The sequence below is a fragment of the Podarcis bocagei genome (genome assembly GCF_964188305.1).
Source record: "Podarcis bocagei genome assembly, chromosome: 5".
NCBI classification, from domain to species: Eukaryota; Metazoa; Chordata; class Lepidosauria; order Squamata; family Lacertidae; genus Podarcis; species Podarcis bocagei.
This window is the reverse complement of record NC_138129.1, coordinates 18,007,313-18,079,094: the sequence shown is the minus strand read 5'-3', so window position 1 is coordinate 18,079,094 and position 71,782 is coordinate 18,007,313. Positions and strand designations below refer to the sequence as shown.

The window sequence follows — 71,782 nt, the reverse complement described above, 5'->3', positions numbered from 1 at the left end:
GGGGGAGTGACAGGCTTGTGCACATTCAGTCAACATGCATGATGACCTGGAACTCAAGCCCCGTGCAAATTGGGGGTTGCCTGTATTGTAATAGTACTCAGCCCATCATGAAAAATATGGGCAAAATACTCTGCTAATCTTCCATCAATGCTTACCATACCTGTTCATTTGCGTGACTGACCCATTAGACCAACAAAATCACATTTTATTTCACTTGCTTTCTATTCCCTATGTATTTATTACCAGCACATGCCCACAGCCTAGGTAACATGCTTGCTATCCCTGATACGGTCAGCAGATGACAGCATTGAATTATTTTAAAGGCAGGCAGTTAAATATATTCCCAATCTGCCTGGAAAACTATCAGGCCATGAAGTGAAGCGGGAAAAGGTGCTTAGAAAACAGATTTTCTGACAGCCTCTCTGTCCCACCATAGGACTAATATCTTTTGAGGAAATAATCCCTCATTCACACAAATACACACAATACATATACACCTGACCCTGGGTTTTCTGTAAAACATTTTTGCAGTTTTTTGGCAACTCACATTTAACACCCTCCCCTGCCCCGATTAAATTTTCTGGATCAGGTGTGTGGAGTTTGGGGCAATGTCTTTCACACCTTTTGACCTTATTAAAAAGTGTGCTTTTAAAGTTTAGAGGGGAAAGTGTGGGAGGACAAAATAGTGCATGGTGTAGAAAAAGTAGATTTTTTTTTTTAATGCATCTCTCGCAAGACTAGAACCCAGAATCACCCAATGAAAATGGAACAGTGGGAGACTCAGGGCCACGTGGGAGAGCATAATTTCTGTTCTTCCTTGTGATTGGTCTCTGGAGAGTGCAGGTGACTCCTCTACTACAAACATACTGTTATGAGTTTGGTGGTCAGACTGCTGTGTTAAGAATTTCAGACTCCCTTGTGTTATGAGTTTCTGGGTGCCAGACACTGAACCCCTGGATTCAGCAAATATTAAAATATAAGGCAATCCAGTTTCCTGGTGAAATCACCTGGGTGATGGGCCACTACGAGAACGAAAGGAAGGTGATGAGCCATTAGGAAAGCCAAAGAAAAGGGCCAATGGCAGGCGTGCCTCCCTTAGCTCAGAGTGAGTTAGAAGACAAAGGCCAAGTTTCAACTGGAGTCTTTAGGGTTGGCTGGGATGTGACCTGGAGGAAAATGGTTGCAGCCTAGTAATGGCGATGAGCTGGAGAAAGGGTCAGAGCACAGTGGCTGATTTTTGTTTTGGGTCCAAGGCTGTGCCTATGGGAGAGGCAGGACCCTCTTGGGGTGTTAATGCTGTAAACCCCTCCATTGTAGGCCCAGGTTGTATATAAGTGTAAATAAACCGTATATCCTAGAGATACCATAGTCTCTACCGAGCCTCATTTCCAAAAGGAAACACAAACCCTGGAACCCCTGGAATCTCACACCACACTGAGATTGGTGGTGGCATGCAACAATACCCTGCCACTCTGAGTCAAAAGGAAAGGAGCTTAACCTTGAAAACTAATCATGCCAGTAAATGCTGAACTTCAGGCCACCATACCAACTCCATCACAGAAGTCACATGGACCCTCTGTGAACATGCCCAAATGTCCTCAAGCAATAGGAAGGGGGCTCTAGGTTGTGGGCATTGGCGATGTAGGTTGGAAAGGTTCCTGTCGTGAGAGTGGGGGCGTCTGTTATGTACTGAGTTGAATAGGATCCAAAATGCAGCAGTCTGATTGGTCCTAGAACAATAGGATCCAAAATGCAGCAGTCTGATTGGTCCTAGAACAATAGGATTCAGAATGCAGCTGTCTGATTGGTCCTAGAACAATGCAGCAGTATGATTGGTCTACAGGAGCCACCCAATCCAACTCCAGATGGAAGTGAATCCACAACCTGATTAGCCTACAGGAGAATTCTGGAATCAGCCAAAATCACGTGCAGCCCATTGTGTAAATAATGTCTATAAAGCAGATACTTTGGGGAGATTTCCATTCCTCCTCACCACTATGAGGTGAATAAAGAGCATGAAATCCACTCTCTGAGTTTATTTCAGTGGCCCATTTAAGACTGTGCCCCACTGCCTCAGAGCAATTTGGAAATGGTCTTTTGCTTTCTGGACAGCCCACAAGCCAATACGGACCAATCAGGATGGGATAGGCTTCCCCAAGACATTTTGCTAGCTGAGAGTGAAGGACAAGAGGGTACCAACACCACCACCTTCCTCTTCTGTGCTTGAGAGGAGCACTGGAATAGCTTAGTGGGCAAGCTGTTCATGCACATCTCTGCTCTCCATCACCTTGTCACCACCTCCCATCCCTCAGCATCTGCTGCCTGAGGTGGTCGTCTCGCTCTGCCTAGTGGTTGGGACAGCTCTGAGGACAGCTGAATGTACTGACTAGAAAAATTGTGTGTATCTGAAGTGTGTATGCACGCAAAAGCTTATACCAAGAACAAACTTAGTTGGTCTCTAAGGTGCTACTGGACAATTTTTTTTTTATATATATATTATGAAAAATACTGTTTTTTGTGCATCTCTCCAAACTCTGGGGGGAGAGAACATGGAGATTCCTGGTGCTGTGCCCCTTTGAGACATATGGAACAAGCCAGCTCTCCTCCAACAGTGGGGCCTCTCCTCACCTTTCTTTCCTGTTGTGGGGAGGAGAAACTAACCAGAGTTCCTGATGACAGCCAGACTTGAAGAATTGTGGTTTGAGAACCAGCCAGGATCTCAAACCACAGCTTGATTCTGACTTGTCCTAACACAGTTTAAACAAAACCACGGTTTTCTAAATTTGTACATCGCGGTGAACTGTGGTTAGCTTAAAACTGAAAACAGAAGGCATTGACTCATCCTTGTGGGCATGGAAGATGGAGAACGAGCATGTGAAATTCTGAGGCTCCTTTGTGTAGCCAGTTCCCAGAGTGGTTGAACAACCAATCACTTTCCCCAGGAAACTCTGGGAAGGGGAACAGGGAGTCTAACAACTCTCAGCTCCCTTAACAAACCACAGTGCCCAGAATTCTTTGGGGAATACCATGATTGCTTATAGTACTATAAGCTCTAAATGTGTGGTGCAGATGTGAATTGTTTTATTATATTTTATTAAATTTGTTTTTAGTCTGTTCTACTGTTGTATATTTTTATTGATATAAACTGCTCTGGGGCCTACTGGTGAAGGGCTTATACAAAGCCCTTAAAACCTACTAGGAGTGTACTTTATGTCTATGAAAGTTCATGGTAAACAAACACGCCCAAAGCATCCATTTTAAGCAGTCAGGGAACCTGTAGCCCTCCCAATGTTGTGGGAGTCCAAGGCTGTGTACACATTACTGACTTAAAGCTCAGCTAGGTCATTCTTCCTCTGTTTGGATCAAAGCTAGTTTGGGAGGAAGATGCATCAAAACAAAGGATTTCAGAAGAAACTGAAGAATAGATATGGATTGTGACTAATTTCATGTGTGCCCCGCTTCTCAAACCAAGAGAGTGTACTGGATTCAGAACGAGAAGAAGAAGCTGCACATGCACCTTCTGCAAGCTTAGCTTTCCGAAATCATGCCTGCATTTTGCTGGTTTGTCACATGCCCACAGCTTAATTGTGCAAGAAATAGTCTGGAAATGTAGAAACATTTATTCTCTCACTACAGGAAAATCCTGGGACCAGTTCCCACTCTTGCTTTCTGTAAACTCCTTCATTAGCAGCTTTATTTTCCCTTCCCAGCTTCTGTGCCGATCAGTTCCTAGGAACTTGCAAATGTGAAGTGGAACAAGCCATGTCACAGGGAGGAATTCCTTACAGATTTGTTACAAAAACATCAAAGTGTTTCAGATAAAGGTCAAATTCCTATGTATTGCTTTACTCAGCTAACCTAAGAGTAGGAAAGTGAAACATCATTAAGGAGCTAATGGGGGGGGGAGCACTCCGTTGAGCAATATATAAGACGATCCTGATTTTCCTAATTAGTGGTTTTAGTTTAATAAGGAGATTGTTCACAAGAATCAGGGTTTACTGCTCCAATCCCCCAAGACCATCCCTGTTCTAATCAGTAACTCCACTTTTAGGCATTCACCACTGGATCCAAAGTGTTAAAATAGAGTTTAGGAACCCGTGGCCCTCCTGGTTTTCCTAGACTTCAGCTCTCACCAGTCTCTTCCAGCATGGCCAGTGGTCAGGAATGATGAGGTAGAGTCCAGCAATATATGGAGACCCACAGATTCCCTGCCTCTGCCTCTTCTGAATTGGCAGAAGAGATCCTAGGATGAATTTAGTCAAATGTTTGAGCAAACGTTTCTTGAAAAATGCCACAAAACCTGGGATATTTTACATGCATCATTGCAGACCCTCCAAGTGTCCCTATTTTCCAGGGACAGTCCCGGATTTACAGAAGTTGCCCTGCTTTGATTTGATCCAGGAATGTCCCATTTTTCCTTCGGACGTCCCTATTTTCATTGGAGGGTATAGAATCATCTCTACTTTCATCGGAGAAATGTTGTAGGGTATGCACCATGCTCTTGTCTCATGTTCCCCCAAAACTCTGCTTCCTCTGCCTTGCCACCCACCCTCTAACAAAGCAAATGCCGCTCCCTTGCAGCTGAAAACTAAAGATATATGACAACTTCTGCTTAAGTCTTCGGTCCCGACTTTCCAGTGATAGTCCCGGAATTACGAATGCCATCATGGCTCCTGATTTGAGCCTGGAATGTCCCTATTTTCCCCACCAGTGCTGCCGCAACTGAGATTGGGATGAGCTGGTGCCTGTCCCAAGCAGTGGCAACAGTGGTGAGGGAGCATCCCGTTGCCTTTCCACAGCTGCCGCTGCCAGCCTCCTCCCTTGGGCGGGTCATGGCAGCTTCTGGAGAACAGGAGAGGAGGAGGAGAGGCTGCTGTGGCCCAGCCCGTATGACACACCAACTCCGAGGGATAGGCAGAGGGCAGGGCTACCCTGGGTGGGAAGGAAGGGAGAGAGGAGTGGAGCACAAGGAGACTTATATATATGCAGTGGTACTCGGGTTAAGAACTTAATTCGTTCTGGAGGTCCGTTCTTATCATGAAACTGTTCTTAACCTGAAGCTCCACTTTAGCTAATGGGGCCTCCTGCCATGCCACTGCCATGAGATTTCTGTTCTCATCCTGAAGTAAAGTTCTTAACCCAAGGTACTATTTCTGGGTTAGCAGAGTCTGTAACCTGAAGTGTCTGTAACCCGAGGTACCACTGTATTTCATGTGTCCACGTCAAATCTTGCCCCTTTCTAATATTTATTTATTGAGGTGTATTTTTTCTTTTTTTGTAAATCTACCAAAGAATAATAAAAATCAGGATTAAGGGATTTTCTCAGCACGGTGGAGGGTGTGTGCATTGTGTCCTCTTGGTGATGTGGTGGTGGCACTTGCCCGTCTAATGAAAGAAAATGCTGGGGGGGGACACAAAAATGGGGTGAGAGTTTGAGGAGGGTCAGTTGGGGTAGGGAGTGAGAAATGTCCCTATTTTTGTGAGGAATGGTGGAGGTCTCAGTGTACCCCCAGGTCTTGGCCTGTTCCTGTACATTGGGCACTTCATAAGAACATCTCTGGACAGTAACATTCTATGCTTCTGAGTTACGAGGATACCACATACTGAGGACCATTATTTATCCTAAGAAAGGCCAATTTTGTTTTTCCACATTACCTGCCTCCAACCCTGGTGAACATCATCATTTAGGAAGGACACCCCACCCCCAGCTCTGTATTACAGATTACATGTGATTTGTTCCTCAACCCACACTCTACTTTTAGCCTGTCTACATGTTGGGTAAAGTTTAACATTGAAGAAATAGTTAATCATAATTCATTTATTGCATTTTATCCTGATCTCCTGAACTCCTCCAATGATTTGAGGAGATGAGCTGAACCACTGAAGAGATAGTTAATCATAATTCATTTATTGGGTTTTTCATCCCAATCTTCCTGGAAGGAGTTTGTGACGGCATACCAAGTAACATGGCAGGGCAGGGCCTTCAAGAACTCCAGGAATTAGGTTAGGCTGAGAAGTTGGGAGAGGGCCAGGGTCACCTCGTGAACTTCATGGTCCGAATCTAACACTGTTTTCATTGCATCACCAGCATCACAAGATGTCACACATTCAAGGCTTTAATGGCAGACAGCCCTGCCATTTCTATCTCATTTAGGCAATAATACATCAATCCCACAAAATTAAGGGTGTGTTGAACATTAATGCATGAAACAAATCACCAACTTTTTCTATTCTTTTTTATTTGTAAGCAGTAATCTGGAAAGGATCAGAAGACCATTTTCCATGGAAAATAGACGACAAGGATCCCTCCTCTGCTCAGAACAGCAGCCCCATAAGTCTGTTGTTTATTAATAGTTTTGGAGCTTTGTTACATGTCTAACACATCAATTACCCCTTAAGGAAAGGGCAGCATCGCTATTTGAAGCTCCTGCGGTTAAATATCCATCAAAGTCTCCTTCTATTAATAGAACACCAGCCACCGAGTATGCATTTTGTTTTCAGCGCACAGACTACATCCATTTATTTATTGTGTACATTTACCTTGAATGTATCCAACAATGGGCCTTTTAACCTTTCATCTCACTTCCTTCCCCCCACCAAAAGCATGTGGTCTCCCTTAATGAAATCTGAAATAGCTCCTATGGCAGGAAGGCGAAGATGCCTCAACATAGTCTTTCCAAATGCATTTCTGTTGTACCAATACCATTGACTTGTCAATGAGATTTCATTTCTTTTAGCTTCCATTAGCTAGTTAAACCACAAACAATGGAGCAAACTAATTTTATCCTGCCTGTATGAATTATACATTTAAGCTTACTAGAGCATATGGTGTAGCCCTGAATAAAATGGTCCCCAATTGGTTTGGTTGGTGGAGTTGGCTACCTATTTTATTCCTTGCTTTCCCACAGATTTACAAGGGGAGGGGGGGGAAACCCCCACATAAAACTCAGTACCCTCAATTGAAATTCAGCCAGTGCCACAGGGGAACTGTCTGGAATTAGTTCCAAACCACAAAATTTGCATACTTTCCTCCTTGGCATTATGATTCATCCTTACTCACCTATAAATTGGTTACTAACACAGGATCCATACTTTGTGGCTGACAACATGTACTACTATAATGTGGAAAATCCTTCCCTCTGCCGTATGTGAAGCAGGGAACATCAGTTGCTTTAGATGCTGCGTAAAGATGTACCATGTTTTGCCTAGTCTTTCCCTGGTTCATAAGATTGGACCCTGTTTTATGTGTGTGAATCCTCTGACTCTTTGCTTTATTTTCTTGTATAAGGTAAAGGGACCCCTGACCATTAGGTCCAGTCGTGGCCAACTCTGGGGTTGCGGTGCTCATCTCGCTTTATTGGCCGAGGGAGCCGGCATACAGCTTCCAGGTCATGTGGCCAGCATGACTAAGCCGCTTCTGGTGAACCAGAGCAGCGCACAGAAATGCCGTTTACCTTCCCGCCGGAGTGGTACCTATTTATCTACTTGCACTTTGACATGCTTTCGAACTGCTAGGTTGGCAGGAGCAGGGACCGAGCAACGGGAGCTCACCCTGATGCGGGGATTCAAACCGCTGACCTTCTGATCGGCAAGTCCTAGGCTCTGTGGTTTAACCCACAGTGCCACCCGCGTCCCTATGTTCTTGTATACTGTTGTTTTATTGGTTTTAGGTTGTATTTTTGTATTAAAGGATATTATTTTTATATTGTACATAAGGTACATCGTATCTTTGCTTACTATGACTGTGACCCCTTGTGTCCATGTTAACGGGGAGGCAACATTGTTCAATTTGGGCTGCATTATGTCTGCCCACTGACCAGGACCCATTTGAAACTTGGCTAACCCAGACCTTTTTGGTTTGTACTACAAGGAGAAACCTAGACCTTGAGGTTCTCGACATGATTCTATTTTTTGATTTTCCCATCTTCTGGTCCACCCCACAGCCCTGAAATAGTGCTTTGGTGTCTTTTTTAACTCTCTGGTTTCAGCTGCTTTGAAAAGACTTTTTTGGAGGTTTCCATTACTGGAAATGGATATACTGATTTTCTTCCCACTCATTCTACCTAACCACTAAGTATACCCTAAGCAGTCTCCACTTTTGTATTATTCTGAGCAATAATAAGAGGATTCTACAGCTGTATACCAATGCGGTTTCAGCTGCAGGAAATCTGTGCTCTGAGCTCCATGACTTTCATCACTGAAGGAATGGGTGGTATAGTAGCATATATGACCCTAGCGATGGACAGCAGGCCATGATATCCAAATCTTCCACTGTCAGCTCTGTGTCTCTTTAGTTGCGACAAAGAAAACAAATTCCTACTTTTAAAATTTAGACACATTTGTATGCATTAGGAATTTCCCCTCTTAAAGGTTGAGTTTCTTAGAACAGTTCCCTCCCCACACAGGATAGTTGCCAACTATGGGATTAAACAACACAATACATTTAGCACCATCTCAATTTCCAGTGCAAATAAATGGTTTATTCTGGAATGGGAAGTTGATGATTTCAATGGAAAAGACTCTGAGTCAAAGCTTCCTCACTGTACCAGCTAAGTTTAGGTCACAAGGTAACTTCTAGCCTTTTTATAGGACTTGTGGGCATTTTAAAAAAGGGCCTTGCGGTGCTGTTGAACTCCAGTTCCCATCAACTCCAGCCAGCATTGCTAGCAGAGTTGAGGGGAGTTGTAATCCAACAACATGTGGAGAACTATAGATTCCTCACCCCTGATTTAAAACATTTCATGATAAAGGTTCCCAATCACTCAATGGATAGAAATCCTTTTCAGGCCCACATTCATGGGGACATGAGGCAGGAACTGCACACCCCACCTCATTGCATTATTTTTAACCCTCCTGGGTTTACAGCATTGGTGGCATAATATTTTTTTTTCAGGCTGAAGACATTCTCTCATGGACAACCTTCCCACAGTGGCAGACCCTCCAAGTGTCCCTATTTTCCAGGGACAGTTCCAGATTTACAGAAGCCGTCCCAGTTTCTGATTTGATCCCGAAATAACCCGCTTTTCCTTAGGACATAATAAAACGTTAAATATTTAACAACTTCCCTATGAAGGCAGCCCTGTATAGGGAAGCTTTAAAATGTTTAATGTTTTATTATGTTTTTATGTATGTTGGAAACTATCCAGAGTGGCTGGGGCAACCCAGTTAGATGGGCAGGATATAAATTGTGTGTGTGTGTGTTGATTAGATCATCCCTGTTTTCCTCAGAGAAATGTTGGAGAGTATGCAGTGGCATGCCTGTGGTGGGCAGGGCCTGATGCAAAGATGTGAGCAGGGCCGTGGATGCAACTCTTCCCTTCGTGCAGTAGGTTGCAGTCCAGCCTTGCAAATGGACACTCCACATATCTCCTCCTCCTCCTCCCAAGCGAGCAAGAGACATTATCGCTATTCAAGGACACATTCCAGCCAGGCAGGCAGAGGCATTCAAGGGGTGTGGGGTCTCGGCAGTATTTCTCAAACTTGTATCCCCAGCTGTTGTCAGACTCCAACTCCCATCCTCCCTAGCTAGCAGGACCAGTGGTCAGGGATCATGGAAGTTGTGGTTTGAGAAACACTAGCTCCTTCTCACATGCCGCTTCTTGGGTGGTTTGTCCACCTTTGGTCCCCACCCTGCACTCACCTGAGATTCCTAGAAGGTGTCAGGTGAGGGTAGCTGATGGGTCTCAAAACCTTGGCGAGTTATAGTCTTCCTCTGCATGCAAAGACAGACTCAGATGGATTGAGTGGATGAGACCAAGAGAGTGGTACCTCGGGTTACAAACGCTTCACGTTACAGACTATGTTAACCCGGAATTAATACCTCAGGTTAAGAACTTTACTTCAGGATGAGAACAGAAATCGCGCGGTGGCGGTGCAGCAGGAGGCCCCATTAGCTAAAGTGTTACCTCAGGTTAAGAACAGTTTCAGGTTAAGAATGGACCTCCAGAACGAATTAAGTTCTTAACCAGAGGTACCACTGTAGTGGGTCTAACAGCCAAGAAGGTGGTTTCTGCACATGCTGTAGAGGGAAATGAATCTAATAAAATGAATATAATAAATATATTGTTATATAAATATAATTCTGAAGGCTCGACAAAATCGCTCTTCCATGTCTGTAGATATGATGGAGACTCTTCCTACAATGGCATTTGGGGGCCATTCTATAAATAGATGATACCACACCTTTATCTGAAGAAACAGCGGCTTCTTTGAAGAATTAAAAAAAAGTGAGTGGGTGTTTGACAGCCTGCTTGATGTGAGTTTGGCTAAGAATGTGATGTTATTACATGTATGGATGCAAAGGCAATGTGATCAGTTTAGTTTTTTTCAAGACATCAGCCTAGGAGAGAGGTGCCCCTTTACTGAATAATTATTGATAAATCAAAGTGTAAAAGCTTTGGGGTGGGGGCGACTGTTGAGTGCAGCAACTGCTAGATAAGAAAGCGGATATAGACCAGGAAGCAGTTTTGTTTTTGTCTTTTTGCCACCATTCCCAAGTAAATACAGTGTCCCAAAGCAAGAGCAATCAAATCCATCTTGTTTTAGAAGTAGTTTACTTCATTCCCACTCACACGAGATACTTGACTTTTTAAACATTCAGCAATCTGAAGTGACATAAGCATGCTTTGAACATGTCTCCAAACCCAATATTTACTTGAGAAGTTTGTGCTAAAACATCAGGGGTTGTGAAAATCTTTTTGCTTATGTGCAAACCTCCGAATTTTCAGAAAGGCGTATTCTTCAATAAGGCATGGAGGTTTTGAATAACAACAGCAAACTTTTTACCATCATTTCCAACCAGAGCTGTGCTAAAACAGGTATTGTTACGCAGGGCCATAGCCTTTGGCAGGCAGAAATGATGTCAATGACTGATTGATGGTTCCATAATGGAGCTTAAGAGTTAGATGGAGTCCTCAGGGATGTTCTGAATGGAGAAAGCTTTCAGAGAGAGAGAGAGAGAAAGATTACTCATCTCTAGGGATGCAGAAAATTCAATTCAGTTCATACTTTATGTGAAGGTATGTAATTCACAACACCTAAAGTAATACACAGACCAAAACACAGTTTTCCTTTGAAATTCAGTTTTCAGAATTTCTTGGTGCAGTTTTCCACAACCCCAAAATGTGTATATTAGGAGAATGTGAATTCAAAAAGGCATATATTAATAAAGATAATGTACAAAATGCATTGTATTGGAGGGAAAATGTGTATATAAGGCAGCATTGCATTGAAATGTATAGGTTAGGGGAGGAAGTCACCCTACATTCCTGATGAATTATTGTGAAGACATTTTCTTTTTTAAAAAATTGGCACAAACTGTTGCAGCTATGGCCAAAGGCATAAGCATCGCTTCACCTTCCCTAAGCCTGGCAGATGCTTTAATACTATAATATACCAGGAAGATTTATGGTAAGGTTACCAGATTTATTTCAGTGAATCTGGGGACTCAATCAATCAATCAATCAATCAATCAATCAATCACTCAATCAATATTTTTAAAAAGAGGGGGAAAGTTATAAAAAAAATAAAGAAGTAATATCTTCTCTTCTGTGGTCTCCTCTGTTGCGTGGCCTCCCTCTAGGTCCTGGTCTTTCTTGGAGCACTAGCCGGGCTTCCCCCCCCTCCCTCATCTTGCACTGTGATCCCCTACAGGCTTACTCAGGAGTAAGTGTTAGCAGAAACCCCCTCCTCCTGCTGCTGCCCTGCCTTCCTGTCTGGGCGTCTCCTGCACAGACATCGTCCAGTGGCCACCCATCCGCGCCATGGCACACCCAGTCAGTGGGTCTGGGGCAGAGCTGGTGGTGAGCGAGTGGGAGGAGGTGTGCTTGGGCCAGATCAGTTCGTCTCCTGCTTGCTTCTCATCCGTGATGGCCAACGATGAGCTGGCCAACAAGCTAAGCCACCGCTTGGAAGTTGAGGAGCACAATGGCGAAGTCAAGCAGCAGCCACACCTGCCCAAGCACCACCCGGAGGCCGAGCCGACAGCCTTGGGCAGTGGTGCCGATGGTGAGCTGAGTGCCAAGTTGGAGTGGCGCACCAAGCTCAACGACCCCGTGCAGCTCTCGCCCAGCATCACATCTTCGGCCCCTACACCCAGTCCCCATATGATGTGTCTTATGTGCAACACATCATATGGGGACTTCCAGCGAGGCAAAATGATGGGCGCCACGGCAGCAGGAAGCTCCTGAAGCCAGCCAGAGCCAACTGCGCTACCAGGCTGGCTCCGGGCTGCTGAGACTGCTGCCACTGCTGCCACCTTTCCCGGGGACATTAGATGAAATCTGGGGACATTCCAGGGATGGAATTTGTCTGGGGACAAATTTACAAACTGCCCCCGGGAACTGTCCCCAGGAAACAGGGACGTCTGGTAACCCTAATTTAGGGGACTGCTCTAGTCCCCCTAGTCCACTGGCCACATACTTACAATGTTGACAGAATTTGCTGCTTCAAAGCAGCACATGCATTCCTGCCAAATCAGTCTTTATCAGTGCCATAGGGGACAAATCTCCCTGCCGATTGGCGGGTGTGGCAAGGGAGGATGGCACACTCTCCTCCTTGCTGCTCCACATCCTCCTCCAGTGCATCTTTGCTGAAATCCCTTTGTGTAAAGTGGTGGCCTTTAGTGGATCATGCCCTCATTTACTTGGCATTTTCCCTTGCCCGCCTCTCCTTTAATAAGGTTGTGTGCTGCTACAACTTGTTTTCTAGAAGTTCTGGGGTTACCAAGTGCTTGGCAGAGTTCTCAGAGGGGAAGGGTGATTTAATGAGCCGCCTCTGTCATTCTTATCTCCATTCTCGTTGCCATTGATGACTCTTACTCACCCAGTGTTATTGATGACTCTTACTCATTCAGGTATCTTGTTAAGCCCATTAGGGCAAAGTTGTACACAGGGTGCCGAAAGGTTCAAAGAGAGAGAAGAAAAAGAGAGTGTGCAGCATTTCAGCGTAGTATCTGCCTTAATTGTCTCTCTGCTGTTTGTTTCCCTGCTGTAAACCAATCAGATTATGGCTTATCAGGGAAATAATATGCTGTATTCCCCTGACAATCCTCCTCTATGGCCCTTCGCAGATAACAGCAAGTTGGGTTTACAGAAGACGAAAAGATGAATAATATGCTTGTTGTAGTTATTCTTCAAGCCTGAAGGATGAAGAAACAATATGATCAGCCCATTTCTTTTTTATTTCTTTATCTTCTACAGTTATAACCTGTTTTGCTTCCATCATGGAACGCAAGGCAGCATAAATGGGGTTCCTTTGTAGTCAGTCATCCAGGTGCTGCCCAGACCTAGACCTGATTACCTTCAGCAAATGTGCCTTCAGACCATACCTGAACTCTTAGATGCTCTAAGTCTCTGAATGTCCCATCATCTGAATCATGGAGGATACTCCTAAGAGAAGGGGCTTTCTCAGTCGGCTCCCATAGCCCCGTTGTGGAATGCTAGCCCAAAACAGGCCTTGCCTGCCACTGTACTTAATGACTTTTCATCTTTGTCTCAAGGCAAATACCTTCATATTTTCCCATACCTTTTCAAAGCACTATTTAATCTCCCAAATTATGCTGTGGTTTTAGCATGGTTCTTAATGCTTTTAGTCAGTTCTTAATGCTTTCCCCAACTTCTTTCCCTTACATATTTTTTTAAAAGTGAGTAAGGAAATGTAATTATCTGAAATGCCATTCAGTGATGATGGAAAGTTACTCTGCACATGCTCAAAGGCAGGGATGAAGCATGGCATGTAAAACCTGTCCATGCACCTCCCCGTATATTGAACCACTGCTAACATTTCCTTGCAGAATTCTGAAGAATTAGTGTATCCTGACCCAAAGAAAACACAGCCTCTACTTGTTTGCACAACGTTCAGTATCAAATAACCATCTAATGGGTTCTTCAAGGAGTGCCAATTGCCTCACACTTCCCTTCTGCTTTTAGAGGAACTGACCTTTTGCTGAGCCCTTGAACTTTATGTTAGTCACTGGAAGCTTGGGAAACAAAACGATTCTTGGAAGTGATGCTTAGCCTTTGAACCATACATGGAAGACAAGTTGCAAAGAAAGGGAAAGGATTAAAAAAAAAACCAGAGGAAAAGTGTCAATTTTATCCATAACAGCTCATTCTCTGAAGACAGGGTGAATTCCCAGAACCAGTTTGAACTGAGCAAATTTAAGCAAAGGGTTTGGGTTTTTCGGTCCTGAACTCTGTATTAAACTACTGCAACCTATCGTACATGGGTTTTCCTTTGAGAATAGCTAGGAAACTTCATTTTGGTCCAAAATGCTGCTGGGCAGACTCCACCCACCATTCCTAGGTAAAAGGTAAAGGGACCCCTGACCATTAGGTCCAGTCATGGACGACTCTGGGGTTGTGGCACTCATCTCGCTTTATTGGCCGAGGGAGCCGGCCTACAGTTTCCGGGTCATGTGGCCAGCATGCCTAAGCTGCTTCTGGTGAACCAGAGCAGTGCACGGAAACGCTGTTTACCTTCCCTACCTGCACTTTGACATGCTTTCGAACTGCTAGGTTGGCAGGAGCAGGGACCGAGGAACGGGAGCTCACCCTGTCATGGGGATTCGAACCGCCAACCTTCTGATCAGCAAGTCCTAGGTTCTGTGGTTTAACCCACAGTGCCACCCGCGTCTCTCCATTCCTAGGAGCCCCCCCTCAAAAGAGGACAATAGAGGGTACAGATTTGCGTGGCATTTTCACACGGTTATTCTTAGATCTAGCTGTAGAACTAGGAATAATTATTTAAATAGAAATACAGCTCCCCAGAATGGAGAAGACTGTGGTCAGATGACCTGTGTGACTGTTCAACCTGGTGCCCAAGTGGTGCCAGTCATAAATGGGCAGCACCAGACCATTGCTGCCCTTCTTCTGGTTCTTTATGAAACAGGCTTTCCAGCAGGCAGTGGCTGAGAGTCTCAAAACAGGTGCTGTATTAGCTAAGACACCTGAGTCGTTCCGGCACCCAACCAGACACTGTGTCTATCCTCGGATAAAGAACAAAAGTTTTAAAATACTTCTAGCCTTGCTAAAATAGAAACAGTGCTGCAACCCAGGAAGTTATTGCTTCTGCCATGATTCTTGCTGTACAGATAAGCAAACTCATTAGCCAGAACCCAAGGTCTTTTAAAGCAAGAGAAATTTAAGATCCTACTTTATTCCAAAGACATTTATCAAAAGGACTAGTTGGCAGATCAGTTTTTGTAATAGCTATCCAGATATGTTTTCTAAAATAGTAGTAGTTTGTATTTGATCTATTTCCATTCAATAGACCTAAAGTGGTTTAGGTTAGGATCTTCTTCTATATATTTTGGAAAGTTGCTATGCATTTTGACAACTTTTAAGATATCATAATCAGATTTCTCACAGATCTCTTTTGACTATGTTTGGATACATTTGGACAACATTTTGAATCAAGGTGGTAGAACAAACCTTTCAAAACTGCAATGACTTTAACCAAATTTTGCATGATGGTTCCTGAGACCAAGAGTTTGGAACAGGTATAAGTCTTCCCTTGCCCCAGCCTGCCATGGCCACACTTCCAGAATGCCTCCCTTTTTTGCTACTTATACCAGCATAAATTACACTGATGCTGGCTGAGACCTGCAAAAGCCTAATATCCAACAAATCCTGACACTCTCATCCCAGCATAACTTGGATTTGGATTGTGCTATGACTCACCTAATTCAATGCTCCTTCATTCAAAATTTCCACCTACACGGAAAACTAAACATCAGAGGGAACATTAGTTATTACATTAGTTTTCTGTGTAGAAGAATTGTATGTTTGATGGGTGGCTTCCCTCCCCGCACCGTGTGTGTGTGTGTGTGTTGTGTGTCTGAAAATTTTGCTTTGTTCTTGCATCCACCGCTGTGAACCACTGCTACAGCCTGCAATGGTACAAACCAAAGACATATTTTGCCGCCTCAGTGAAAACAAGGCCAAAGTCCCTTTCTATTAATAGCACACTAGGTTCAAGGGGTCAGTCGTGAAGGTTTGTCCTGGTCAGTTTTCTATGAAAGAAAGTTAAAAATAGACAAAAGTCCAACTTTGGTAAAACTTTAATTTGCGGAGGTAAAAATAAGTACCACAACAGGCCTGGCAGGCCAACAAAAACATTTCTAGGGGTCATTGTGCCTTCAAGAGCTGCTTAAACTGTGGAATAAGCATAATAACTAACAATTCAGTTTTCAAGATGCTTCAGTAGGCCAAATACCAGAGGAATAAAATTTGGATTCTGCCAGCAGGGACACTTGAGGATCTGCAATTTTGATAGCTGCTTCCTTTGCAATGCATTGCTTCCCAGTTAAAAATATTCAAAGAGAGAAGCATAGATCTGCATCATCAATACTGGCCGGTAGTGACTCTCCAGAGTTTAAGGCAGGATACCTTCCCAGCCTGGTGATGTTGAGGATTGAACCTCATTTTTTTGAATTCAAAAAAGCTGCTATATCACTGAGTTTTAAACCTGCCACTCAAATACCTTCCATTGCTTCCTTTTACCTTATTTTGATTTTGTGCGCTTCATAATAAATTCAGATATGTTGGAAACTGCCCAGAGTGACTGGGGCAATATGGTCGGATGGGCAGAGCATCATCATCATCATTGTTGTTGTCGTTGTCGTCTTCGCCACTCTGCCATTAGTTTGTTTAGACCCATATTGTCTACTCTGACTGACAGCAACTCTCCAGGGCAGTGGCGTAGCGTGGGTTGTCAGCACCCGGGGCGAGGCAAGTAATTTGCGCCCCCTAACCCGTGGAATTGCGCCCCCTAACCCTAACCCCCAGATGTTGCGCCCGGTGCAGCCGGCCCCCCCTGCACCCCCCACGCTACGCCACTGCTCCAGGGCAGCCTTCTCCAACCTGATACTACAGATCCAGATACTACAACTTCCATCTGTCTCCTCATCTGGTATAGCCAGTGGCCTGACTATTGATTATTCTGGCTGGGGCTGATGGGAGATGTAGTCCCAAACACCTGGAGGGCACCAGGGTTTTCTTCAACTGCATGAAATCAAGCCGTTGAATAAACCTTTGACCAAAGAGTCCAAAAAAGAAGATCAGCAGTGACGAACAACAGTGTGCACTTTATCCATGGATCTTGTCACAGCATGAAAGGGCTGCTCAAAAAAGGGGGTGTGAGGACATGAAAGGCATGACTCAAGTTCTACATGAATGGGAAGATCTTGATGGTACGTGAATTTGGACAGATAGGGCAACCCTACGGCATGTGATTTATTGGATTTCCTCCTGCTGCTTTTCTATAGAGAGCACTTTGTGTTCTACATTTAGTTTCCAGTTGGTCCCCCATGCAGGCATTCTCTGGACTCAAATCTGCTTAGCTTGCACATTGTTTCAGGAAATGCAAATTGGGTATATTGGCATAAAAATGCAAACACGTTAATTCGGAGAGGGAAGCAGGAAACAGAGGAAGGCAGATCCCCAAGAGAGTCTATGCAGTCATTTGTGGCCAACTCCTGCCAGGCTGCAGCTTGAAAGCTGCATGCATAGCCCTCTTAGCAAACAAAACAAAAATTAATGCACTTACACTCACCTGGATATTCAAGTACGGCCTGCTGCCACCTGGAGGGGGCCAAGCAAACCTGGAGACTTCAGGGCAGCCCTGAGGGTCTGGCAACCCTAGTTACTGGTTTGTCTGTTGCTAGTTTGCATGGTACCAGTTTGCCGACTGCCTACCATGGAAGCTTATTATGCAGAGGTAAAGGTAAAGGGCCCTTGGATGCTTAAGTTCAGTCAAAGGTGACTATGGGGTTGTGGCGCTCATCTTGCTTTCAGGCCAAGGGAGCTGGCGTTTGTCCACAAACAGCTTTCTGGGTCATGTGGCCAGCATGACTAAATCGCTTCTGGTGCAATGGAACACCATGATGGAAACCAGAGTGCACGGAAACGCCGTTTACCTTCCTACCATAGCGGTACCTATTTATCTACTTGCACTGGTGTGCTTTCGAACTGCTAGGTTGGAGCTGCAGGAGCTGGGACAGAGCAATGGGAGCTCATGCGGAGATTCGAACCACTGACCTTCCGATCAGCAAGCCCAAGAAGCTCAGTGGTTTAGACCACAGCGCCACCCTATGCCAGCCCCATAGCAACAGGCCCTTGCTTTCTGGCTTGGAACTTGACAGACTTGCTAGGAACTTGCATGGCATTGCCTTCCCTAAAACAACTGGCAGCAAGTTAGTGTGGCATGTACAACTCTTCAGTTTCTGTACATTTGTGTATGCAAGCATGAAAGATCTTGTACCTCGTACAAAGGGTCTTTATTCTCCTCTTCTCCCTCTCCCCCCGCCCCACAATCTCAGATTTCTTGTAGGCAGAGACAGAGGGAGTGGCCATGGTAAGGGAAAAAGGTGTTCCATGAGGCTGGCACAGAGAGCATTTGGCTTGATTGACAGGGCCAGCTCTACCGTCAGGCAAATCAAAGCGGCTGCCTCAGTTGTGGATGCTGGAGAAAGGTGTTAGAGCACAGAACTAGGTGTGTCCCATTCAGCTTGCCCTGCATCCCCTAAGCTAGCCTGCTGAATTCAGGTGCGGTGGAAGATAGTGCCCCATTGCCAGTGTGGCAGTACAAATCAGCTGCCAGTCTGGTTGGCTTCTGCATATGGAACGGGGGTGGGCACCATCTTGTCCTTTGCTTCAGACACAAACTGTTTTGAGCCAGCCCTGGCTGTTGAGTTACATAAACACACACTTGAGGAAAGTGAATTAGGTCATTTGGAAGCCTTTTATGGGGTATATCAAACAGAACTAGAATTTTCTAGAGTCGCTTGTATAATAAGCCTCTGGGATGCTCCAAGAATCCCAAAATGTTATTTGTTGTTGAGTAACCAAGCATCTGCAAGATATCTCTCCTGCCTCCAGCAGTCATGAATCATGAAGCAGTTGGAAACAAGTACTTTGTCCTCTAATAAGTAGGTTAAACATGACTATGATTGGGGTGAAGGCAGGAATGTTATGTTGGATGATTACTGTTTTCTTGGATAGTTCATGTTTTCAGAGTTGTTTTTTGATGTGCTGGGTTTGTTTAAGCACAAGCTGTTGCAGGGCTCAGGCTGGAGATTGCATACATGCCATAAAAGATGTGAGGACTATATAATAAAGATGGAAGTTGAAATGATCATTTTATTATTTTGCTGTCGTTTGGTAACAGGGTAAACGGATCTTCCAATCCTGAAAACGAGCCAAGCCATGTAAAATTGCAGCACCCTTGTTAACATTTCTGCACTCCATATTCATGTTTATGATGCTTCCAGCCATATTTCATGTCATCAGAGCACTTTGTGCATCATAATGAGCGCATAATGAAGAGCTTGTTGCCAAATATCCTTATTTTGGTTTTGGCACAATGCAGAAGGCATCTCGCCAAATCTGCTGAGGGTGCCAGTCGTGTTGATATGAGAGTTGCACAAATCCCTGCAGATTGTGTGGTGTAAAAATAAATAAACAAATGAGTTTAGCTCTATGGGGGGAAATCCCACACTCCTGGGAACTGTGGCAGAGAGGCTGTTGGATTCTTCTGACCTCCCTCCATGAGCAGAGAAGGAGGTCTACCTCCGCAGGATTTCTCGTTGCAATGGTGGAGACCTCTTTCCCTGTTGCTGCTCCGCTGGCGAAAAGGGACATCTCAGGGTTCTCGGGGATGCCAAGGACCATGGCTCAGTAGCAGATCATCTGCTTTGCATGCAGAAGTTCTCAGGTGCAATCCCCAGCATCTCTAGATAGGGCTGGGAGAGACTCTCTGCCTAAAACGCATTGTGGCCAATGCTGAGCTGGATGGTCCAATGGTCTGATTCAGTATGGCAGCTTCCTATGTTCCTATGTACCTTGGATCTGCACTCTTCATTAAGCCCTCCTGTCCCCCTGATACAAGGATAGGGGAGAAATTCAGTTCAGTTTGCATTTGAAGGCAAAGTGACCAGATTCACTTTCTGAAATAATACACAGCTATCAATCAAAATTCACACTGCTCCCAACTTTGCAGTCTCACCAGCCAGGCAATGCACATAAAAAATATGTGAGTTTTGCAGTTTTGCACTAAAATGCTGGTGACGTTTAATGGGGACTTTTAAAGGGGGAAATAAATAGCAATGTGGAAATGCAGAGAGCTGAATTTAAGACTAGAAAAATGAGAAACTGAAATAGACAGACTTGTACATCCCAACTGACAAGCCCCTGACAAAGGAGATCAGCTATACCTGCCTCAGACTCGGAGCTGTTATTTTATCTCCTATACTACAAATGAGAGGGATTGATTGATTTAGTTGCGAAAGGTTGGACAGAGCAGAAAAGCCACCAACACCCACTTGTGCTATGGCTGGCACAAATCCAGCTTGACTTAAGAAGTTACTGTTCTCTTCTACTGCCCGTAACCTCCGTAGGATTGCTTTCCTTTTCTGGATAACTTGACAGCTCTTTTGACATCGCCTGGAATATGCAGCAGTAAACAAGACTGGGAATGCTTCTATTCAATAAGACGAGAGTGTTAGGAAGCCTGAACTCGACCCTGAGCATCACTATTAAACAGTCATCATGTCTTTGTCAATGTTACGAGCTGTCTGGAGCCTGGGAGACAGAATGGGGAGTACATTTAAATGCTTATTTAATGGTGCAAACTAAGAACGTGTCTGATTCGGAGATAACTTGCTCTGTAGCCATGACCGAATCTTAGGCGATTGTTTGTTCTAGCGTATTGATTATGTAAATGGAGTCTAAGGGCAGCTTTACCTGTGCATGCTAATCTCTACCAGATTATTGGAACAGGTTACACTATAACCAGAGTATCCAGGGTTCAAATCCCTGATGAGCCGTGGAGCTTGCTGGTGACCTTGAGCCACTCATGCTGTGCACATCCACACCAGCAGATTTAAAGCACATGGGGAGGAAATCAAAGTAGCACTGCCTCAGTTGTTCTGTAAAGCAAGCATCTGGGCTTGCCAGAGCCAGACAGAATCACTGTTCACTCCTTGCTCACTGTGCACTCTTCTGGGGAGTTCTCCTGATTCTTTTCCAGAGCCAATTTTGTGGAGTGCGGGGGCAAGTAGGAAGAGGAGATGGGGGAAAGCCCCACGGTGCATGGAGAAGTTCCTGGGAACTTTGGTTTTAAGGGTGCTGGGAACTGTAGCTCTCTGAAGGGTAAACTGCAGTTCCCAAGATCCTCTGAGGGAAAGCCGTGTGTTTTAAATGTGCTTTAAATGGTGTGGATGTAATATCCTCTCTGATTGGGTTTGCTGCAGATTATTGTTTGCTCCAATTCAGTTTTAAAGAGCGAGATTCTTTTCAGGGAAACTCTGGAACAACAACAAAAAAGGGTGCTCAAACACAGAGCTTTAAAGTGCGCACCATGCCTGGAAAACACGGAGGAAAGGTATGCCCACAGCCTAACCTGCATCGCAGGGTAGTTGTGCAGCACGCACCACATGAAAAGAAAATATAAAGGGTTGTACACAACTTTGCATCTGCCCCTGAATTTCACTTTGCTAGTTTCCCATTCTATCAAGTTCATTTTGATTTAGATTCATATCCTCTGAAGTGTTAGCTACTCGGTTATGTGCCACATGCAGATTTGATAAGGATTCCCTCCACCCTTTCAACTGCATAATTGTTTAAAATGTCACTGATTCCAAAGGTGATATAGAGCCATCCATACACCTGGGAATAAATTTATTTGAATTCAGTGGGATGAAGAGTGAAACAAATAATCATTTACACAATCCTTTACATTAATAAAACTAAGGAATATGCGGTGCTGCTATCACAGTCCCGGGGCAGTCACATTTTATACTTACAGGTAGGTAGCCGTGTTGGTCTGCCGTAGTCAAAACAAAATAAAAAAATTCCTTCCAGTAGCACCTTAGAGACAAACTAAGTTTGTTACTGGTGTGAGCTTTTGTGTGCATGCACATTTATACTGTGAATGTTGGGGAAATGTGATATACAAGTGACATAGAACAGACAAAGTCATTCAGATACAGTGGTACCTCGGGTTACAGACGCTTCAGGTTACAGACTCCGCTAACCCAGAAATATTACCTCAGGTTAAGAACTTTGCTTCAGGATGAGAACAGAAACCGGGCGGCGGCGGCGCAGCGGCAGCGGGAGGCCCCATTAGCTAAAGTGGTGCTTCAGGTTAAGAACAGTTTCAGGTTAAGAACGGACCTCTGGAACAAATTAAGTACGTAACCAGAGGTACCACTGTACTGTAAAACTACTCAGTAATGTTTGTATATTTATAAAAATCAAATAAATGAAACATTTTTTTCCTGGGAAGGTCATAATTATCACCCTTTCTCAGAAATACTTCCAAAGGTCAGCACTGAAGGTTGCCTTGCACGTTGAAAGGTCCATTCCTTCAGGACAAATGGTAACTGGGTGCCAGGTATGGTTTTGTATTATCTCATAACAAACAGAATTTGAATTCCGCTGTTATTGTTATAGGTAAAATTATCTTAGCTTCCTGTTTAACCGAAAGTGTTATATCCTGGGAACTGTAATTTCCCCTTAGCTACAATTCTCAGAACTCTTAACAAAAGACAAAACATCCGTTCCTTTCTCCTCAAATTATATACTGTTTTTATCCAGTTTTACAGAGTAATATGTTATCACTTCACTTTCTGTCTGGACTCCATATGTGTTATTTATATGACTTTGCTAATGAAGCATAAATCTGTGTGCTAATGGAATGAGTTGCATAGTGCTACATTGGATAAAAACTATTATTATTGCCATTCTTTTTGAAAGAAAGAAAGAAAGAAAGAAAGAAAGAAAGAAAGAAAGAAAGAAAGAAAGAAAGAAAGAAAGAAACACCTTTTTACTGCTACCTTTTGTAGGTCCCTTGCTGTGATGCCCAAAGTTATGATTGTCCCCCAAATTCATCCATTATCAAAAAGTATTATAATTTTTTTGAACTGTGCAGGATTTCAGTCTTAGGCAGAGCTAACTTTAGCTGGATTGCAGCCTTCCTGTAGGTTAAAGCTACAATCCTAATCATGTTTACTAGGGAATAAGCCCCAGTGGAATTTACTTCCGAGTAATGAATAGAATTGTGGGAAGGGACGCAGGTGGCACTGTGGGTAAAACCTCAGTGCCTAGGACTTGCCAATCGTATGGTCGGCGGTTCGAATCCCTGCAGCGGGGTGAGCTCCCGTCTTCGGTCTCAGCTCCTGCCCACCTAGCAGTTCGAAAGCACCCTTAAAGTGCAAGTAGATAAATAGGTACCGCTTTATAGTGGGAAGGTAAACGGCGTTTCCGTGTGCGGCTCTGGTGCTGGCTCGCCAAAGCAGCTTCGTCATGCTGGCCACGTGACCCGGAAGTGTCTGCGGACAGCGCTGGCTCCCGGCCTATAGAGTGAGATGAGCGCACAACCCCAGAGTCTGTCAAGACTGGCCCGTACGGGCAGGGGTACCTTTACCTTTACCTTTAATGAACAGAATTGTGAATGTGAATGTGCTTAGCTGTATTGCTGCCTTATATAAAACACAGGATTTTCTCTCTTATTTGTCCTGCGTTGTTGTTTTTTCTCCAAATGTCACACATTCCTATGCTTCGTACTCAGCAGAAAAATCAAATATTTGTCTAACACAAAGTATGTCATTCTGACATGATCTGGGATTTAATCACAATAGTGGAAGGCAAGTGAAAGAATCCATTTTGCCATTGTGTGTGTTTTTCCCCAGAATGAACCCAATGACTGCGAAACTTAATCCTCCTGCCGACTGTTTTGATAGAGTTTCTCATTCTGTGTCATCGGGCGCAACCAGGCCGTGTTAATATGGAGAGGTTCTCCCATGAAATAAATGAACAGTGGCATTTTCTTGAAACTAAATGGGAGGTGGACACACACATTTATAAGTGTGTGTGGCCTCCAATCATTAACCAGCTATGACATGGAGATTTGGGTCAATCTCAAGGCCAGCCACATCTCTTTTAGATAGTGAAAGGTCCTACGGGAAGGACAGTGTTGTTCAGTTCCTCTCATTCCAGAAAGACTGTGCATAAAACTCAGAGTTTGGAACTTCAAAGAAGCTGTGAATGGTTGGGAATGGGAAGTCCTGCCCCTCCTTTGAACAGACCTCAGGTACAAAGACTAGACACGACCAAATCCTGACCATGCACCAAAAAAAGTTTTTTCTTCTTCCCCACCTTCAACCCTGCACCTCCAAGAAATGCATTTCCTAATAGTGTTAAGCACCACTTCATAAGAATAAAGGAGGCCCCGCTTGGATAAGCACCCTGTTATCTCAGTGGCCAACCAGGTACCTCTGGAAAACCTGCAAGCAGGTCCTGAGTTCAGGAGTACTTTCCCCTCTGCATTTTCCAGGAACTGGTCTTCTTCTTCTTCTTCTTCTTCTTCTTCTTCTTCTTCTTCTTCTTCTATCACTCATAGCTGAGTAAGATTGTCTTCCATAAACAGAGTTTTTAAAGTGAGTCCATAAGTGACTGTGGAGGCCAATTCTGGATCCACACGTCCTTCCACAGTGCAGACATAGGTTTCCGGGTGGGAGCTGATCATGGTGAGGGTTTGCCAAGCATGCCTTCCTCTTAGCACATTTCTCCCTTTCACCCTGAATTCTAGTGTCTTCAGAACCCATGACACCTTTGGTAAAGGCTGTTCTCCAATTGGAGCACTCGCAGGCCAGTGTTTCCCAGTTGTCAGTGTTTATACTACATTTTTTTAGATTTGCCTTGAGAGAGTCTTTGAACCTCTTTTGTTGACCACCAGCATTAAGCTATCCATTTTTAAGTTCAGAATAGAGAGTCACACACTGCTTCTGACCATGGAGCCAGAGGATTAGGGGTTCCGTTGCAAACTATGCTGAGATTTAGATCATATGTGTATTTAGTAAAACTTAATTGAAAGCTGTTGATAGATCATTTAGAAAGTTTCTCAATCGCTTGACGCCCATAAACAAAAGAGAATATCACATAAAACCAGACAGTCATTTTAAAATGTTCTCCTACATTATTTGCCGCAGAGCAATGCTAAGTTGAGAACATAAGGTAGGTACTACTGAATCAAGCCGGTGGCCCATCTCGTCCAGCGTCCTGTTCTCAGTGGCCAACCAGATGACTCTGGGGAGCTGGAAAGAAAACCTGAGTGTGACTGAGCTCTCTCTGCTTGTGATTCCCATTAGCTGGCATTCCAGGGTGTACCAATAGGGATCACCAGTGTCCCCCCCCCTCTTTTTTCTAAAAAAATGTTTAGGGTTACTCTCATTTTGACTCAAGAAAATCACCATTTTATAGTTCAAATCAGGGGAAATACAGTAAATGGACAAAAGTACAAAGATTAATAATAATAATAATAATAATAATAATAATTATTATTATTATTATTATTATTATTAATGTATATCCCGCCCTCCCCAGCCGAAGCCGGGCTCAGAGCGGCTAACAACAGTAAAATAATACAACATTCTAAAATCATTTCATTATAAAATCAGTTCAAATCAGATTAATGGTAACCATTGGGCTAGAGTTCTGTGAGGATTGCCAAAGGAGGGGGTCAGGCTGTGCCCTGGCCAAAGGCCTGGTGAAACAGCTCTGTCTTGCAGTCCCTGCGGAAAGATGTCAAGTCCCACAGGGCCCTAGTCTCTGGTGACAGAGTGTTCCACCAGATCGGGGCAACAGCCGAAAAAGCCCTGGCTCTGATTGAGGCCAGCCTAACCTCTCTGTGGCCCGGGACCTCCAAGATGTTTTTGTTTGAAGGCTGTAAGGTCCTCCGTGGGATATACCAGGAGATTCACAAAATGTTTAGGGGTATGCATCCCCCTGCATCCCCCCAGAAAAAGAAAGCACGGGGGATCACTGTGTGTCAGAGGATGCCCATGAAGGACCACCTCTTGGTGACATCCCACCCTTAGTTGTCTATCCTGAACACCAGGATGATCAGCATTGGCTGAATGTCACATCAAGCAGCCACTTGCTTGCATGGATATGGCCAGGTATATCTGACTCCCATTACAGAACTCTGAATTTACACGATGTCACCCAAACACATTTTTCAATTCTTGCCCAGAATTCTGAGCTACACGAACCCTTGTCTGATCCTGCAAGACACTTCTTGTGTTCTTAAGCAAAAGGGCATGCTCAGGATAATTGATTGCAGCTTTTTAAAAATTAATTTATTATTTATACCTGAGCTGTTCAAAGAGATCCTGAGTGTGTGTTCCTTCTTAGAAAATTTAGCATACATCAGTGCACAAGGATTCCAATTTTGTTTTTTGTTTTGTTTTGTTTTGTTTTTTATAAAAAGTAGACCCAGCTTGGACAATCACTCCTGGATTCATAAACTATTGTGTACGAAACCAGAAATGAACATCAGAACAAAGCACTCCTCTCTCCCTTGTTCCCACACCAGCTTTTGTGTGAAGATTTATGTTAAGATAGAATTATGCCCATATTTGGGGAACTCTGACTTAATGTTGGGCAACAAACAAGGAAAATAAGCCAAGAGCACACCTCTATGGCTTCTTACAAGACAGAATCTTTGCACCTAAGCCATTATGTGTTGGTAGGTGGGGAGGAAGCAGGAAAGAATGTCTGGTCCTGACTCTCCCTTCTTGGCTTCATAAACTATGGATTAAGAAGTGGAGAATGACTGTAGAATTTAGGCCACACAAGACTGAAGTCATCTCACTATTGACATGCATTCTTGTGTGAATCAGGTCTTAGTAACGTAAAAACAGTCAGAAGCATGTTTATTTTGATAAAAGGAGAGTGTTCAGGAAAATCTTGGAAATCCCTTTGCCCAGTGAATGTCTGGGATGTGGTTACTTCCTGACATAAGTGGTATGAACAAGTATTCGGGGAAACCAGCTAAGACCTGTGTGTACTGTACTGTTGTTTGTAGCAATAGCTTGCAGTGTATCAAAATCCGCTGCTTTGTCTTGGAAGTGGAGACGCTTGATGCATTAAATTTGGTAAGATGATGCACTTGGTCTATCCCTTTAGAAACTGCAGGTTCACCCTGTTTTTGCACAAATATACTTTGTTGTTTTTAATCCTTCAAAGTTGTTCAGAGATTTCGCAATGCTGCTAGTTGTGCAATGTTTCTTAATGGGCTGGAAAATCCAACATGCTCCTGGGTTTAGCCCTTAATGATTAAAAGTGCCCCTTTCTGGTGTGCCAACGGTTTGCAAACTCATTATGGGTAAGGCTGTGCTTGCATCTGCCAATAATGGTTTGATAATAGGCTTAAGAAAGTGTCCAATTAGTGGAGAGAAATAAAGCTGCAGGTTTTTCTTTGTAACTACATGCAAGATCGCTCAAGCTGAGACCTTGGCTTTCTGGAATGTCCTTTTGAAGCTTCATTGCATTTCTTGAAATAGATATAGTGGATTCATACTGTAGCCATATGTCCTGCTTGAGTGAAGACAGGTTTCTATTTGAAAGACTGTCCAGCCCAAGTCACACTTAAGGATAAAAAACAGCAAGAAGGGGGGACAGAGCCCTTAAAATTTCCTATCAACAATTAGTACCTGGCTGGGCAGGACAAGAGTCTGTGAGCAGACCATCAGTGTTTTCCACAGTGACACAATTTATTGTATTTATACTCTGGTAAATATTTATAGAAAATTTGCAAGTATACATATAGATGAGCATGTGCAATCGCAAGGCTCATATGTGACATCTTTTTGGGTGATTCATTTCTGTTTGGGGGGCATTATGTAAGAAACTATCAAATACACAGTGTCTTGCATGATTATAAGGGCAGCAAAAACAAAAGAAACACAAGAGGGGAAAGTGCCCTGAGATAATCAGAGAACAATGCAAGCTAACCGAATGTTCACCACATAGCTTCTTTTATAATGTGGGAACATATTATGCAAAAGCCGAGTATTGCCATCCATTCTCAGTCTTTTATACAAGCATTTTGAGTCAGGCCATTGGTCGGTGTTGGATTCAGGTTCGGGGAGACTCAGCCTCTCACTGCCTCTTTGCAGTTGCCACACACACGCACCCTCTGCCTCTGGGCTCAATCTTTACCAATACCCAGAGAGAAAGGACCAGTGGCACCAACTTGCACCCACCATCAGGGGTGCCCGGGGCACGTGCTGTCATTGGGACACACATGCACACCGGGGGGCATGATGATTTTGTGTGCACATGCCCCCACAGCATGCGTGTGGAGTTTGTGGGTGCACTGCCCCCTCATTAAAATTATTGTGGGGGCCAGGGCACTCACGGCTGGTGTGCCTGGAAAGAACAAAGAATTTTACAGGCGACAGCAGTTTCTGCTCCTTCTGTTCACTCTCATTGCTTGCCGTGCCTTCTGTTTACTTTCATTGCTCTTCCTCTGAGTCAGAACAGGCAAGGAGGCTACAGCAGCAACAAGAGCAGTTATCAGGTTCAGGAGACTCTAGCAGTCAGTACAGTCACACCTCATGTTGCGTCCGCTTCATGTTACATTCTTTCAGGTTGTGTCCCACAGTGACCCGGAAGTACCGGAAAGGGTTACTTCCAGGTTTCGCCGCTCACACATGCTCAGAAATGCAAAATGACATCGTGTGCATGCGCAGAAGCGGCGAATCACAACCCGTGTGTATGCAGATGCGCCACTGCGGGTTGCATTCTTTGCATGTTGCAAATGGGCCTCCGGAACGGATCCCGTTCGCAACCAGAGGTACCACTGTAGTGGGGCCACAGCTGGTCACAAATACCCAATGATGCCATCCTAAGACACCAAGCCAGACACTGGACTTCCTCTGTCTGAACTATGTCTAATTAAGTGTTGTCTTCTCCAGGGTCAAAGCCAAGAGTATTTCCCAGATCTGCTATCTTAAATCATTTTAGCAGAAAACTCCAAGGATTGAACCTGGAATCTTTTGCCCTTCTACTTAGCATGGTGTCTGAACCCTTGCCAGGCAGCAGAGGAACCAACCCCCACGGCAGGTTGCCAGAAATGGACAAGAGAAGGGAAAGTCCTTACCATCTGCTTTTATTTAATATTCACACAGAGAGGCTCGGGAATGTGGCATCTCAGATTAATATCGTTGCTCCTAGTAAATCTCCCCTCCCCTTCTCTCCCACTTCCTCATTCGCCCTCCATTCTATGGTTGACGCTGAGGGACCTTTGCTTCTGAGCTCTTTGCTTTCCTATTTTTAAGGCTCGCCAGGTTCTGGGAGATGGTGGGTCTGGAATGCTTTCTAGTGGTAACATGTCAGGCAGCTGTTCCAGCTCTGCCTGCTCCTCCTCTTCCATTATTTTCCAACTTTCCCCCTTGTGGCGTTTGCCCTCCTAGGTGCGTGACATCATACTGGGTTCATAAGGAAAGGGTTAACTAATTGTAAAACGACTAACCAATGGGAACCCTAGGGGAGGAGTTAGAGTTAGGGTGGTTGAGAAGACAGACTGGGGTGAGAAGAGACAGAGAGGATCAGTGTGCATTGGGCTAGTCTGATGTGCGAGAGTGAGAGAATTTGTTAAGAGGAGTCAGTCAAACAGTTGATATAATCAGTCAGAAGGTATTAGGAAGGTATAGGCCGGTAAAGAAACTAAAGTTAAGAAACTGACAGGAATATTATCTGAGAAACCATAAACTTGTTAATGTTTATAAAATAAACTTGTTTATTTGGTTCAATTTTAACAACTGTCTGGACTCAGTGTCTTACCGAGAGTAACGGGTTGGTGGCAGCAGGGAAGCGAGCACAGTGGTGGCACAGGGATCAATAGATCGTTAAACGTCTGGGGACCCTGTGTGATCGCCACACCCCTCATCTGCCTCTGAGCTGTGATCTCCCTCAAACTCCTGTTGTAATTCTGAACTGTCTTCTTTTTCTCTGGAAGGGTCAGGCTGGGGAGACGGTCACCACCATTCCTCCTCTGCCCAGTCCCTGACAACCCTCCACACAAACAAAAAAAACCCATTGACTACAGCTTGCGATTGTCTGGAGTGAGACAAACCATGAGCCTTGGTAATGCTAAGCCAAACCATACCATGGCTTAGCCCAGGCATAGGCAAACTCCGGCCCTCCAGATGTTTGAGACTACAATTCCCATCATCCCTGGCCACTGGTCCTATTAGCTAGGGATGATGGGAATTGTAGTCCCAAACATCTGGAAGGCCGGAGTTTGCCTATGCCTGGCTTAGCCCCATGTGGTGTGGGAACAGGATGGCTGAGAGAGGCAGCAGCCATGATCTGCCCATTGGGAAGCCACACGTGTGTGCATTCATGCCAAGGCATATGGCCTGGTATGAACCATGGGCTGTGTGTGTTTTAAACTGGCACACGCATTCAACTGGAAGTCCTCTTTCAGTTGGGACTCCATGATGTATGCACATGGATGCTTAAGTGTTCATGTCTTGCTTCATGTGTTTGCTGTGTGGGAAGCACGGATGTAATAGCAGTATACATGCAGCAGACTCGATTGCTGTTTGAGGTGTGGTGCAACTCTTTCATGCTCACAGCTCTGACAAAAACAAAATCCATATCATTGGCACGTATGAGCCTCCTTGGCTCTGCGTTCAGACCTGCAGGTTCTCACATTTACAGAAAAGGTGGGGGGAAATGCCATCTCCAGCCCAAATCCTGATGGCACGGCTGTACCTCTGCCAGCTGGAAACCAGCTACCAAGCAATCATATGCTGCTAATTTTCTGCCCTTGGCACGTGACTTGCCGCCTCCTCTACTTCATTTCCATCCATATGAACCACTTTGAGTTCAGTGGACACGTTTAACAATTAAGTGCCAAACTGTTCTAACTTGCCAGCAGGAACATGCCCAAGAAAGCAAAGGGTAATTTTCTCAGGTAATCAACTGCATTCCTCTCTGCTGTTGTTTTGAGAATATCTCTAGAAGCTAAACGTATTTTGGATTACACAAGGAGGTTTGCTTGCCTTCCATAGGGGATTGCTGGCTGGGTCTGTTCATATGAGCCATGTTTCCAAGGAAGATCACTTTGAACCCTCATCAACCTTGGTTCAAGTGAATTTAGGTGGAAGAGAAGCCTGAAAATCCTGCAGAAGCCCATGGACATGTGCCAAGCATTCCCATGGGATTCTGATTCTCCCTTCTGATGACAATGCTTTCCTATCTTTCAGATGCAGCCCTCTAGCCCTGGCCCTTGAGACTCTATCCAGGTAATGTCCCTTACTCCAAGCCATATGCCGTATCAGACCTCCTGCAAACACTTCTAAAGTGCTTTTGCCTGGCTGGAATGCACCATTGAGCTCTGATAATGCCTCTTGCTTGCCTGGATAGAGAGATGTGAGTTCAATACATTGTGTGTTTGTGTGTGTATGTGTGTAGATCTGGATTTTACATGGCTAGTTTGTCCAGAAGTACTGTACAAAATATAAAAGTAATACCTTTAGCATATGGTAAAAAACTTTTTGCTCACCCAAGAATTTCCTGGCTATGGATACTTGTGTGTGTCTTGTTGGTTGCTGTGGAAATTGCATTTTACTGTAATGTGTATTACTTACTTACTTACTTACTTACTTACTTACTTACATAAAATAGATGCATAGAATTGTAGAATTGGAAGAGATTCCACACATCATATAGTCCAACCCACAGCAATGCAGGAATATCAACTAAATGCTGGAATCTCAACTACACTCTTGGGATTTGTAAATGTCAAGTGGTATATAAGTCTTTTAAAATAAGGAAATAATACTGCATAGAAGAATATTTTGCTTTTGGACCCACCTACCAGTAGCATGCAACCACAAAGAGAAGACTATAAACCTTCCTCCACCTCTGTTGTGAATGCAAGAAATGTGGGGTGGGGGTGAGGGGAGGGGAATCCATCCTTCTACCATTCTGAGTGAACAAAATGGTGGATTGATGTCCACCAGCTACTAATAAACAAACTAATGACCTTTGGATAAAGTTAATTTCTGGGAAGAAGACCATTCTACTACCTGTCACAACAGGCGAATGAAGTAAATCAATGGCATATGTCCAAGGTCCCTTGAAACCATCAGTTTCTCCACCCCCATCATTCTACCCAGACACTGAGGTCCAGCACCAAGGGCCTTCTGGCAGTTCCCTCACTGCGAGAAGCCAAGTTACAGGGAACCAGGCAGAGGGCTTTCTCGGTCGTGGCACCTGCCCTGTGGAACGCCCTCCCACCAGATGTCAAAGAGAAAAACAACTACCAAATTTTAGAAGACATCTGAAGGCAGCCCTGTTAGGGAAGCTTTTAATGTTTGATGGATTACTGTATTTTAATATTTTGTTGGAAGCCGCCCAGAATGGCTGGGGAAGTCCAACTAGATGTGCGGGGTATAAATAATATGTTGTTGTCGTTGTTGTTACCTGCTCATGTCCTTTCAATTCACCCTGATCAAATTATGTTTGCAACCAAGGATGCCAGAAAGTGGTATAGAGTTGTCCCCGCAACAACCTATTCACAGGATATTTATCAGTAAAATGGAGTTTCAAATCAAGGCTTTTTACTGTTTAGAAGGAGAATAAAAGTGCTAGTCTTATTAACAAGGAGCAAGAGAATCTGAGCTTGAGTAAACAATTTAGCACTAGTAACAACCCTAGTTGATTTCAGTGAAAAAGACCCAGTTCTTGTTAGGGGATGGCCCGGGCAAAGCACAGGGACCAAGAAACCCCAGCCACTGCCACTTTAATTTGCCTTAAGGTACCTGCAGGTATAAATTGAGTGCATATGCCATGGCACTGTTGTAGAACAATGCCCCTTAGCAGTGTCCTGTAAAGTCCATAAACATTTTTCATGTGTCCCTGATGCCCCCCTTTCAGAGTTTCTTCCTCTTTGTGTCACACACATGGCCCGAGAACAGTTAATTCCCACTCCATGCTTCTAATGGCTTCATACTCTTCAAAACAATGCAAAAGTAGGAATTAGGCAAAGAGGATGTGAGTTCAGTTTCATAACACTTGTTGAAAAGTCTGGAATTCATTTGTCCGCAAAGTCGTGCTTAGCACCACCCACGCTCTGGCACACATTTCTGTTGTAGGCTAATCTTTTTTAGATCGGTTTCTCACTGATTTGTCATGAATGCAGCAGCATCTGACTGAGTCTATTGGGGGAGAGAAGAGAAGTGGAGGAGGATGCCTGTGGCACGCATCACAGGGGGAAAATGCATGAATTAGCCTTCCATCTCGTAATCAGATTCCAGTAATCAGAACCACCTGCAAGGGAAACCCTTTCAAGTACCTCTTTTGTAGAACCAGAAGGTCCCACAATTTATTTCAGGAGAACTTAAGGAAAAATGGATGTACCGTGCCATATTAGAAGCAAAGAAACTTGTTTTGATGAATTGGAAGAGCCGCAAAAAGATTCCATTGAGCACATGGATTGGTAATATGGACAGAGTAGCTACATACGAACGAATTGCATGTCGACGCAAATTAAGAATGGATCAATATGAAGAAATCTGGAAGGAATATTTAAGCAATAAGGCAGACAGTGGTGGGAAGTAGGGGGAGGAGAGGTGGGAAAATATTGTTAAAAAGGTGTAGGTATATCAGTATTCAAATCTGAATTGTCAAATTGTGTTATTAGTGTTATTGTGGTTTTTGTTGTATGTGTCTTCTGCAGTTGTTGTTTGTATTGAAAAAACGATTAAATAAATTATAACAAAAGAAAAAAGAGCAGCCCAGCTGGGCCAGGCCAAAGGCATATCTAGTCCAGATTCCTGTTCTCATCATGACCACCCAGATGCCTGTAAGAAGCCCACCATGAGAACATTAACACAACAGCTCTTGCCATTCTCAGTAACTGGTATTCAGAGGCATACTGCCTCTGGCAGTGCTTTGAAGTTGGGAAGACAACTGAAAAATGATCCTTGAGTGGCAGGTAGGGAAAGAAGGAAAGGAGGAGAGAGTAGGCTGCCCATGAGTGCAGCTCCGGGGAAAGCATGACGAGTGCCATTTACAGACCCTCCAAGCGTCCTTATTTTCCAACCACAGTCCCAGATTTACAGAAGCTGTTCTGGTTTCTGCTTTGATCCTGGAATTTTCTATATTTCCTTAGGACGCGTCCCTATTTCCATTTTTATCCCTAAGTCGTTTTGAGCCCCATCGGGGAGAAAGGCAGGTGTCAATCAATCAATCATTTTGGAAAAATGTGTTGTATTGAAAAAATAATTTTAATTTATATATTTTGAAAAGCAAAATACAAGACAAATATAACTATTTAAAACCACTTTTTTACCAACTAGCTTACATATTGACTGATGCAGAAAAGTATAACAAAATGATGCAAATATTTTAAAAGGAAGTTGCATTTCAATGTAGACCACCAAAGCTCATACTATATATTGTTGTCCATGAAGCAAAAACAAAACCCTAAAGGCAAGCTTAACAGGTTTGTTCTGAATTGCCTGAGGACTATTTCAGTTTGGATGCTGATTTTACAAGTGTAAAAGCCAAGTTGGTGACATGTAAGATCTACAATATAGTTGTTTATCTGTCTTATTGTGTCAGCAACTTGGCTTTTGTGCCAAACATCTTGCAGTTTTGCAGTTGAGTAGGCGATAGTCCCAGAAAGTGAGGCGTGTATATACCTATAACTCAAGAGTGTGTGTTTTGGGAATTCAGACACTAGGATTTATGCACCTGAGATAAAGGTCTTATGTAAAATAGATTGTAATTTCAGCTGCCACAAGTTGTCATAATGCATTGATATATAGGCTTTGTGGAAGGATGAATGCCGCACTGTGCAGATAAAATATTGCTCCAATGCCTCATACTTGGAACAGCCTGCAAAATCTGCAATATGGGAAGTCTGCCACCCTATCTTGGTTAACGTAAGAAGAGCTGGCTGGAACAGGGTGGCATCCTGATCTCACAGTGGACACCCAGATGCCTGTGGGAAAATCGTAAACAGGATCTGAGCATAAGAGTCCTCTTCCGTCCTGGGTTTTCCCAGCAGCTGCCATTCAGAAGCATCACTGCCTCAGACTCTGGAGGCAGAGAATAGCCTTGTCCATGACTTGGTCCCATCCTCTTTTAAAGCCATCCAAATTGCTGGCCGTCCCTGGCTCCAGTGGGAGAGAGTTCCATAGCTGAACTACGTGCTGCGTGAAGAAGCCCTTTCTTTTATCTGTCACAAATTTTCCAACATTCAGCTGTATTGATGTCCATGGGTTCTAGGGTTATAAGACAGGGAGAAAACTTCCTCCATGCCACCCATAATTTTATATACTTCCGTACGCGGCCTCTTACCCACCTTTCCCCTTAACTAAGAAGTCCCAAATGCCACCACTTTTCTTCATAGAGTCATCGTCGATCATTTTGGTAGCCCTTTTCTGAGCCTTTTCCAGCTCTGCAGTATCCTTTTTGAGTCAAGGTGACTAGTGCACAGTTTTACTTTCAGTCCCTTTCCTGATGATCCCTAGCATGGGATTTGCCTTTTAGAGCTGTCACACATGAGGCTAACATCTTCATTAACTGTGCACTGCATCCCCAAATCATCACCTGTTCAGAGCCCATGAGCCTATATGTGAAATTAGGTGGGTGGTTTGTTTCTTTGTTGGTTTGCAAAGGCATGTATCACTTTGCACTTGCTTACATTGAATTGCATTTGTCATTTTACTGCCCCCTCACTCCATTGGAGAGGTCTTTTTCGGAGCTCTTCGCCATCTCTTTTTAATGACCCTTACTGGTGGAAATACTCCAAAAACAACCCTAGAAGAGTGAGCATGCTCAGTAGTGAAATAATACTCGTATAGCTGGAAATGAAAAATGTTATTTTGTGTGTGTGTGTGTGTCCCCCTTCTTGAGTTCCTTACATCTTGTACTATTTTGGAGGCGAGCAGGGTTGACTGAATAGGAGCACACCTGCTAGATGAAGAGGCTACACAGCAACATTTGATTGCAGATCCTACTAGTTCTTCCTAATGTGGAATTTAGCTTTCTTTGTAGTTAAAAAATATATTGCTTGTGGTGCTTCAGGTATCACACACACACAGAGATTTTGTCTCTTCCTTACATTTTAAATATCTGAAAACTGTTGACAAACCCTACTGTAAACTCTCAAGATCAGCAATCCTTGCACTAATCAGCCACCGGTGGGTTCAACAGGTTGATAGTTCCTCATGGACTTGCAGGTGATCTCTTAAGCCATGGTGCAAGTAAAGTTCTGAGTAAAGTTCTTTTGAGTAGCTCTCAGACACTAGAGTGTGATGGCCTAGGACTCGGGCTCGGAACCAGAGGAGTCCCAGTCTGCACAGGTTCCCCTGCAACAAACACCAGCTGGGCCGAGTCAGGGGCCTGAGCCTGCACTGGCTCCAGATGCCGGGATTACCTCGTTGCCTTCAGCTGGGCCATCACTTACAGCTGCTCCACTACCGGTTTGGTCAGGTGAGGCTGAGGTGGCCCCTGGGTCTAGTAACCCACCGATGTCTCCCGAGCTGCAGAGACTAAGGTCTGAAAGAAGGAGAGACCGGAGTACTCGCAGGAGGAGTGCTTGTCTCCAGGCGAAACAGGGAGGTGAGTCGCTGGGGGATCAGGACTGGCCGCTACCCCGACAAAGATAAAAGGCTGTCAGACCCTGCCCCAGGTTGCGGGAGCAACATTGCTGTATGCTAGATCCTGCCTGAGATCCTGTACCTGTCCTTGCCTCGTTTCCTGCCTCGTGTCCTGCCTTGGACCTATCGGACTGACTCCTAGCAGAACCTTTGGATTCTGGACCGGTCCTGGACCGTGTTTCACAGGTTACCCCCGGGCCCAGCACATAGAGCTTGGATTTTTTTCTTCTGAGCTGGTGGCAAAATATGAGCAACTCACAAAGATTGTAGGTGACTTTCTAAAACAATACTGGATGATATGTTCAATACAAGTAGAGGCATCATATCTGGAAATTCTTTTTTATTACAAAAAAGCGTGTGTTTAGGTATCAACAAGAGAAATTCCGAACACTGAAAAAATAGCAATTCTGTACAATAAATCAGCATCTGTTGACAGTTCTCCAAAGTGTACAAGGATCTTTGTTATATAAAAAATGTTTATTTAAAATAGAAAAAACACAAAAATTCATGTAAAAAAAACCCTCCAACACCACCACAAGGAAGCTGTGCGTATATTATTCAGGAATGGGTGAAAACATGAATAATGCTGCTCATATGCTACTGCAGATCATGATGCTGAAGTGTGTCTCTGCGCCTCTCCAAGCTGAATACAAGACCACCAGATCACTTGCAATGGATCAGAGCAATGGTCCATGTAGAGCAGCAACTTGTTCCCCACACTGTCTAACAAACAAGTTGTGGAAGGGATTCTTCCTCACCTATTGTAGCTCCCGGCAGCTGATATTGAGAAGCAATTGTGCCTCTGAACCTGGGAGGCTACATACAACCATACAGATGACAATGTCCAATCCCATTTCAGAGCCATCCAAGCTAAAGCCCATCACATCGCCTTGCAGCAGCAAATTTTTGTGAGTTCATTCATTCATGCATTGTGTGAAAAAAGCCACTTATTTCGGCAGCCAAGGTGCTTCAGACATTACCCACATTACACAAAAAACAACAACCCCAAAGCATTCTGGGCAGCCCCTGGTAGGCTCCAGTACATTACTGGGGTGCTGTGTGTGGCTTGGTGAGTCATGCCTTATGCAGGCCTGACTGTACTGAATTAGTCTCTTCAACCCATAAGCACAAGACCTGAAATGGGCAAGTGCGTTTTTAAAAACTAGAGCAGTTCTGTAGGCCTGTGCACACCCCACCAGTCCTGTCAAGTTGTTATCCAGAGCATCAGAGCACTGGATTCCCTGTAATGGTCTGTTCATGAGCATGAAGAACTATGTAGAGCCTATGGGGATATTCCAGGCGGAGCTAGCCTGAATCAGTCCACATTTTCTGCAGTGTGAACCCTCAGCAGAGGTTTGGTACTTTGTTGGTTTTTCCCCCCAAATACAGTTTTTATCAAAATCATATAATGGTAAAAGTTTCACGGCTACTGCAGCAAGGCTCTGAGTTTTAACAAATATATAAAGGGAAATGGATTTAGTGCAGTTTTTCTCCCCTTTGTAAAAAAATATTTTAAAAAATATAAACACCAGGACCCTCTAGGAGTGCTTCTTTCTCCTTATCACAACATACCTTTGTAAAAGGAGGTAGGCTGAGCGAGACCTGCAGCAGACAGAAACCCTCACTTTAAAAAACCTACACAATTCCTGCAGGATGTGAGAAACAGCAAAATTTTCCTCCCCCTACACCTCAGCACTGAACTCACTGTATCATTTCATCCACCCTTGGCCAGTTGATCTTAAAAACATCTAACATGAAGGATGTACTGAGCCACGACCAGTAGATTTCACACGGGCAGGTGAACAGAAATGGATTTTTTTGTCAGGGCTGCATGAAAAGATCCATTGTCTCGCACCAGTCTTTTTGCTGTTTTCTCAGTTTGCACCTTTTAAAATAAAGGCTGGTCCTTGTTGGTTTTCATTGCAGTATTCAAAAGATTACTTAGGTGCATGGTTTGCCAGATCTGCCCCCCAAAGCAAGGTCAAAGCTAACTTCAGATGCTCCTTGATCTCTCTTCCGCCAGCAGCACATAGGTCAAAACATGCTTAGCCCCTGGTTGCTGAAGGAGGTTGGGTGCCAAGCATTCAAGGGGGTTGTCTTCAGAAAAGGCAGCACTCAAGCAACTGTCTTCCTTCAAAAAGTATCTGAGGGAGAGAGAAAAGAACATTTACACATTTACATGGTCAAAGTAATCAATTATCTTAGTAGTCCACTGATGGTATTTAGAGGTCGATCTTGCACAAGCCATATTGGAAAATTTATCATGTGGTTAACATGGTTTGTGCACACTTTTGAAATGTAGGCTGGATGGTAGCTGTCTCCTGGCTTCCGGCTTCCTTCTGTTCTTCCCGATTGCTCTGCAAAAATGAGGGCTAGAAATTTGCTCTGAAAATATATAGAAGCTAGAATCAGCCAGGAGCCCTTGCCGCTCTGAGTATTGTCAGCTGGCCAAGTGTTTCCCCATCCTGGCTCTAGGATGATAGTTAAATGAAAAGCCAGTTCTGCTCATTTCATAGTTTCACTGTATAACCTCGCAGCAAATTATGGCATGGTGGTGTTTTCAATGTTCAGGAACAGATGGAGCGGACAAGAAAAAAGCTCTTATTGAGCCAATGTCTCATGAAAAGCAGAAACACATTTTTGAATCTACTGTAACTCTTCAGGAAGCTCTGTAAAACTCAGGCACTGCCTAACTTTCAGAAACACGAATTACGTAGGGTTGCCATACACCCGGAATTTCCCAGGCATAGCTGGAATAATGCAATCACAAGCAGTGTCTGGGCAGAAATTGGCAAAATGTCTGGGAAAATTGGAATGTATGGCAAAACTTTTAAAAGCTCAACAACACCCCCCAACATGTGCTCAACAACTTGTCCAGATTTTCACTTTCAATATGGCAACCCTATAAGAAGTGAGCCAAGAAGAGAGTCCATTAAGATGCCATTTTCTGGGACCAGCCTGGCCACAGAGCTCCAGCTTCATTTACCTTTATCGCCTTCTGAATGCAATGGGAACTTCTCGATGGGGGATGAGGATTCCCAAGTGCAGCGTTTCCACCGGCTTGTCATCGGTCGCTACAATCTGATACTTCCGTATAAGCTGCAACACAAAGACAGAAGGAATCAAACCCGGGCTGCTCAAACTCACCCTAGTGAGCACCTGTGGGAAGGAACTCATCCCAACTTGTAACTAAGGGTTAGTCTGAACCTACTCACAATGACACGGCTATGATCCATACCAAGTTTAACATGGCAGGCTAATCCCTCGCTGTGATGTCCAATATGACTGACAAGTGAGCAGCACCTCCCACCTGTTCACATGGCCCAGGGGAGGGGGGTACCTAACAGTTTCACCCACTTCTTTTATATGGGTGTATTCAATGCTTGAGAGCCTTGAGAGTCCCATGGACCGCAAGAAGATCAAATCTATCCATTCTGAAGGAAATCAGCCCTGAGTGTCACTGGAAGGACAGATCCTGAAGCTGAGGCTCCAATACTTTGGCCACCTCATGAGTAGAGAAGACTCCCTGGAAAAGACCCTGATGTTGGGAAAGATTGAGGGCACAAGGAGAAGGGAACGACAGAGGACGAGATGGTTGGACAGTTTTTCTCGAAGCTGCCAGCATGAGTTTGACCAAACTGCGGGAGGTGGTAGAGGACAGGGGTGCCTGGTGTGCTCTGGTCCATGGGGTCACGAAGAGTCGGACACGACTAAACAACAACAACAACATTCAATGCTAATTGCACACGACTTACTTAGGTCCGATAATTTCAATGGGTTTACTCCATGTGAAACTTAGCAGGATTTGATGTATGGAACACACCTTAGGGTCTTGTGATGAAGGCTGGGGCATAGGTAAATTTTTACGTACTCAGCCCTACACACACACACACACACACACACACACACTGTGACTGCTATTTGAAGGAGGGTGAGAAGATGTAATTGCAAACATCTTACCCAACAGAGAGCTAATTGAAGCTGTAGCTCTGCCAGGCGGCGTCCGATGCACATCCTTTTTCCAATCCCGAACGGAACATGAGCAAAAGGATTTATGTTCTTCTGGAGCCAACGCTCTGGCTTAAATTGAGTCCAGTCATTGAAGTATTCTTCGTTGCATCCCAGAGAATGGCTGTTGATCATCAACACCGTCTGTAAACATGGAAAACAGCATGGGGCGAGCGAGAGAGGGGAGTGAAGGTCAGCCAGGTGCATTTTTTCTAAAGACAGAACATCAAGCCTTGTGTTGCTAATGGAAAAAAAGGGCTGCAGGAAAAATGAAAAGCTGTATTCTCTGACAGAACCATGATGTCGCATCAAAGGCTGTTGCGCTTCCAAGGCAAGCGAGAAAAGCATGGAGCAACAGCCAGGAGACTTTAAAGAAAAATTCTAAGAAGCTCCAAACAAACTTCAAGTTGGGATTTATTTCCAGGCAGGGGTTTCAAAACGGAAGAAAGCAGATGAAGCCTTAATCTTTCAGTGAAATTGCCTTCAGAGCCAATTCAGAGTAGAAAATAGATACTATTCTCTTGCCTGTGAGTGTTTTAAAGGCTAAGCGTGCTTTTTAAAAAAAACACACCAAGCAAACAAGGTGCAATGTGAGACAAAGCTTAGTTTGATCCAGATGTCATCAGGCTTCAGTCTGCACCCAAATTTTCAGGCCTATACCTTTAATAGTGGAAAACTCAGAAATTCAACCGGTGCTGTTTCTGCTGCAGCAGATTACCACATGGGGGTGGGGGTGGGGAGCTGCACTGAAGGCTCATCCAGACTTGAGCTTGCCCTGTGCTTAGCATGGATCCAAGCAGTTGCCCCATAGCTTCCCCCCAGAAAACCTGCTCTTTAAGTGATAAATTGAGAAAACATCAATCCAGAGAAAACTCGATTGCCATTGGCTCTGATTCAGTGGAAAAGATTGGGTTTCTTTGGGGGGAAACGGTGAGGCAGATCTGGATGAGCATTTTTGCCTGTCAGTATTAAAGGCATAAGAGCTACGTCAGAAGAAAATGTGCGAAGCCTGGAGAGGGTGTGTTTTCCAGGCAAGCTTGATCTCAGGAACCTCTTTCATAAATTAAGTCAAACTGACCTGCACTGCAAAGCAACATGTCAAGCCAGCTAGACACACTCTGTTTCCCCCTATACGTCTCACGTTGTCGCAATAATTGATTATACCTTATGGTGCTCAAATTCCATTGGAGTGACTTAACTGTGCACTCCGAAAAGTAGCTCCTTCAAGAGTACGATGTGTTAGAAAAGTGACTTTGCAGCTGCAATTCTACACCCATACCATGTATAAATCACAGTACACGACAGCTTAGACAGGGGAAGTCCTTTGCATCTGAAGTTAATTTTGCTGCTGGAAAATATGACTCACCCCTTTAGGAAGAGCGTAGTCTCCAAGGACCATTTCTTGGTCCAGGGTCCGAGTGGTAAACGGCACAGACGGAGTTAACCTACAGCAAAAAAATGAAGCACATTTTTTACTACGATTGAAAGACAGATCTACCAGGAGCCGGATGATGACACCATGGGAAGTTTTTAATGTGTGACATTTTAGTGTATTTTTGGTCTCTGTGGAAGCCGCCCAGAGTGGCTAGGGAAACCCAGCCAGATGGGCGGGGTACAAATAATAAATTATTATTATTATTATTATTATTATTATTATTATTATTATTATTATTATCCTGAGAACTCTAGTTTGTTAAGGGTGCTCCTAACAACTCTCAGCGCCCTTCACAAACTACAGTTCCCAAGATTCTTTAGGGGAAGTCATAACTGTTCAAAATGCTTAACCTTTTTAATTACTTTTTAATTGGTTTTACACAATTTTATACATTTAAACATTAACCATTTCAAACATTAAAATAAAAGGTTCTTTTGAACCTTCGGACCTCCTTCCCTCCCTCCATGGGTTCCATATTTAAGATTAAATTTTTGCATTTTATACCATTATCCATCTGTTATATATCCATGGTTACCATAGTTAATTCCACATTACAAGTGTCATTATATCCCTGCCAATGGTTTTAACTGTTTACAGTGGTCTTTTAAATAAATTTACTCCAGTCTTTAAAAAATACTTGATCTTCCTGGTTTCTGATCTTCCCTGTCAGTTTCGCCTGTTTGAATAGCTTTAAATGGGTGTAGCCAAAGAAAAAAGAGACAGTTTATTTTCATGCTAGGCAGGGAAATTTACCTCATAGATTCTTTCAGGCACGCCTTTAAATAGGGCATCTTCTTCAGATGTTCAGCATTTGGGTTCTCTTCAGCCGAGACCACAGCCTGTATTTCCTCAAGTAGCTTTGCCTGGACGTGAGGGTTGCAGGAGATGTTGTAGAGAGCCCAGAGTAGACTGTTGGCTGTCTACAAAATGGTAAGAGAGACTGACTGAGTTCACTCAGGGCTGCTACGTTAACATGAGTAAGGAGCTGCTACAACAACAACAACAACAACAACAACAACAACAACAACAACAACAACAACAACAACAACAACAACATGAAGCCTTTCACAATGGGAGAATATTTATATGTATTATCTGCAGCTGGCTTCTTTACGTTTCAAAACTGAGCTCTGCTCTAGCCTAGGAGACCTGCAGGCATAGGGCGGTATATAAATATTCTTCTTCTTCTTCAGACCACCTGGATTCCTAGTACAGTGGAACCTTGGTTCTTGAACTTAATCCGTTCTGGAAGTCTTTTTGACTCCTGAAACGGTTCAAAAACCAAGGCGCAGCTTCCAATTGGCTACAGGAGTTTCCTGCACTCAGTCGGAAGCCGTGTTGGATGTTTGGCTTCCAAAAAACGCCTGCAAACTGGAACACTTCTGGGTTTGCGGCGTTCAGGAGCCAATTTGTTCGGCAACTAAGCCGTTTGAGAACCAAGGTACCACTGTAGTACAAAAGGCATTTAGAAACATCAGGAGAGGAATGAGATATCAGTGACGCACTACAGTGGTACCTCGGGTTACAGACACTTCAGGTTACAGACTCCAACAACCCAGAAATAGTACCTCGGGTTAAGAACTTTGCCTCAGGATGAGAACAGAAATTGGGTGGTGGCAGCGCAGTGGCTGGCCCCATTAGCTAAAGTGGTATCTCAGGTTAAGAACAGTTTCAGGGTAAGAACAGACCTCCAGAATGAATTAAGTTCTTAACCCGAGGTACCACTGTATATGTTACCTAACCAACTCTCATCTCCCATGACCATTGGCCATGCCAGCTGAGGCTGATGAAAGCTGCAGTACCAGAAAATGAAGGGCCATAGGTTCTCCATCCCTGCATTATAGGTAAAGGGACCATTAGGTCCAGTCGTGGCCGACTCTGGGGTTGTGGCGCTCATCTCGCTTTATTGGCCGAGGGAGCCGGCGTACAGCTTCCGGGTCATGTGGCCAGCATGACTAAGCCGCTTCTGGCGAACCAGAGCAGCGCACGGAAACGCTGTTTACCTTCCCACCAGAGCAGTACCTATTTATCTACTAGCACTTTGAGGTGCTTTCGAACTGCTAGGTTGGCAGGAGCAGGGACCGAGCAACGGGAGCTCACCCCGTCACAGGGATTCGAACCGCCGACCTTCTGATCAGCCAGCCCTAGGCTCTGTGGTTTAACTCACAGCACCACCCGCGTCCCTATCCCTGCATTAGGCCTTCTGTATTTAGATTTTTGAAAAGTTGCATCAAAAACAACTTGGCACAATCCAGGGGAGACTTAGCAGATGTTAAGGCATTGTTCAGGGGAGGAACAGGATTGCAACCTATTAAATGGCAATGATGGTGATGATAATTAGTAAGAACAAGAAGGGAGGAAATCAAATGAGGAAAATGGGTCACAGGAAAGAGGAGGCTATCATCTTTTTAGCTGGGTGACTGTTAAGAGGATCCTTGCCACGAATACAGAGAAGCAAGCTAGGATTTACCGTTTCAACTCCAGCAATCTGGAGTTCCGTGATGGCAGCATACAGCTCCTTCTTTGAAAGCTGACTCCCAAAGTAAATGTCACAGAGAAAATCCTCGCTGGGGTTGGCAGAGTGTTTCTGCAGCCTGCTGTCAATGGAGCATTTCACTGCGGGAGGGAAGAGAGGAAGTACTGAGCAAAAGCAATGCTTATAGGCCTTGTAAGTTGCAATGTTCCTCCATTTCAGAAATTCCTTGCACACAGAAAACTAGGTGTCGAGGACAATCGCTGAATAGTTTTCTATGTGCAGGCTTTTATTGTATTGTATTATAGAGAGTGTTATTTACTGAAGTTATCACCCTGGGCCAGCAGGGGGATACTGTAGATAGTTATGCAAATAAGGGGTTGAAAGTGACGTTCAGTGATTGGATAGTTTTAGAAAGTTGTTACAGTAACGTTGTACTGGAGCTCTATATAAGCAAGCTGACTGAACCCTTCAGTTCAGTTCTGTCCTGGCCTGTGAATAAACAAGAGCTGTTTGAAGAATCGCTGTGTCGTCTGATATGTTCACCCACAACTTAACAGAGAGGATCATTCAAACATGCTAGCCACTGCCTAAAGTTTTAAATACTGCACCTTCCACTCTGTTTGCAAAAGGGAGCAAGGGGAAGAATTTTGGATATGGGAAAACCAGATTCAACTCTCTGCTTTGATCTTAGGCAGGCTACTCTCTCATAGCTTAACCAACCTCACAGGGTCATTGTGAGGCTACAGAAATGCTACCCTGAGCTCCTTCAGAGGAAGCTTGCAGCATACACTTATGAAATGCCTGAAGAACAGAGAGCCAGCTGTTTGAGAGAAGAGAGCCAAGCAATCTGAAGTTGCTTTACACACTGGTCTATTCTACCAGAGCTTTTGAGTCTTCCATGGTGAACTCGAGTGACCCAATTAGCTAGGGGTGGGCAGAAGATAGGCCTGTTGTAGATCAGCAAGGATCTCAGGCTCCCAACTCTGGGAGCAACAAAAGGATGCCCTTCTCCCCATCTTAAGTGATACCACCAAAATAAGGAATGCGTCACACCCAGGAGTGATTTTGTGTGTGGAAGGACTGTGAGGTCTACTCAGTTCTAGTACTGAAAAAACACAAATTCCAGGGCTCGGCATTCATTACTTTGAGTGTATTTCTTTTGCACCTGGCTCCAATTGGTAGATCGCATGGTTCTTGCAAAGAAGAAATTAGATCCCTCAAGCCTGATATCTCCCCATAACCAATTTCAGTTTCATATTTTATAGTGGGCATACATAACAAGAAGCTAAACAGCCACTCTGGCAAGCCAGGTTTTTTTTTTGGGGGGGGGGTAGGAGGGAATGCACTAAACTCAGACCAGGGACATCTGGCTTTAATTATTGGTTCAGTCATGGAGCTTAATGGGGAAATTACTATATTTTAGTCTGACCAACCTCACAGGGTTGTTGTGAAAAACAACACGTGCTAACTCCAGATATGCTGCCATGTGCTCCACAGAGAAGACTTCAAATGTATATCGAGTGTAATTGATACATTAACTTTCAGGTCAAGTGCAGTACAGTTGCTAAATTGTAAGATGCAAAGCAAAATACCGCCACTGCCACAAGGTGCGTTCAGCTACCTGTCTTAAAGATATTGTCCCACGCCTTTGTGTGAGCCTGCCAAACTTTAGTATTCAGGCTTTTGTGGAGCTCAACGGGGGTCACCATCATCTTCCCAAATGTACTCATCATCTGCAAAATGGCAATGAAGAGGTGAACTGCATTATTAAAATGAAACAAAATGTGCACTAAAACAAAGAAGAGCAGGAATCAAACCGGTGATTGCAGCAGAGAAGAGAACGGCTTTGAAAGAGGATGTGAACAGTTCATGGACAAGGCTGTCAATGCCTACTAGTCATGGTACTTGATGGTCTGCCTTCACTGTTGGAGATAGTATGTCTTGGAATACCAATTGCTGGGAATTGCAAGTGAGCAGAGCACACCCAGGTCCTGCTTTAAGCGTTTCCTAGGCATCTGGTTAAGAGCCCAGCTGAAATAGCCTGGAAGACCATCTGGTCCAGCTTCCTGTTCTTGGTGGCCAGCCAAATGTCCACAGGAAGCCTAAAAGCTGGACCCCTGGGTGCAACAGCACTCTCCCACTTGCAATTCCCAGCAGCCAGCATTCAGAGACATATACTGCCTCCAACAGAGGAGGCAGAACATAGCCATCCTACTGGGCACCAAGTACTATTTCTGTGCAATGCATAGAAGGGCTGAGTCAATAGAATTACTGCAGCTCCTGAGCATCTTTATTCATGCTCCTTCTAGATATAAAAGACCCTTTAGTCAATTCACTCAATCAATTTACTCAATCGTGCATTCCCATGAGTGGTCCATTCATGCCAAAAATTACTTAAGGAAACCACTATTTTCTAGAGAACGTCACAACTACATCGTCAGTGGTAGAGCACATTTTGCATGCAGAGTTCCCATAATTTCCAGGTAGGAGTAGGAAAAGACTCCCATCCGAAACCCTGGAGATCTGCTTTCAGTCGGTCTATACAGTGGTACCTCTGGTTGCGGACAGGATCCGTTCCAGAGGTCCGGTCGGATCCCAAGGTTTCCGCAACCTGAGGACCGCTTCTGCACATGCATGTGGGGTGAAACCCGGTAAAATACTTCTGGGTTTGCCGCATGTGCATCCCGAAGTGTACGTAACCAGAGGGTTAGGTAAACAGAGGTTTGACTGTATCAGCACCCCCCAACCTTGATGGAGCAAGACTGCACTCCTTACCTGACCTCCACTTGGTTGAGCTTCCGCAGCGTACCAGAAAGGGGAGGGGCATGGTGACATGCAAATGGGCTGGCAGGAGTGCTGGATTGGCTCCACCAGCGCATTTGCATCCCACCAACCTGGTGAGAGTTGAAGTACAAAGGACACTAGATTGGGAGAGGGCTATCACAGACTATTCAGAGTTATGTGTACCACCGCTACATCAGGCAACTTCCTACATTGCTGTCCATCAAATGGCTAAAATGTTCAGCGTGTCATTTTTTCATACCGTTTTTACGGCCTTGATAAAGTTCAGGCCTTCATCTCCAGTGTCCTGCTGCAGGAGCCCAAACCTCTTCCCGTACAGTACCAGACAAATACCTATCATAGAAAAGGAAGCCGTTAGGATCGATGCACTGCCATCAGGGCATCTTATAGCAGAAGCAAAAGAAAAAAGAGCCTCACAAATCCTTGTCTGAAGATAACTTACATCCTTATATATAACTGAAGAAGGGGTGCGAAGGGAAAGCCCATAGCAACGAGAGGTATAGACAAGCAAACTGCATATACAAATTTCATTTTGTTTGGGGATGAGGAACAAAGAGTTCAGCCACACTCTGAACTATGGTTTATTTCAAATGCAATGCCAAACCATCATTTGACATTACACACCCAGCCAGAACTCAAATTCATGTACTCTTCCTTCTTCCCATATAGAGTGATTCTTTCCCTAGTCTGCCGTGAACACTGGGGGGGGGGGGAGGGAATAAATGAACCTGCTCATGTGTTCAACATGACTGGGGTAGCAGTGTGGGAATGTTCAGGAAGGCAAGAGAGGATATATTGTTTATTAATATCCTTCCTAACTTGCGTTAGCAAGTTCCTTTTACTTAGCAGAGTGCATTCCCCTTTACACAGCACAGCAGATAGCTGGTTGCAGGCTTGTGTAGGCCTCTCACTATCATACAATTTAGTATTGAATTGTATGTTCCTGGTAAGTTCCCTTTTTATCCCTCTTAAAAGAATAAAGACGCCACAATCTTATTTAAAGTAACAAAAAGAGGCTTACTTACATCAGGCTGAGCACAGTGTGATCCTTGAAGGCAGGCTTTAGGCTTAAAGCAGGCATGGGCAAACTCAGCCCTCCAGATGTTTTGAGACTACAATTCCCCTCATCCCTGACCACTAGCCCTGTTAGCTAGGGGGGATGGGAGTTGTAGTCCCAAAACATCTGGAGGGCTGAGTTTGCCTATGCCTGGGCTTAAAGTCACAAATATGTAATTTGGATCTACCCCATATGATGGGGAAATCCCAGTGACTGCAAACTATCAGTCACTGCAGTTCACACGATGAAAGGAAGATGGAGAAGAGGAAGAGTGGCAGCATGCTTTGTGCTTTTGTTACCTACCCCAGGCTAAAGGGAAACTTACTTTCAAATGACCATTTGTTCAGTTCAGAATACAAATCTTCTATTTCTCCATTCTTGTTACAAAGTGTGTCTATCCGATGCATAAAATCATCTAGAACCTAGAAAAGAAATTAAATGTGGAATATTGGTGAAATGCAAAATATGCACAGGTCATTATTTTTACAAACACTCTTTTGCAATGCACATATGTGCGCATGCACACACACACACGTTCCATAGTACAGGAATGTGTTATTCCCGCCCCCCTTCTAAGCTGAAAATAAAGCTCCACAGCTTTATAAAAACTCCATTTTGTTAGTACTGATAGGTTTGTAGACCACTCTGAGAATTCTTTGTTCTTGTATCATTAGTCAACTCACTAGCTCCACCTCATGTCTGTAAAGGTTGGTGTACATCAGCTGCTATTGGAGAATATCTCACAGCAGTGGGCAAATGATTAATGTACCGTATTTTTCGCTCTATAAGATGCACCAGACCACAAGACGCACCTAGTTTTTGGAGGAGGAAAACAAGACAAAAAATATTCTGAATCTCAGAAGCCAGAACAGCAAGAGGGATCGCTGCGCAGTGAAAGCAGCAATCTCTCTTGCTGTTCTGGCTTCTGGGATAGCTGCGCAGCCTGCATTCGCTCCATAAGACACACACACATTTCCCCTTACTTTTTAGGAGGGAAAAAGTGAGTCTTTTAGAGCAAAAAATACAGTATCTTTGTTGTGATTTGTAAAGACGCTTCCAAGTGTAACGTCTCAACTAACTCAAGTTAACTTGTTTGATAATATTGATAACACTGCGAAAAGAAGAAAAGAAACAAAGGAAGCCACATATAGGTGGAGGAAAGTCAAGATTTATGTCTGTATGTTTAGTTTGTATGTTTGTTTTCTTTTTTTGTAATCTAAGTTGAGAGGTGTATGTATCTATGTATAATAAGCTTGTTTAGTGTCCTGGTTTGTGTTTGTAAGTATTGCATTTATCAATAAAAGTTTTTTAAAAGTTAATTTGTTTCTGCCCTGGGTGGGCAAATAAACTGGGATTTAATGAGTCCTGCAAAATCATAGGTGCACATCTACAGAGAAAAGGGGGATTTCTCTGGCAGCCTCCAAACTGGAGTCAATGGGTGATATTCAACTAAGTTTTAATAAGGTAGACCCAAGGAAATTAATAAACATGGCTATGTTAGGTTCATTAATTTCAATAGATAAAACTTGAATATTGCCCAGTCAGTTCAGTGCTGCTCCCACCATGAGCACCAACAACTTCAGTTGCCTTGTGCTGGGGAAAAAAATCAAGTGAGACTGAAAGGGTCCAATGAACGCTGGATTCTATAGACTAGCAAACAAAATCTCATTACTTGGCAACCAACATTTGTCTGGTTACGTGAATCCATTCACAGCCAATACCAAAGGCAGAGATGGACGCATAACTTGTGGAACTGATTGACTGCAGAGCCATGCATTCATCAAAATCAAGTGTATAGTCTCAATGGACTCAACCTTTGTAACTGAAAATGGGGGACTGCATTTTGCATGCATTACTCCATATAAAAGCTCACCCTGAATATAGAAACTTGGCACATCAGGGAGAAAGTTCTAGTATAGCCCTCTATTTGATATACTAGGTTTTTACATGCAGGGATTTATGTGTGTGAAAGAATTGAGATTTTTGCAGGGATTGTTTCTTAACTCCCTCTTCTAAATGAGTCCATTCACAAACAAGGTAGCTCAAAATATTCAATTACATCTGTGCCTGGATGAGACCCAAACTGGATTTCATGATGCTTTACAGTTTAATCCTATGCATGTCTACGGAGAAGTAAGCCTTACAGTGTTCAGTGGCTATTGAATTAAAGCCTTAACAACTTAGAAGACAAAATTAAGCATAAGTCCTTATGAATACCTCATTGATTTTGGTGTCCAGCTTCATAATTTCTGTGGGCTTCATTAATTTCTTCTGAAATGCACTTCTTACTCGCTGCCAGTCTTTCCCTTCTCTGTGTGAATGAAAAAGAGAAAGAAGTTAAAAGAGACCCTCATTTACACATGTCTACTATACTAGATTCCAGACACGCTGCAAATGCTGACATTTTCTACTCAAGTTAGCACTGTGTGTGGATTAATGCAAAATGTCAGAAAATGCTGATGGCTGAAATCTAAAAGCAGTATATTAGCTGGATGTGCCTTGAGCAAATACTAGGTTTGAGCAATTTACAGATAAATGCTAATATATGCCAAGGAAGGTTAGAAAATGCCTAAGATGAATCTGACAGTGTAAAAAATGGTCTTATGCTTAAAAGCATCACTTCCTGGGTAGTTTTCAAAAGTGACGCTCAAAATCAGTTTCACAGAATGTTCCCCACACTCTCTATTCCCCTTCTGATTTGAAAGATGGTGGCATTAGCAAGATAGTGCATTTTATCTCAAAGTGCTTCACCCGCCATACCTATTTTTTTTCCTCCTGTATTTTTTTCTGCTGAGGGCAAACATATTAAAGCAGAGAAAATAACACAGACCCTTTTCCCAGTCCCAGAGCTGTGACCAGACTGGTTGATTTTCCTAAAGCTTGCTATTATTAATTATTATTATTAAAAAGCATTTTAGAGAGGAGGAGTCAGAGATCTCCCAGCATAACATGCAGCTTGATGCTGACAGTGCACCAGATTGTACACAGAAGATGCTCTGAAATGGCTTGTGCTGAACTATTTTCACAATATGAATGTAAAACCTCCATAGACCAGAATTTCTGTGGACAACCTTCTATTCAACAACATTCACATACGGCACAAATAGCTGAGGAGAGGTACAGAAGTTTTTGGGTTTTTTAATCAAACGCAAAAAACCAATCAAGCAAATTAAAGCAGTTGCTTGATTCGGTCTTGATCAATGCGGTTTCCCCCCAACTACATTTATAAGCACGAGAAAACCATTCTGTTCTTAACATCACTTGGAACTCCGTGCCAAGCCACTACAATCATAGGAAGTTTTGTGACGCTTAGTGATTTCAGCAGGATGCTGTGAGTGCCTTCCTTCATTGCCCACTGGCTCTGCCCCCAGCTATGCATGCCACTCACTATCCTAACTCCTAACTCAATCCTAACTCACAGGATAAGCAGGCCATAGCCCTCTTTACGGTAGTCCCGGTAGGCTTTCCAAGGCTTGATCTCAAGGCGCTGTGGGTAGGCACTCTCTTTTCTGTAGAGGGCCTCGAGCAAGCAGGGCGCACCGATGTGCACTGAATCAAAAGCACCGAGTTTCATGCGGAAGATCTTGCCAAACTTGCGGTGGTAATCGGCCTGCAGCCAAAGGGAGAAGGAAAGGGAGGGTAAAGAGGAGAGCCACTGTGGATCCAAGTTGCACATACAAGTGTGCGCTTACGGAGATTCACCCCAGGTGACAATGCGAGTAGAAGATAAAGCACCTGCAAGCCAGCATCACTCCCCTCTAGGATAAGGTTACCAGATTTTTTTTCAATGAATCCAGGGACACTGCAATGGATTTTGTATGGGGACTGATTTGTAAATCCGGGGACTGTCCCTGGGAAACGGGGACATCTGGTAACCTTACTCTAGAACAGCAACTGGTCCGAAACCACATGTTTTGTATCCCCGGTCTATCCATCAATGGACGCTTCCAGATTACAGCTATTTTCAGGCAGCATGATGATGAAGAAGAGTTTGGATTTGATATCCCGCTTTATCACTATCTGAAGGAGTCTCAAAGTGGCTAACATTCTCCTTTCCCTTCTTCCCCCACAACAAACACTCTGAGGTGAGTGGGGCTGAGAGACTTCAGAGAAGTGTGACTGGCCCAACGTCACCCAGCAGATGCATGTGGAGGAGCGGAGACACGAACCCGGTTCCCCAGATTACGGGTCTATCACTCTTAACCACTACACCACACTGGCTCTCAATCACACACTGGCAACTTTAGGTCTGGTGCAACCAATCAGTTTTCCCCAAAGGATAAGGAAAGGGATGAGTGATTGCACTGGAAATTGACAGAATTTCACGCAATATATTTGACACACACACCATGCAAACAAATAATAATGAACGCCCAGCAAGCAGATAGTCTGGAAGCACTCTCGGTCAAGGCTTCCAGCTATGCCCACTGGAGACCCAAGTTTTTATTCAAGATGCCCAGCATCTCGAATATACACTTGTGGCTTCCTCTGCTGGAGCATTGAGTTATGGGCTGTTTTAGGGGCTGTGCCAAAAGGATTTCGAACCCAAGGCATCCCGCAGGTGGTTTGTGCCATAGGACCTGTAAAGATTGGTGGTGGAGTCTCGCAGAAGTTACTCACCAGCGTCTCGTGCTGTCTCTTGAGGCCCCCTTTCCAGAGGATGTCCAAGAGGCTGCCCATCAGAGGCCACTTGGTGGGGCCAGGCAGCGCGGAAAGCGCGTGGGGCGCCTGCCTGGGGCAGACGGGCATCTCCTCCTTGGGCTGCAAGGCGCACACCGACGAGGTGGGCAGCAGCTGCTGCTGCTGCGGAGGGGCGGGAGCGCTGCCAGGGCCTCGCCGCTTCACGAGGGAGCCCAGCAGAGGGGCTCGCTTTAAGGGGGCGCTCATGATGCCCGGAATGGTCCGAGGGAGGGAGCCTGAAGGAATCGAGCTCGCCGCACGTGGATCGAGACGCACACGACCACGTCGGGGTCTCTCTCTCCAGCGGAGGGATCTAACCTGAGCTCCGGCGCTCGGTGGGATTTGGCCACAGGCTGGATCTAACCTTAAAAGCCGCGCGCAGCAGGAAGCCGGTAAAACTTCGCATGCAGCAAGTTGAATTTAAATGCAGGTGGTGAGGGAAAAAGAGAGGCGGGCTCCTAGCCCGACGGGGTAGCAGCACTAAGAGGGTCGTGCAGGAAAGTGCCGACCCCGCTAACAGCCGCGCGCTTTAAGCCACAGGATCGCGCTGCGCAACGATGCGAAGATCTGCGCAGAAGCCGAGAAAAGGTAGAGGAGAGTTTCCCCCGGCGCAAACTAGCCTCGGGGAAGGACTTCGCGATCGGCCGTCGGGGCTGTGGTTGCGGCGGGCTGCTTGCTCTCAAGAGATCTGGTTTCAAGAGATCTAACTCCATGCAAGAGGAAAAAACTAGAGAGACAGACAAAGAAATAACCACTAAACGCGCCGGCTCCAGGTGTTAGAAGGTCCCATCGACGGCTGGGAGCGCGGCTTTTATAAACCTCCGGGGCTGGACGCCGGACTCTCCTCCGGGGCCAATGGGAAGGGAGGGGAGGAGAGCAGGGTGCGGGGAGGGGCCGGCTGCGGCGGGCGGCCCTCGGGGGAAGCCGCGGCGGGGCTGGCGGGTTGCGGGGCGGATCAGGTGACTTTCCGGGCGAAATCCCGACCCACCCGCTCTCGCCTCCCTCCCGCGCGGTGGATGCAGGACGAAGGCAGCTGGGGAAGCCTCTCCGCGAGGCTAAAACGGCTCGGGATGCCCTCGGCGAGATCCTTGTCTTTCGACACCTTCCCCACCCCACCCCCCTTCCCCACTATCCCGGCCTTCTTGCCCAGAGTTTTCCCTTCGTTTTGACGGAGCCTCCGATCTTTGCGCCAACAACTGAAACTAGCGTGCGCTACTAGGACGGCCCTAGGCTCAGGAGTAAGTCCCATTGAGTTCAGTTGGACTTACTCTCAGGTAAGTAGGCGTAGGATTGCACCGTCAGTTCCAGAGCCAGGTAGAAATTGGGAGGCGAGGATGTTCTCTTGGCGCGCCAGCTTAAAAAAAAAAAAGCGAAAGAGGAGTCCGAATGGAGTTTGCAGATGTCACGGAGTAACCTGTGGCGTCGCATCGCGCACAGATTTGTTTCTATAAGGAAACTACGCGCCGCGAAGTTTGCACCATTTTGATTGGGACACCGGCGCCGGGCGGGATAGGGTTAAAATTCCCTAAACGAAATCCCCCCCCCCCGCCAGTTGCTGTTAGTGCTCAGTGGGGTGGGGGTATATGATATTGGTGCGTGGTCTAGTTTGGTGGGTGGGCTCAAGGACTTAGGCCCGATCCTGTGATTTTTTTTACTCAACAATATGTCTAGCTAGTTTCAATGGAATTTACTTTTTGGTAATTGAGCATCAGATTGTTTTAGCCTAGGCTGAAACCCTGTGCACTCTTACCTGGACATCTAGTAAATATACATGAAGCCCCTGTCCAGATATAAGTTTAGACCACAGTGAAGTGGCAAACAGTTAACCCTTCTCCCCTTTTCAGTGTGCTGGATTTGGCTCATATCCCATGCCTGAAATTTACTTTTTTCAAAGCTATCTGCTCACACGTCCAGATAACATGAATAGTATCCGATCTAGGTTGTTCCTAGTGCCTGAGATTTGTCTTCAGTAGTGAGTCCCTCTCTGCCACAGTTTTGAGGCAGGTGCAGAGGCGAGGTGAATTTAAGAAAGGCCCACAGCTTAGTCATATTCATTAACAGTTTGCACATGGCAATTGGCATTTGTTTGTTATTGCAATTTGCATATTGTTTGTTATTAAAGTTTAGTGGATCATCACACGCTTCCAAGTTGGGGGTGGGGAAGAGAGATTTATAGTTTATAGGCAGCAGACCAGTTCTTTCCTTCCACATCAGGGGCTACCTCCTTGCTGAAATGCTGGAATAAATATAAAGAAGGCTGAATGAGAATGTAGTTGTTACATCAGGAAGTACAGAACTGGCCTGAGGCAGAAGTTTCCTGCTAAGATGCACGCCACTCCCCATTTTCATAAGCTGTTTTTGAAGTTTCTGGAATGGAAAAGGAGATTTGATTCCAGCCCTGTGGTTGTGATGTAACCCACAGGCGAGGAAGTCAAGACATCTGCTACTCCCTTCGTTAAGTACTTAATCATTGCCTCCTATTTTGTTTTTTGTAAAGGTCACAATAAACGTTTCAGACATAACAGCCATTCCTTGTCCATCTTCAGATCCTTCCCATGTGCAGGACAAACACATGTTCAATTTCTAGCAAAAAGGGGGGGGCAGGTTGGTTGATGAACTTTAGAACACCCAGAACAAGATGGTTTTGCAGGATCAGAGATGATTGCTTGAAAAATCTTGGCCACTTTCCACTCCCTGATGCCGCTAGACACATAAAAAAATACTGTATATTTCAAAACATGCAGGCGGGGTTGGCCTCATTTCCAGGCATATTTAGTAGTCCTATTAATTTCATGTATATGTGCTCCCAGGTGAATGTGTATTGGACTACAGCCATAATTATCCCCCCAGTCATTTTCAAAAAGGTCAGATCGGTAGGCACATAGCTTTGTAAAATCTACAAACGAATGCAATTAGCAAATCCAGAAATAGTGATCGGTGCAGCATATTTGCATTTTACTTTAATGAATATGTGGTAGATTGGTATCCTTATAGGGCCATATTGTTATATCATCAGTAGGATGTGGATGGCACTGTGGTCTAAACCACTAAGTCCTTTGGGCTTGCAGATTGGAAGGTCAGCAGTTTGAATCCGCACAATGGGGTGAGCTCCCATTGCTCTGTCCCAGCTCCTGCTGACCTAGCAGTTCAAAAGCACGCCAGTGCAAATAGATAAATAGGTACCACTGTAGCGGGAAGGTAAATGGCATTTCCATGTGCTCTGGTTTCTGTCACTGTGTTTTGTTGTGCCAGAAGCGGCTTAGTCACGCTGGCCACATGACCCGGAAAGCTGGACAAACGCTAGCTCCCTTAGCCTGAAAGCGAGATGAGTGCTGCAACCCCATAGTCGCCTTTGACTGGTCTTAACCACCCAGGGCTCCTTTACCTATATTGTTATTTGAAATCCCATAAAAATAAAAATAAATTAATCACGTGTGCTGCAGAAACCAACTAAGTGGCTTTCAAAACCAAGTAAGAAAGGAGAAGCTGCCAAATAACTTGGACTTTGCCCAGGACAGAGCAAAGTGAACTTCTCTTTGGAGAAACTTCCCTTGTGTCACTGTGCTAAGCCACCCACTGAATGCCTGAAGGCCGGGCCATCCACAGCTGTCTCCAAGAGCTTGCTATGGAAGAAGACAGTCCTCTCATTGATGGGTGGACATGGACTGATAGTGTTTGGAGGGCTGTGGTGAGGGTGGGATATGGCCTCTTTGCAGGACACGTGACAGCAACATTTCCATCACCAGTCCACCAGACTCCCTGGCTTCATTCACATTGCATTGGGATGAATGGAATAATGCATGAATGGAATAAACATGAAAGTGCTGCTTTGTATACTTTGTCTACATCTTTAATTGTGTGCATGTGAAAGTACAGTACCTGTAGGTAATCTCAGACATACAGTATTTTTAAAATTACGTTGAGAGATTTATAAGCCACATATTCACAACATGTACATATTAAGATTGTAGATTGAGCAACTAAAATCCAGGAAACACTCAAGTAAACCAATGAAACCAATCCTCAAAACACACAAAATTAGTAAAAATTCAAAAAACCAACATAGGTAAGTAAACTGTGTGGGTGGGCAGGAGGGTAGGTTTGCTTTAATTAATTACAGAAGACAAGCATCTAAAACTGCATAGCCAGGACACCTGTATAATGTCTATAGACCATAAGAAGAGCCTGCTAGATCAAGTGAATAGTCCATCAAGTTCAGGATCCTGTCCTCACAGTGGTTAACCAGATACATGTTCAAGCAGGACATGAACACAATAGTATTCTGCCCACCTGCAATTTGTAGTAACTGGTATTCAGGCACTGGTTTTCAACAGCAGAGCTGGAACATAGCCCATATGGATGGTAGCCATTTATGGGCAGCGACTTCCAAGGCAGACTTGTTGGAAATTTAAGCACTACATTTGGTATGTTACACAGTGTAGTCTGATGGATGCAGTGGGATAGACCTGGCCCTTTTGCCTTGGAGTCAAAAATATTTCCCTATATTTCTCACTTGAAAGCAACTTGGGGTGTGTGAAGGGAGGCACTCCAATTTTAATTGCAGCTGGTTCCTTGATCAAGCTCACGTCCCTGAATTTGCTGCTAGAATTTGCTCTTGGGGAGGGTGGAGAATAATAGCACAGGTTATTTTCTGCTGAAGTTTTGGTGGCAGATTTGTGAGTGTTCACATGTGGATACATTTATGTGTGATTTAGATGGGGAAAGAGCACAGGGGACAGAATTTGAACACCCAACACTGCTGATCAAATCAGAATTTGACTCCTCTGCAATTGCCTTTCCTGAAAATGGAAAATATGATCACAGATCTCCTGTGTGCATGCCTGTTTTCACCCATAAACAGGATGGCAATACAAATAAATGCCAGACTAAACCAGCGGACAAAAACATGCCCTAAAATATGAAGGGTACATTTGAGATCTACTTTGGTCTCTGTCACTCTCTCAAGTCAAGCAGGAAGTTGGCTTTACATGAAGGAGCTATTCCTCCCTTTTGAATCAGCTAGGCTTTTGTGTCTGTGTGTGGCGAGGCAAGAAATAACACAGCAATGCTTTCTTTATGCAAACCAAAGTTATTTTTGTTTGGAGAGGCACTGAAAGAATCCTCTATCCATTTGCAGCATGAAAAGGCAAACCACTAGTATTTGAAACCTGTAGAGATTTCCATCAAAACTATAACTAATTAAAGATCGGTATCATCATCTCACTGGGTAACTGCAATTTCGCTAGTAATTAAACAGGGCTATCCTGCTTGCTGAACAGAGCTGCGTTGCTAGCTATAACCTTTCATTGAAAAGCATGTTCCAACATTGCCTTGAGATCTCGAAACAACCAGGGCCTCTCACATCACTTGAACTGATTTTGCATCCGCATTATTAACTTGCTTGTACTGAACTGAGAATTGGCACAGGTTCATGTTGTTTTGAGTTTTGAGAGCAGGGATGGGAAAACTCAGGTCTGTTTATCTCGCCCACAGCCCATGCCTCTCTCATCAGGCCACAGTCCTTGCTGTTGCTGCTGCCTGGATAGATTGTGTCCTTATAATGCCTCTTACCTGCCTGGATGGAGTGTGTGTCTAGAAACCTCTGGCTTTGGCAGATAAAACGTTGCTCCAATATCTCATACTTGGAACAGCCTGCAAAATCTGCAATATGGGAAGTCTGCCACCCTAACGTAAGAAGAGCCGGCTGGAGCAGTGGACATCACAGTGGACACCCAGATGCCTGTGGGAAACTCGTGAGCAGGACCTGAGCAGAAGAGCCCTCCTGGGTTTTCCATCAGCTGCCATTCAGAAGCATTACTGCCTTGGACTCTGGAGGCAGAGAATAGCCTTACCTTCCCCCATGACTTGGTCCCATCCTCTTTTAAAGCCATCCAAATTGCTGGCCATCCCTGGCTCCAGTGGGAGAGAGTTCCATAGTTTAACTATGCTCTGTGTGGAGAGGTAGTTTCTTTTACCTGTCTCGAAGCATCCAAAATTCCACTTCAATGGATGTCTATGAGTTCTAGTGTTATTATGAGAGAGGGAGGGGGGAAAGCTTTGCTCTGTCTGCTTTCTCCATGCCATGTACAGTGGTACCTCGGGTTAAGATCTTAATTTGTTCTGGAGGTCCGTTCTTAACCTGAAACTGTTCTTAACCTGAAGCACCACTTTAGCTAATGGGGCCTCCTGCTCCTGCCTTGCCACTGGAGCACGATTTCTGTTCTCATCCTGAAGCAAAGTTCTTAACCCGAGGTACTATTTCTGGGTTAGCGGAGTCTGTAACCTGAAGCGTCTGTAACCCGAGGTACCACTGTATAATTTTATAAACTTCTAGCATGTCGCCAGAGGTGGATTTAGGGGACCATGACCGGTTTGGTCAGCCATGCTTTGGGATTCACATTCCCTTGAATTTTGCAATGTAGTCCTTCAGACAAGTCATGTGTACAAAGATGCATATGTTCGCATAAAGTGTACATTAAAATGCAATTATGTATGTATTCTTGTGTTTATTTATTTTATTATAATTAATACCCTCCTTTTGCCCTAAGGTCCCAGCGTGGGTTACACCAATTAAAGCAGAATATTAAAAGCAATTTAAAAGAACTTAGTAAAAACAACCAACAGAGATGCATTACGTTAGGGGAAAATTGCTCTGCACCTTCAGCAAAATTGCATACGGACAGGTTATATAGTAGGAGGGATTTGCACAAAAATGCTGATGAATTTTCATGAGGGACTTGCTTAAAATAATAAGTGCAGGCTGGTGTGGGAATGCAAAGATCTGAACTTCAAAATGGAACGATGGATGAGAAGCCAAAATGGGCAGATCCTCTTATCTCTCAGCAAAGTCTTGCTTCTGATTCTCCCACTGAATAACTACATGGTAGGTTTTCTGAAAGCACACATGGGGAGGCTGAAGTCCTGAAAGTCACTGGGGTGGAGCAAAGCCTAGCCCTGATCAGGGACCCTGTTCCTCTAAGTGTCCTTGTGGGGAAAGGTAGGCTTCTCTCATTCCCCTCTGCAGACAGTTCTGAATTTGCAGCCTTTATTTTCCTCCTTTGACAGCTATCTTCATACACAGCTGGCAGTGGCAGCTGTCCTACATAGTATTAGGCTCAACGGCCTGCATTGGAGCTATGATGGCTGTCCTGGTATTGTCAAAAAGTAAATCCAAAGCTTTGGGACCATCCAGCTTCACTTCAAACCACTTTGGGAAGAGCCACTTCATAAGAAGATAGCTTTGAAGGTGACTCGGAAACTACAATTAATCCAGAATGCGGCCGCTAGACTGGTGACTGGGAGCGGCCGCCAAGACCACATAACACCAGTCTTGAAAGACCTACGCTACATTGGCTCCCAGTACGTTTCCATGCACAATTCAAAGTGTTGGTGCAGACCTTTAAAGCCCTAAAAGGCCTCGGTCCAGTATACCTGAAGGAGCATCTCCACCCCCATCATTCTGCCCAGACACTGAGGTGTCCAGCACTGAGGGCCTTCTTGTGGTTCCCTCGCTGTCAGAAGCCAAGTTACAGGGAACCAGGCAGAGGGCCTTCTCGGTAGTGGCGCCCTCCCTGTGGAACGCCCTCCCACCGGATGTCAAAGAGAACAACAACTACCAGACTTTTAGAAGACATCTGAAGGCAGCCCTGTTTAGGGAAGCTTTTAATGTTTGACAGACTATTGTATTTTAATATTTTGTTGGAAGCCACCCAGAGTGGCTGGGGAAACCCAGCCAGATGAGCGGGGTATAAATAAATGATGATGGTGATGATGGTGATGATGATGATGATGATGATGATGATGAACCTGCTGGGCCAAGTCAATAGCCCATATCTAGCCCAGCATCCTGTTCTCACCCACATGCCTCTGGGAGATCCTGACTTTGGGTGGAGGCCCCAAGTACCTCTGAAGTGACCTACTTCAGCCTGATACCTGTGTGCCACTGGAAGTGGATGCATTGCACAGGCCAGCCATCCCATCCCTCTCAACCAAACCAACCTCATGGGGTTGTTGTGAGGGAAAGACGTGGGAGGAGGGAGAAGACTCATATTTGTTGCAGCAAACTCCACCAGAGGAAAGCTAGGTGTTAATATAAGCCGATAAATGAAGAAGATAAGCACACCTTCTTTCTAAGAAGGACTTTGACTTGAAAATCAGCTCGGTAGAGTGGCAAAACAAGGAGGTTGCCTTTGACAGGAGCAGAATCCAGCTAGAAAAACTGAAAGGTGTAGGAATGTTTCTACTCCCTGCTCCTTCCTCCAATGCACACTAAACAAGGACTTAGTCAGATAGCCTTTGTGAGAAGCCTTTTTGAGTCATAAATGTTGCAACAGGGAGTGCACTGCATAGCCTTTTTATCAGTAAGCAAACACAAGAGCCCCCAAAAACTGATATGTTCAGGACTTGTATGAAGTGTGGCTAAGGTAGGTTTGCAATGCAAAAATAGATCTCGCTAAGCCCTTTGTAAAGTCTCTTACATAATTCCCCAACCTTTGGATCCTTTCAGAGAAAGAACTTCATTTTAGCTGGCTCTGCCCAAGTATTCAGGTATGCACTCTTCAAATACTTCCATCTCAAATGTTTCAACGCTATGAATTATTTGCACCACATGGTGTTAAAGAGAGTCTGTGGGCGGCTTTGCGACTGAGCAGTGAGACGCTGAGGCAGCTGGCTGGCTCCGCCCACCTGTGCACCTGGGACTGGGCAACCGGGGGGCGGGCACCAGGCGGATCGTTGCACCCCAGCACTGCATATGCTTAAGATAGCCATGCATGTATGCCATCTTCAGCTCCTTGGGGGAAAGGGGGAGGAATAAATGCAGTAACAATTCTATTTCCAAGCTTCATAGAGTTAAATGAATGCATTTAACATGCAAGGTTGATTGGTTGTTTGGCTGGTGGTGGTTGGCGTGTAAATACAGCGGTACCTCGGGTTACAGACACTTCAGGTTACAGACACTTCAGGTTACAGACTCCACTAACCCAGAAATAGTACCTCGGGTTAAGAACTTTGCTTCAGGATGAGAACAGAAATTGTGTGGTGGTGGCGCGGCGGCAGCAGCAGGAGGCCCCATTAGCTAAAGTGGTACCTCAGGTTAAGAACAGTTTCAGGTTAAGAACGGACCTCCAGAATGAATTAAGTTCTCAACCCAAGGTACCACTATACAGCCACGAGGAATCCTGAGTAGCTATGAGACTGTAGGAAACAGAATAATTTAAACTGGAGAAGTGGCATGAGGGGAAAGTTGGTTGAATTTATTCCGTGCCCCGATCAAATCTCTGATCTGCTTTACAAAGTGAGGGGGTGACGAAAACACCAAGAGACCCAGTTATGAATTCCCAACATTGGGTCTGTTTTGGTCCTTAAAACACAAACACTGAAATTCTCAAGATGTCAAATACTGAGGCTGATGAACTGTTCTACTTCCTTAGTGCATCTCCAGAAATTTATCATCATTCCCCTGATGTGCTGTCATTTATGTAGCCAGAACAGGGCTACCCACAAACAAGCAAGAGATATCCACATGCTTAGGAGAAACCTGTGGTATTTGTGTGTGGAGAAATCCTGAGGAGGGGAAACCACAAAAGCAGCTCTGTAAGGAATGAGCATGCTGAGTTGACACAGAATGTTACCTGACGGCTGGAAAAGAGTAAAATGAAAAACAGGGATGGAATGGAGTAGCTGAACAGAAGCAATCCACACTGCAACATTTTGCTGCAGTACCACACATACAAAGGCACAGTTAGAGGGCTTGGATAAGTAAAAATAAGTGTTACCTGCAACAAGATACTGGAATGTGATTTCCTTGTGTTCAAGCCCCCTTCCTGGTGTGATGTATCGAATGATGTGGCACACACACCAGGAAAGTGATCTATGTGGATGTCATTCAGGACCACATGTGCAACTTGTGCTTTGATAAAAGTGGCATTGAGCATGGTTTGCAATGGATTTTGATGGACTATATGCCCCTTTCCAGTGCTGTTCTAAGTGAAACACAGAGATGACTTTGTCAATCTTTCACCACCAAGTGAGTAATTGGAGCTGTTGAGAAAGACAATAAACTGACGATAAGCAAGTAACCTTCCAGCCTTCGAGACACTGCTGAACTCGGAGCTATGGGCTCTGCTGATGCTGAGAAACTGCCCTGGGGTGCAGTTTGTTCCCGTCCCTCCACCTTCCTTTGAGAGCAAGCAAAAAAGAGAGAATGCACAAGGCTGACCTCAGGAAAAGTGTGTGTGTGTGGATACAGGGCAGACTTTGCATCCCTTACTCCTCTCACACTGCTGAGCCCCTTATTCCCAGAGCTAAGTGCATGCCATGCCTGAAATATAACCTGTGCCAGGGTTTTCACCTGGCAACATTGCGGCTCAGCTCTGACATGGTGGAAGATGGGAGGGACATGCCTCTGAGCAGGTACAGAGTGCACTTCACTTCTGGGTAATTGCTGAACCCACCCGACACATGAAGAAGGGGTTTGCAGATGAGAGATTATATGATAACCATCTTTAAATATCTGAAGGGCTGTCACATGGAAGATGGAGCAAGCTTGTTTTCTGCTGCTCCCGAAGGTACGAAAGAGGAGATTCCAACAAAGCATTAGGAAGAACTTTCTGATGGTGAGAGCTCTTTGAATGGTAGCACACTCAGCTTCATTTGAGGTTTTTAAACAAAAGTTGGGTGGCTATCTGTCAGTGAGGCTTCAGCTGGGATTTCTGCATTGCAGAGGGTTGGGCTAGATGACTCACAGGGTCCTTTCCAACTCTACATTTCTATGGTCCTAGATGGACTTCAGATTTCACATTAATATTAAAGGGTAAAGGTAAAGGGACCCCTGACCATTAGGTCCAGTCGTGGCTGACTCTGGGGTTGCGGCACTCATCTCGCTTTATTGGCCGAGGGAGCCGGCCTACAGCTACCGGGTCATGTGGCCAGCATGACTAAGCCGCTTCTGGTGAACCAGAGCAGCACACGGAAACGCCGTTTACCTTCCCGCCGGAGCAGTACCTATTTATCTACTTGCACTTTGCTGTGCTTTCGAACTGCTAGGTGGGCAGGAGCAGGGACCGAGCAACAGGAGCTCACCCCGTCGTGGGGATTCGAACCGGCAACCTTCTGGCCGGCAAGTCCTAGGCTCTGTGGTTTAACCCACAGCGTCACCCGTCTCCATTAACCCACAGCGCCACCCACGTCCATTAATATTACTAGAAATCAAATGCTGACCTATTTGTATAAAATCTATCAATTGCTTGCTTTTGTAACTCTGTTGGCATAGCAAGCAACAGCATTTTGAACTGCCTACCACTTTGTATGGATTTTGCTCTTATGAGGACATCTAGGTGTCTTCTTCACCCAGGGGTGGTGTGTCCCGTTTTGCCACTTGAGGCTGCCTTGATCTGCCACCTGGTACTGCCACCTTGATCTTGTTGCCACCATCTGCTTTGCCACCACTGTGCGCCTTGCCACTGTCAAGGAGGAACAACATCTTTGGGAAATCCTCCTTCCAAATTCACCAGCCAGTTAAAAGAGATGGCACACGAGATGCCACCAGACTTTTAATTACCTCTTTCAAGATTAAAATAGCAGACAGGTAGCATAAAAAAGAATTGAGCAGCGGATCCCAGGGGAAGGTGTTCAGACAGGCAGGTTAAACTAGCAAGATATTTATAGTAACTGGGGTGGGGGGGGGTGGATCTGGCAACCAGCCAGCCCAGTCACACGTTCCTGCTTAAAAGGTCCAATTGATAACACCTGCTTCTGCTGAAAAATCCATCCAGGCTAGGTCTATATTGAGCCCGAACTCCCATTTCCAGTGGGTCTGTTCCTGAGCCAGGCTCATCTGCAAAATCCAGGCATGCTTGCTTGCTTGTCCCAAAATCACTCCATGAATCCCTAAAGAACCACGACCACCACATTTCATTGTGACAAAGCACTTGCAGGCTTTAGATTAGTTCTTTACTGAGTTCTGTGTGGGCTCACATACCAGTCTCTTCTGGGCAAGTTGCAGGAAGAGTGCAAGTCTCTCCACTTGGTTCTGTTACTCAGGATTCGGTTATTGGGGTCATGATCTTCAATACTCCTCGTCCACCCAGATTTGTCTCTCTTTGTTATCTCTGCCAGCCTGTCGCCTATCTCTCCCACCTGTATGCTTTCAGCCAAGGTCTGCTCTACAGTTTTATCAATGGATCAGTCCTTTTGAAATGCATCTTCCCCAACTTTTGGAATTCCTGCAGAAGTGTCTCTCTCTCTCTCTCTCTCTCTCTCTCTCTCTCTCTCTCACACACACACACACACACACACACACACACACACACACACACCATTTTCCTGCCGTCTCAATGACAGTTAATTCAAACTCTTGGGCCACAGTTGATTGAACTCTGCGCCCTCTAAGCACCAGGTTAGATATCTCCATTCTTGTGCATTGATGTTAAAGATTAGATGAGTCGGGCCGAGGAGGCTCCTTGGACAGACTCTTTGCCTTGGATCCTGCCTGTCTTTTCCATTCCCAGCCCAGCTGCAATTCTCCCTCCTCAGGAATGGTTTGGATTACGGAGTGCACATATTGCCACAGGGTGGGGGGACGGGACGGGACGGGACGGGGGGATGATTGCACCACTTTTCCCTTCAGAGGTCCCAGCCTCCAATTAGAGCATATCAGAAGCCCTTACCAGCATTCGTCTCCCGCTCAAGCCCCCAGGGAGTTTGCTTAAGTGATGAAATAAGAAGGAAAAGATGGGGGGGGGGGGAGGGAACTTTGCAAAGGGAAGGCGACACATTTCTAGTTACTCTAGTAGGGCCAATACTGAAAGAACATACAAGGCCCCCTCCCCCACCCGCTCAAAGATCTTTTGTTAAATTGTGGGGCAGCTATATGTGATCTTCCTTTCAATACTTTTTGCAGCTGCAAAAGTTTCAAAGCACATGTACTGCTTCATTTCTAATCAGTGCATGCCCAGTTCCTTCCTGCTGAAATCCTGTAAATTTTCATACCACAAATGTTTTGGGATTTTCTTTTTTCTTTTGTCCTGCAAGAGTGTCCCTCTATTTTTAAGAAAGAGTGTCCCTCTATTCACCGATAATGTGATAACATTGGCCACATTCACACCATACATTTAAAGCATAGCTGTCAACATTCCCCCTTTTTTTAAGGGAAATTCCCTTATTCCGAATAGGATTCCTCGCAAGAAAAGGGAAAAGCTGACAGCTATGATTTAAAGCAGTGTCAAGCCACTTCAAACATCATGGCTTCTCCCAAAGAATTCTGGGAACTATAACTTGTGACAGGGCACTAAAAGTTGTTAGGAGATTCCCCCTGCTCCCCCCACAGAGCTACCATTCCCAAAGTAGAATCCCTTTTCACAGAGGACTCTGGGAATGGTCTCCCAGCAACTCTCAGCAGCCTTGCAAAACTACAGTTCCCAGAATTCTTTGGGGAATGTCATAATGTTTAAAGTGGTATAATACTGCTTTAAATGTACAGTGCTGATGGAGCCTGATTCAACTACTAGTCATCAGCTCTGGGATGTGGAATGTGTGTGTGTGTGTGGGGGGGGGTCTTTGTTATGCATTCATGATTATTTGTGTCCATGATGCAATTCTGCTGTCAATACGGTTTGCTCTTGCAAAAGGTTTGGGGTGGTCACACTGCTTCCTTTCCAATCAGTGCGTAGCCTGCAACTTCCTGCTCAAATTCCTTCACATCATGCTGGAAATGTTCTGGTTTATTTTTTGTCCCATTTTAGTGGTGCTATATGGCCCCTCTGGACAGCAATAATGTGGCATTGCTGGGGAAACATTGCAGAACAAAACTAAAGCAGAATAAATCCACCATGAATGCGCTGCTACCGTATAAAGAACATGTTGCAGAATAAACCGCAATAAAACGCTGATCTAAATGGGCCCTGGGGCTTGTCTCAGCACCTTTGAGTGCTAGTCTCAAATCCATAACCAGGAAGCTGGCTCAGAAAATACCCTTCTGTCATTTCAGAATATGATTGAAGGGTGGTGGTAAACAAATACCGTAGTTGTTCTTTCTCTAACACTAATAATGATAATGATGATGATGATGATGATGATGATGATGATACTCTATGCATCTGACTGGGTTGCCCCAGCCACTCACAAAAATAGTGTGGTGTGTGTGTGTGTGTGAATCAAGCATTAAAAGCTTCCTGAAACAGGCCGTAAGAGTTTTAATAGCACCAGGATGGAAGACTGAAGAAACCCCAACTAAAGAATCATGGCAAGAAAAATTGATGGACTATGCAGAACTGGCAAAACTGACATATAGGCTACGGGACAAGGATAACTGTGACTTTAAGGATGAATGGGAACCCTTTACAAAATATTTGAAGACGCAACAAAGTGAACTGGACTCCTTGGCTGGTTTTGAATAAACATTCACAAACCTTTTATTGATAATTATTACTTAAATAGCTTGAGGATCTATACAACTGTGTAACATGCAGAAAACAGCATTTTTAGAGAAATCAAAGACTGGAACTGAGGGAAGTTGGGGGGCGGGGGTGGGTGGGTTCTGTGGGGGGAGGGCGTGGGAGGGAGGAAAAAAGGGGAAAAATAAGGATGATATTTTTCTGGATAATATGTTTTGTTTTAATTTTGAATAAAACAGTAATTAAAAAAAAAAGCTTTCTGAACAGGGCTGCCTTCAGTTGTCTGTGAAATAAATAGTAATTCCTCCATAACCATATATCCTCAAGGAGGTTAGCTGTAAGGATGACTTAGCAAGAATGCATGACTATGAAATGCAGCTGCATTCGCCTTCTTAAGGGACCCTTGATTGTGTTGGATTTTGTGGTGTTGCCACTGCGATGATTCTATTGTTATGCAAGCATGACATTGTTCACATTTGTGGAAAGAAGCAGAAAAACCAGGAAGGCATCCCACACAACTTCAAAGCAGCCAGCCGCCTCCTTGCAGTAAAGGACAGCGAGTTCAGAGAGTTCATCTGATTGTGCCAAGGACACGGCTTTCACTTTTAAAGGCCAGGGAGTTAAAGTAAGTCTCCGTCTCAGCAACACGTACCCAGGACCAGTCTTGCCTGTGCATGTGGGGGAAAGAGTTCTTTGTCAAGCTGTAAAGCCATCCTAGCCTTCACAACAACCTCCCCCCCCCTCACTTTTATCTGAAATTCTTTTTGACTCAGACATAGCAGGGATTATTCATATGTGGAAGTCATTGGGTCTCTGGGAGAAAGAACCCACCTAGGGTAATTCCCTTTGGAGAAGAGGAAGCAACTCACTCACCTTTGCAAAACATTGTTGTTGGTTTTTAAAAACTATTAAGTATATCAGAGGTGTGAATTGTAGTCATTTGCTAAAAAAAACCTCAACCCTCCAGTAATTAAGTTCAGACCATATTTCATCAGTTAGTGAAATTGCATTAGAATGTTACCAAAGGAGAGGAAGAAATAACCTCGCGTGGTTGAGGAATGCCTATGGATGTGATTTCACTAATGCTACAAATTGTTCCACCTGCACTCTGCAGCCTTCCTGGGTGCCCGCTCCTCAGTTAAACTCCGGAGGGGGGCATTTGGAAGTGTCAGCAGCCAGGGAGGCTGGAGAGTGTAGGGGAAATGTTTTCTGGAAGGAAACACACACACACACACACACACCAGGCTGAGCCAACAAGAAGAAGGGAATCTGGAAAGTCTGCACCCACATACATTCCAAAGATATTCTTAAGTGCCCTGAGAAGGAGAGAGAAAAATTGAATCCTTTTTCTTAGGGAAAAAACACTTTCAAGAAATTGGAATGCAGTGGTACCTCGGGTTAAGAACTTAATTTGTTCTGTAGGTCCGTTCTTAACCTGAAACTGTTCTTAACCTGAGGTACCACTTTAGCTAATGCACTCTGCAGCCTTCCTGGGTGCCCGCTCCTCAGTTAAACTCCGGAGGGGGGCATTTGGAAGTGTCAGCAGCCAGGGAGGCTGGAGAGTGTAGGGGAAATGTTTTCTGGAAGGAAACACACACACACACACACACACCAGGCTGAGCCAACAAGAAGAAGGGAATCTGGAAAGTCTGCACCCACATACATTCCAAAGATATTCTTAAGTGCCCTGAGAAGGAGAGAGAAAAATTGAATCCTTTTTCTTAGGGAAAAAACACTTTCAAGAAATTGGAATGCAGTGGTACCTCGGGTTAAGAACTTAATTTGTTCTGTAGGTCCGTTCTTAACCTGAAACTGTTCTTAACCTGAGGTACCACTTTAGCTAATGGGGCCTCCCACTGCTGCTGCTGTGCCGCCACTGCGCAATTTCTGTTCTCATCCTGAGGCAAAGTTCTTAATCCGAGGTACTATTTCTGGGCTAGCAGAGTCTGTAACCTGAAGCGTCTGTAACCTGAGGAACCACTGTACAGTGGTACCTCGGGTTAAGTACTTAATTCGTTCCGGAGGTCCGTTCTTAACTGAAACTGTTCTTAACTTGAAGCACCACTTTAGCTAATGGGGCCTCCTGCTACCGCTGCGCCGCCAGAGCACGATTTCTGTTCTCATCCTGAAGCAAAGTTCTTAATCTGAGGTACTATTTCTGGGTTAGTGGAGTCTATAACCTGAAACGTATGTAACCTGAAGCGTATGTAACCCGAGGTACCACTGTACAAGTTTTGGCACAGTACTACAGTGGTTGTAGCCAAGGTAGCAGTAAGATGAAGCCACTTGGTGGTATGTTTGTCCTGCTGGTGAAATGTTTTTGCACAGCTTGCTGGCAATTTTGTTGCACAATAGATAGTGGGATCGGCTGAGCAATGAATTTCCACTGGTGCAACTGCTGCTTTGGATTCCTCTGTTGTGCGGTGTGGAAGCTCTCCTGTTTGCCTACACATTAATCTTCGCATTTTACTCTGGCCCTTTGGTTTGACCCTCTGGTGTTCCTGCTCCAAGTGCAATAAGACTCTAGCCACAATGCTATGTGGGGTTTCCTGCTGGGGAAAACAGAGAACAATGTTCATCAGGCCACCTACAAAGAAGCTTGGCCATGCTGCTCTTCTGTAACACATGTCATCATTGGAGGGCAGAAAGTCACCTTGGAAAAGTCAAAGCAGGACCAGCTGTTGGACTCAGCAACCTGTTTTTCTGCTCTCCCTTTGCAGTTCTCCTAGACTTAATAAGCTCTGGCTGTTGACTATTTGTGACCAGCTGGTGTGGCCTGGTGGTTAGAATGTTAGACGCACTTTCAAAAAGGCATTTATTGCTATTGTGTAAAAGAACAGGGACGTGGGTGGCGCTGTGGGTTAAACCACAGAGCCTTGGACTTGCCGATCAGAAGGTCGGCGGCATAGGCGCCGACTCCATGGGGCCTGAGGGGGCCCGAGCCCCCTCAAAAATTCGTTTGGGGGGCTCCGCCCCCCCCAATAATCTCGGGCGCCCCTCCAGCAGAGCGCCACCGCCGCCCCTCCCCCAGCCCAAAATGCACAGGGTCGGGCTGCATGCCTCCTGCCCTCCCTCCCGAGCAAAAGCTCCACCCAATTTCCGCTCCGGAGCTGATTAATAGGCGCAGCACGCTCTCCCCTATTCGCTCACGAGGAGGCGGCGCCACTTTATCTGCATATTCATGAGCTTATTTATTATTCATGAGCTTATTTATTATTCATGAGCTTTCGCGGGCTCCCCCAATGTTTTTTATAAGCCGGCGCCCCTGGTCGGCGGTTCGAATCCCCGCGACAGGGTGAGCTCCCATTGCTTGGTCCCTGCTTCTGCCAACCTAGCAGTTTGAAAGCACGTCAAAGTGCAAGTAGATAAATAGGTACCGCTCTGGTGGGAAGGTAAACGGCATTTCCGTGCGCTGCTCTGGTTTGCCAGAAGCAGCTTAGTCATGCTGGCCACATGACCCGGAAGCTGTACGCCGGCTCCCTCGGCCAATAAAGTGAGATGAGCGCCGCAACCCCAGAGTCGGCCATGACTGGACCTAATGGTCAGGGGTCCCTTTACCTAAAAGAACAGCATCACAGTATCACAGTGTATTAGGAACATAGGAAGCTGCTTTATATGGAAGCAGACCATCTAGCTAGTATTGTCTACACTGAACGGCAGCAGTTTTCCAGGGTTTCATGCAGGGGGTCTGTACCTTGAGATGCCAGGGACTGAACCAGGGGTCTTCTGCATATGAGGCAGGTGCCCTACAATGAGTAAATACTGCCGAGTTCCATGCTCCTACCTTGTTTATTCAAATGTATTTGCATATGGCTTTTCAAGAAAAAAAAATCTTCCTAAATTGGTTTACATGTTGCATGTGGAACACATTATAAAGTACAATGGAAGATTATACGAAAAGATGCTGCAAGAATCTCTAAAAAAAACCCCAGTTGTTTCAAAACATTACTAAAAGCCAGCGTAATTCAACATAACACAAAATTATCAAAATGAGGCAAAATACTGGTTCTGCAACTCCAATCAAATTGCTGGCCCATTTTCTTTCCACATCACTGAGGCTGGGAGAACACAAAGTTCTCTGGTGGAGCAACTGTTTATATTTTCCCAGGCGTCGCCCTCCTGGGTGAACGTGTGGGCATAATGAAGCCAAAGAAATATGCCCAGTCCCTCTTTGAAATGGAATTAATTCGGACAGTGAATCCCCATCCATGGAATGTTTCCTAGTCATGGAATTCATTACCTTCATCCATTTTGCAAAGACCTTGTTTCCTGACAAACCGGAAAAGTCTAAACCGGATCCTCTTAACACCAGAGCTTGCTGTTGGAGGCAGTACACTTCTGAATGTCAGTTTCTTGAAATCACAGGTGGAAAAACCCTGCTGCACTTGGGTCCATACCTATGGGCTTCCTGCAGACATCTGGTTGGCCATTTTAAGAACAGGATACCAGTCTGGATGGGCCTTCG

The 71,782-nt window shown here is 44.8% G+C and overlaps 1 protein-coding gene and 2 long non-coding RNA genes across 4 annotated transcripts; 2 read left to right on the top strand and 1 right to left on the bottom strand.

The window, feature by feature from the left end:
- Window positions 1–36,325: 36,325 nt before the first annotated feature.
- Window positions 36,326–37,410, top strand: LOC308588363. The gene is made up of 2 exons (XR_014008640.1): window positions 36,326–37,203; window positions 37,234–37,410. It is a non-coding gene; the product is annotated as an uncharacterized lncRNA (long non-coding RNA).
- Window positions 37,411–37,429: 19 nt separating this feature from the next.
- Window positions 37,430–53,779, bottom strand: CYP24A1 (cytochrome P450 family 24 subfamily A member 1). Of its 2 annotated transcripts, none has more exons than XM_081196357.1 (12): window positions 52,865–53,685; window positions 51,664–51,854; window positions 50,462–50,555; window positions 48,570–48,666; window positions 47,429–47,520; window positions 46,007–46,118; window positions 44,380–44,525; window positions 42,663–42,829; window positions 41,841–41,919; window positions 40,427–40,618; window positions 39,453–39,565; window positions 37,430–38,610 (listed from the first exon to the last, which is right to left on the bottom strand). In XM_081196357.1, exons 1-11 carry the CDS (start codon window positions 53,129–53,131, stop codon window positions 39,455–39,457), a joined length of 1,548 nt encoding a protein of 515 aa, XP_081052483.1. In that variant the 5' UTR covers window positions 53,132–53,685; the 3' UTR covers window positions 37,430–38,610; window positions 39,453–39,454. The 2 variants fall into 2 exon arrangements, with proteins under 2 accessions (XP_081052483.1, XP_081052484.1); XM_081196358.1 differs by having other exon boundaries at window positions 37,435–38,610; window positions 53,677–53,779.
- Window positions 53,780–53,875: 96 nt separating this feature from the next.
- On the top strand, window positions 53,876–55,452 carry LOC308588397. The gene is made up of 2 exons (XR_014008707.1): window positions 53,876–54,198; window positions 55,139–55,452. It is a non-coding gene; the product is annotated as an uncharacterized lncRNA (long non-coding RNA).
- The last annotated feature ends 16,330 nt before the right edge of the window (window positions 55,453–71,782 follow it).

What these genes read in the sequence shown, in the direction of transcription:
- CYP24A1 (XM_081196357.1), bottom strand. Translation starts at nt 53,131, where the DNA reads ATGAGCGCCCCCTTAAAGCGAGCCCCTCTGCTGGGCTCCCTCGTGAAG. An exon ending in GGCTATGGCCTGCTTATCCT is followed by an intron (nt 50,556 to 51,663) that starts GTGAGTTAGGAT and finishes TCATTCACACAG; the next exon opens with AGAAGGGAAAGACTGGCAGC. An exon ending in AGATTGCTGGAGTTGAAACG is followed by an intron (nt 42,830 to 44,379) that starts GTAAATCCTAGC and finishes ACCATTTTGTAG; the next exon opens with ACAGCCAACAGTCTACTCTG.